The following is a 72,089-nucleotide window of genomic DNA, read 5'->3' on the forward strand; positions in this document are numbered from 1 at the left end:
ATCAGAAATAATTTATATTAAAAAAATAAATAATTAGAACTTGTATGGAAAGGAGATGTAATGGTTATAGATGTAATGGTTATATAGACAGTAAGATATATATTAATTAATATATTGGAAGGTTCAATTTGAAGAAATAGTGAAAATAATTTATAGTATGACATAATAATCATGTTTCTAGTATTAATTGAATTCTAACACTAATGATATCTTTAGTCTTAATTTAAATCTTAGAAACGCCAACTTCAATCTTATATGAATTCTAATGCTAACCCTAATCCTAATTTAACAGTATTCCTCACCTCAAGCTTTATCTTCTAATGATAATTGGACACTTGAATACTACAGCTAACTCAAATCCTAATTGAACCCTGCAACTAACCTTAACCTTAACCTAAGCTTTATTTTACAATGGAAACCTTCATTTTAAGCTATCTTTATATTATGAACTTTATATTATGAAGATAATTATCTAAATTATCACTTAAAGAAAAATAGTAAGACAATTCAAATGTTGTAAAGATGGACATAAAGTAATTGTTTTTAAAAAAGAGAAAATTTTAAATATTCTCAAAATTTAAACACAAAACTGATAGAACATTTTTATAATAATTTATAAAATAAAAAGTTTTATTATTCTATTTTTATTATAATAAGTAACTTAAATTTAAATAACGCCAACTCTAACCTTGATTGAGCCTTAATATTAATCTTGGCCTAACCTATATCCTAGAATGAAAATCTCAATTTTAACCAACCCATTATGCTAACATTAAGCTAACCTGAATCCTAATCTTAATTACAATTAAAAGATGGTAATTCAATTCATCAAGATGGTAATCTATGTATTCTAATAAAATAATTTTATAAATTGTCTATTGAAATTTTATTGGGGTATAATTTTTAAATCATTTAAATTCTCAAAAAAATTAAAAATTTTAATATTTTTTAAATTTAATAATATTAATAAATTTTAAATTTTAAATATAATTTTATAATAAAAAATATCTTACAAAATATAATTACAGAAAAATTATTAATATTTATGACATTAGATTGAGGATCATAATTCAACTCATGACAGATTTTTCATATTGTAATTAAAAAAACATTATTCATTTTCTAATTAATTTTTATTACAACAATATTTGTAAATCATTTAAATTTTTTTAATATTTTAAAATATTAATAATTATTTTCAATTTTATTAATATTGTTAAATTCAATATATAAATATAAAGTTTTCTAAAATGGGAACAAAAAATATAAGACAGACAAATTTTGCTACAATAAAATTAAAATTATTATTAATATTTAAAAAAAAAAAAATCATTAAGTTTGTATTATGAATATAATAATCTAAATTATCACTTAAAAAAAAAATAGTAAGACAATTCAAATATTGTAAGGATGAACATAAAATAATTGTCTTTGAAAAAACAACAAAATTTATATATCTTCAAATTTTAAAATTGTTGTATATTGTTTATTGTTTATTGTTTATTTTAAACAAAAAAAGGTCACGGCATTTTTATAATAATTTATAAACTAAAAAGTATTACTTTTATTTTTTTATTATAATAAATAATTTAAATTTAAATAACATTAACTCCCTAATTTACCCCTAATATTAATCCTAACCTAAGCTTATATTAGAATAGAAATCTCAATTTTAACCCTCTATCACTAGCATTAAGCTAACCTTAACCTTGAGCTTAATTACAATTAAAAGATGGTAAATAACATATTTTTACTGTAGAGTAATTTTTGAATCGTTTGAATTCTCAAAAAACTTAAAACTTTTAGTAATTCTTGGTCTGCCCCGATACTAGATGGATGAAATTAAACTTTGATAGGTTATCTAAAGCAAACTTAGGTCATGCAGGTGAGGTGGGGTCATCAAGGATCCAAATGGAAACTTAGTGTTGGTCTATGTGGTTAACCTTGGCATTCAAACTACTATTTTTATAGAAGTGGCAACAACTTATTATGGGATAGCTATTGTAAAGGATAAAGGATATCAAAGAATTATTATTGAGGGTGATTGTACCAATGTCATAATGATGCTATAGGGTAAAGGTACGCTAGGATGGAGTACTAAATACCTCATCACCAAATGCCAAAATTTCATAGCTACATTTGGGAATGTAAGAATTAACCATATCCTTAAAGAGGGGAACAACTCTATAGAAAAGATGGCTAAATTGGGTGCTTTCTCCCACAAGCTCAAAATCAAGACAACACTGCATGAATTACCTAAGGATATTTGTGTCATGATTTGAGTGGACATAAAACCTAGTGATGCATAAAGATCTAAAGATAGTCTCTTTATTTATTGTTGTTTCCATCTTGTCTTCAATCATTTATTGATGCGGGAGTCATTTATTGAATCTATTGAAAGCAAGACTTCTCTAAATACCACCTTTTGCCAACATTTCCATAGTGTTGGTTTTAGAATCCCTTTCTCGGTCACTATTGTTGGTTTCCCTGTGAATAATTTTACTATAGGGGTCATCCCATACAAATTGAGCTAGATAACTAAGATAATTTTAAGCAGAATGACATATTATGGCCAATAGTTTAAATAGGTAAGTTGGAATCCTATGTGGAGGGCATGAAGGGTTCTAACCCTTCTCTCTCCAAGCAGTTTTCTTGCTATTGAATGAGGGTGAATTCAAAGTTGGCGGGGTGGTTTTTTACAATGTCTATGGAGTCTATTGTTATTGTCATTATTCTTGTTATGGAAGAGGCGGCCTTCCCTAAGAGGACAATGGGGAGTTACAAAGCCAACTTTGAGAGGTTTTTTAAACCGGGTGAAACTGTTTCTTAATTACAAAGCGACATTAATAGAGATCATATTTTTGGTATATAGAAGGAGGTTGCACTACCCTTAACGAAATACAATACTCTTGATGGAATATTTGAATGCTTTCACTCACATCTCTTCCAAATGTTCAATCATCTCATGTATGGTATAAATATGAACTTCCCATACTAGATTTTTCCCTCCATTTCCTCTTTTATCACTGTTGCTAAATCCAAGGATGTTCTCGCATCACACCAAAGGTTAATTTTGAGGATTTATAATTATCACTTGGCTATGACCCCTTCTAGTGAGCCCTCCATGAACCCCCTAATCCTCTCCCTAACCTCACTCGCATTGAGTAACTTTGTATAATCCTACACAACAAGGATTCCCCTAGTATGAAGAGAACCCTGAAATCTATCGGGACCCCTAATCGGATTAACCTTAACCAGTCTGCTAAAAAAATACTTGAACCACATTCTCCCCTTAAATAATTTGTTGTCAAAGAGCTAGATGCAAAAGAACTCTTGATGACTCTACTTCTTCTTGCTCCACGAAATCAAAGTGGATGTCAAATAGCCATAATGTGAACTTTGTTGCCCCTTAAACACCTTCTTTGGGTTCCCCTCCTCCTTCCCTTGTAAACTCCCTACTGAAGTGGGATTTAGTAAAAAAGGTTAATGAACTATACAGGGCATAGAATAGACAAGAAGCCATTATCCACTAGTGCCTTTCCCAGCTCAATGTTGCTAATAAGACAAATAACATATTGGAGAAGTTGGCTAAGGTTGATGTTAGGTCCTGCAATTGGGAAAATGAAGAAAAACATGAAAGAGTTTGAGTGGCGACCAATCAGTTAGAAGAGAATCTTGAAAAATGGGAAGTGATTGATGAGGAAGTTAAGGCTCTTTGCAAAAAGATGGATCAAGGAGATGGAAGGAAGGAGATAGGTAGGGTCATCATGGAGTTTCAAGGATTCCAAGAAACTCTCAAGAGGAAGTTGGATGAGATGGTGGCCCTCAACATGAAGATGGCTAGGAAAAAAAATTCCTTCTCTACAAGCCATTCAAGAGGAGTTGATAGAAATTTTACATTTGGCCATATACGACAAAACTGACCCTATGGTTGTGATCAAGGAGGCCAAGAGACAAATTTTGATAAAAAATTTGACCCACCTTTGAAAAATTTAATATTTGTAGCTATCAATAATGTTTTTATATACTAGGATATTTAAATGGTGGTGTGGTCTAGGAGGCCCATCAATTATTTTAATTTGTAAAAATGAAAAATAATTATTATGGTATATTCAAGGATAAATTATTTTTGAAGTCCGTATATTTGCAATTCTATCTTAATGGGCGATTTGTTTTCTACAAAGCATAACTCGGGCATATGGTGTCACATTTTCAACTTCTTATAGTCATTGGAAAGGTGACTCAGAGCACTATGTATTAGTATGATTTTTTTTGGTTCTTGCCATCTTGATAATGAAATGTTAGCTGGAAGTTATAGGTACCTTTATGACTTTAAGAGGTCATAACTTGAGCACACAAAGTTAGATTTTGGACTTCAAATAGTCAATGAAAAGATCATGGAGAACACTACACTTTGGTTCAGGTTTGGATTAGTTTGGACATGATTTATTTATTGATGTATTGATCTAAGTTATTTATGATTTCTTTTGACTATGGTGATATTATGAGTTTATGACATATTCCATATTGGAGATTTGGAGTTTATGTCATTGTACACTCAGTATACATTTTAGATTGTTCTCATGTTGACATGGTTATCAGTTTGGATTTGAGTATCACTAATACATTTGGACTAGATTTCTGACGGAGAAGGTATATTGTGACCAAATTTGATTTTTTTTTTGAAAAAATGGTCGAATTCGTCGGAATTTCGACGATAATTTGCCATTTGGTTTCGATGAAGAAGGCATTAGTAATGAAAATTGTTTTTTTCAAAAAAGTGCTCGATTTCGTTGTAATTCTGACGACAACGGCCATTATGAATCCTTGGGGAGATCAATCTCTAGGGCCAGAGAAAATAGTCAGATAATGGGAATTAGAATCACCAGGAACCTTGACCCCACAACTCATCAGCAATTTGTGGATGACACTATGGTTTATGGGCTTAGTAATCTAGGAGAGGCGTGGGCTTTCAAGAAAATCTTGGACTCTTACTCAAGGGCCTCAGGTCAGGAAATCAACCCGGCTAAATCGGAAGTCTTTTTTTTTAACACTGAGTCAAGTTTACAAAAAGACATTTGTGGCATTTTGAATTTCAATCAAGGTAGCCTCCCCTGTAAGTATCTAGGCTTGCCCTTGGACAAGGGCACTGGGTCATCTAATCTATGGGATGGAGTAGTAGATAAGATTAAAAGGAGAGTAGCATCCTAGAAGGGCAAGTGTATCCTCTGCGGGTAGAGCTACTTTGGTTAAATCAGTTACGGCTGCTATGCCTATCTACCAGCTTTCATGTTTTAACCTACCTTGGACCAAAAAGGAAGTACTAGTCAGACATCTAAGATCTTTCTTTTGGCAAGGGGCGGAAGAGAAGAAAAGGATCTCCCTAATGGTCTTGGACAAGATTTGTAAGCCTAAGTCGGAAGGGGGTATTGGATTAAGGACATTAAGGTCTAGAGCAGGGCGTTAGGGGCCAAACTAGTATGGAGAATGTTCAGGTCTCCGCATCTTAAGTGGGCCCAAATCCTCTATCATAAATATCTTTGTGGTAGGGACTATATGAGCCTCTTTAGGGACCCCTCCCCTACGAGAGGCTTGCGTATATGGAACTTTATGCTGGATTGTAGGAAAATCATTTTAGACAAATTACCTTGGAATTTGGGTAAGGGGTATAAAGCCCTCTTCTAGTCTAACTCTTGGGGAGGTTTTCCAATCCTACAACAAAAAGTCAACCTGGAATCGTCAAGAGTAGTGCTTGAATCTGTGTGGAGTAGGTATGTCAAGGACTACATCACGCCTTTGAAGGAAGACTTAGCTAAGAGTTGGTCTTGAAAATCCCTTGATCAGGTAAACATCCCTGCTGGGGATAAATTGTTGCTTCAAGACATCCTTAAGAAAAGGTTGGTCACTTTCAACTTAGGGTCAGATACTCTTGTCTAGGATGGGTCGAAATTAGGAGAATATACCTCAAAAGAGGGTTATAATCTTCTCCTGAGTCAGCAGCTCTCCTCTCCCACCTTTGTCCCTGCAGCCTTGTGTTGGGACAAGATGTGTCTACCAAAGACAGGATTGTTCTCATGGTTAGCTCTCCAAAATAATATTTTAACAGCAGATAGATTCAGAAAGATGGGCTATGCAGGCCCTAGCAAATGTCCCTTGTGCGAAAAGGCTAAAGAAGACAAAGACCATATCCTTCTCAATTGCAATTATGCCTCTAAGTGTTGGATGTGGTTATGCAACAAATTAGGTTGGTCCTCAGCCTTTCCTAATACCATCCTTGGGATGTTTTAGGCTAAGCCAATCCTTTTTAAGAACTCCCTTTATGGGGGACTATGGAACCTAGCCCCTTCTTTGGTTATCTGGGAACTCTAGAAGGAACGCAATAAGAGACTCTTTAAGGAGCAGAAGATGGAGTGGACCCTTCTGGTGAATAAAATGGAAGCCTCAATAGTGGAGATTTTAAATAGTAGAACCTCCAAATTTCCTAGTAATCTCTCAGAGATGACCTGCTGGGATGAGAAGATGAGGAGGAGGTGGTTTGGTTTGAGGCTCCCTCCCTTTATTGCAATTGGCAACTCTAACAATCAGGAGTTGAGAAAGGCCTACAAGTGGAGTGCCCCTAAAAGGGTTGGGTTAAACTAAACTCCCGAGGGAATCCAAGTCCTACAGAGATCGGATGTTGTCTGCATGATGAGGGTGGGAGGGAATTGGCTAGGTTAGCTAACGACAAGGCTGAAATCTTAGCGAAGGTCTCCTTCTTTGCCAAAATAGAGGTATTCGCAAATTGGCCATTGAAGGAGATTCAACCATTATTATCAATGGCCTTAGAAAAGGTTCTCTATCTGATTGGAAGTTGAATTCGCTTTTTTTCCAGAGCTCTTGGTCTCCTTAAAGATTTCAAGAAAACGACCTTTAACCATATTTATGGAGAAGGAAACTCTAGAGAGGATGAATTAGCTAATGTTGGAGTTGATGGGCAGTTCATCGGTTAGGAGGGAGTCCTCCCCTTTGCTCCCGCCAATTAGGTTATTCTAGCCCTCTAGCCTCGGTCAACTTGGGTGGCCTTGTAAAGGAAAGTCTTTGAAATTAGTAAGCTTGTCTCTAAACTCTCAGTGGCTCTATGATCTTTTCGTAGAAAGCTTAATTTCATACATCCTCTAAGATCACCTCTTAGAGCCTTATAAGATCTTGTGTCTATTAGTACGCATATTTATACAGACATGCATGTATTCTATCAATTATATATATATGATGAATACCAATAGGATTAAGAGATTATGGCACTTTAAGAGATAGCTTTAAAGTTACTTTACTTTTCTATTTTTAGAAACGTTTTAGATCACATCCTCCTATGGCTTTTAGTCGTTGTTTTAGAGGCAGTTGTTTCCTTTCTCCAGGTCATCTCTTGTCAGTAATTCCCCGTGATTAATACCAACTTGTCATTCTTAGGATGCTGATGTGACCTCCTTACTATGTTAGCAAGCAATTGCATAAAAGCTCGTTCGCGTAAAGGCGGTGGTAATAATTACGGTGATCATCAAGATTACTTTCATCATATCTTAACCCTCTGATCTCTATCATCTATCATTATATGTCATCCCTCTATGGTAAGATGAGTTGTATTTCTCGATACAGTTAACTATAGCTCTATTTAAGCCTGGTTTGCCTAGGTTTCAACTTATATGTTTTTTCAAAAGCTCTGATGGATACCCTGCTAAGACTAATAGGGCTTAATCGATAAATGGCTTTTTTAGGAGAAATTAAGGAGGAGAGATTGAAAGCCATCTTGGTCCATCTGAACCCCCTAGTCATCAGGGTGGTTTTTGAAAACCCTTGGAAATGATTATATTATGAATGAAGATCGCACTAGAGCCAATTCAAACATTGCTGCAATGTTTTCGGCAGTGGCTATGCATTTTGAGAATGACAAGAATGTGGTAATGAAACTTTGTAAAAAGGTTTTCAAGAAGGAACTGCTTGGGGAATTGGAGAGGGTGGTGGTCAATATTGACGAGGAGCTCACGGCCCCGAAGCCTCATGACTATGATATCCTCATCAGGGTGAATAATTGGGTGTCGAGATACCCAATTTTTTCAATTGAGGACCCAGGAGCTTATGATGCCTACATCCCAATCCGGCGAAGGAATTTTTTCTTTCTTATGTGGCTTCTACAGGTTAAGAAACCGACGTGCAACAGGTGGTTTGCTAATTACCTGGAAGAGGAGAATATTGAAGTGGTTTCGGACGATGTAGCAATTCCTCCTTCCCCTGTTTCTGCCCCTGTCAATTCGTCAGCCAGCTCTAGAGGAAGGGCTCCTTAGGGGCAGGTTAGGACTGGTCGGGCTGGTTAGTGAGGTTCATCATGGTTTCAAGCTTCTCGCCTCCCTAAGTTTCTCAAGTGTTTATAGTTTGCTTTAAACCTAGACTAGTTAATACTTTTAAACATATGTCTGTCTAAGAAGTTTTTTTGCTCTAAACTCTAGTTCTGCTTCGTTTTCCTTTAGCTGGGACGTTCTTGCGTATGTCAGACTTAGTCATCTGAACATGTTTACGACGAAGTTTAAAGTTTTACTCTGGTAGTATTCTCTTTGCATGGATAAATGGCCGACCTTTGATATCCAATAGCTCATTACAACTCGTTCAAAGCTTTTCCAATTGATAAATTTAAATTTAAATTGATTCTGAAATATATATATATATATATATATATAATTTAAAATTTCATATTTTTATTTTATATATATATATATATATATATATATATATATATATATAGAAACCAACATTTTTGGAGTTGGGTTTGTATAAGTTAAATTCCTTTTATATAAATATTTAGGTTTTTGTCTGGTTATTGAGGTTTATGCCTTTGCTCTCTGGTAATTAGTTATCGAATGATTCAATTAGGTGATTGTCCTTATCTACTTTTGTAAGCTTTTATGGTGATTATGTGAGCTTCTTCTAATATCTCGGCTCAAGGTCCTTAGCTTTAATAACAGAAGCTTTTATTTTTAACATCTCCTAGAATCTCCGAGTATGTTGCAATTTTATCGTGATGGATTGGCACCAATTGATGTGTGGTTTTTTCAAGCTAACTTCTCGTTTAGTGTTTGTTGTAGGATTAGTCAAGTGGTTTTATGTAGGTTTGTTCTTGATAAGCCTTGCAAGGCCTTCTCCTGGAGGTTTCCGGTGCTTTATAACACATTCAGGGAGTTTTCTATCATTGCTCTTTTATTCAAGCTCTGTAATAGTTCTCTTACACTGATCTTGGCCACTCAGGCTATCCTGGGCGAAGCAATCATCATTTTTTAGGCAAGAGCAGCTCTTCCAAAACTTTTAAATTTCTAAAACGTTATATCTCTGTCATATAGCTTTGTCGGATGGGCTCTCCCAAAGGCTATTGTATTTGTTTCTCTTTCTTGCTTCTAAATTATGATCCTCTAAGGGATCTGGGCAAGACCGGAGGTTTTCTTCCTCCAATCTTTCCTACCGGTGCCCACACTGAATGGAGTTTGTAATTATTTTCTTTAATTAATAAAAAAAAAATTAGGCTTTGGCCTTTTACCAAAAAAATAAAAAATCATATTTATTAAAAACTTCTTTGATATTTATACAAGTAAAATAATATTATTATTAAAAAAATTATATAATATATTTAAATTGATTATTTATATGATATATATTATAATATAATTATTAAAATAAACAAAACTTAAAACTAAAAAAATTAAACATATAATTTATTTTATATATATATATATATATATATATATATATATATATAGATAATTTTATTTTAATGGTAAGAGCTATCAGTAAGGGGATAGCGCCCTTGTATTGCTTAAAAAGAAAATATTACAGGCATCTTCACTACCTACAAGCAGGTCCATATACAAAAACTGCTATCTGCAGTGGTTACTATTACCTACCCACCCTATTGAACAACAGATACTAACAGTGGCATACTTGGTTATGCATATTAGTGATCCCCATTGAGGGTCTGCATGATAGCCCCAACAAATTCCCCGATGCTGATTACATTGGCAGTAGCTCCAGCCGCAAACCACCATGTTTCTGAGTTAGTTACTCTGCGAAAAGGGGTCATGTTCCCATTCTACACGACGCACCTAAACACTTCCCACACGTTTTCCCCAAATGTTCTCATCATCTCCTTTAACTCTTCCCTTTCAACACGTCTATGCTCTGCCCGGCTTTTTTCACTGTCATCTGATTCATTGCTCCCATCATTTTCACTCTCGTCTTCTTCCTCTTCAGAGTCTGATGGCGGAAAGTAACTCGGCTGGAAGTAAGTCTTGAGAATGCTAATCCATTCGTTCTCCGGCAGACTTAAGATGGAGTCTGCGATGCTATTACCGTTGACTGGCTTGACAAAGCCGCTCAGGGTCTCCACCGCTCTTTCCCTACACTCAATGATGTCGACCAAGGGCATAAGAACGGCTTCACAAACCGTGGCATCACACCAGTGGCGATCAAAGTTAAGAGTGATCCCTACGAGCCCTTTTATAGCATCATAAACATATTCCTCTGTGACAAACAAGCTGCAAAGTTGTGCATCCAATGTCTCTTCACAGTTCATGCATCCAACATTGTCAAAGTAGGCCATGGATTGGTCGCAATCCAGCTCTTGCACCATGTGATATGTTAAATCCCTCAGAGCTCCTTACTCATCATGCATTTCGTCTTTGCAAAAGACCAATAAAAGGCCTATAAAGCTCTAGAAGATTCCTCCTGCCTAATCAACCTAGATCCCGCAGTCTGCTAGAATCTGCCATTCCGTCATTTCTGCCTATCCTCTGTAACTCGGACCGTCGTCACTACATCTTTCAATGAAACAGCTTGTTTGAGGTGCACAAGACTTCTACCATCTGTCCTACCTCTGCAGGCCTAGTACAAGGGCCATCATCCCACTCCATCGCATTTTCTTATCAATAAGTCTTTTTTGCACAAGTCTGTAATCTCTGAACTCAATGCCTTGGGATCTACTGACACTTCTGCAGCATGTGAATTGACTCCTAGATTAGCTAACAGGTCTGCTACTCGATTTCCCTCTTTGTGTATATGTGATATTTCATATGGCTTAATTGCTTGAAGTAAGGACCGAATGCGAGGCAGCCATTTAGCTAGTTTCCAATTAATTAATCTACCGGTAGTCACCCCGTTTATAATTATCTGAGAATCACCTTCAATCTGTACATTGGTTAAACCATTCTCTTTGCAGAGTAAAAGCCCGACCTCAAGGGCTCTTATTTATGCTTAATTGTTTGTAGCGCAGCCAATATTTCCATACGTACCAAACACCATATTCCCATCCTCATTTCGAATGACTCCTCCAAAGCCAGCCTGTCCCAGATTGCCTCTGCAAGCCCCATCAAAGTTGAGTTTTACCCAATTGTTATGAGGCTTCTCCCATCTAACTTCGTTCCTATTGATTCTTCTCTTGGGATAATGAAATAAAGCATTTTTTAAGGACCAATTCCTTTCCATATCCATGTCCCAATCATTGAATTTGAATTTTCTGACATTTCGTGACTTACCACAAATGACTTCTTCTATGCATGCCTTAAGATTGTCTATGACTAATTCCACTGGCTTGGCCGATTCTTTGAATATCCGCTTATTTCTCTCTTTCCAGATAGACCAAACAATCATTGTTGGGTCGATCAACCATAAGACGCCCCATTTTGACTGATTGGATCGTGGCCATGTGACAAGGAATTCTTTTAGAGTCATACTTCTAGCTGTATATAGGCTAACCATTCCAAGGAACCAATCCCAACACCTGCAAGCAAACCTACAATTGAAGAGTAAATGATCCATTGTTTCTTCCCCAATGTTGCATAACACGCACCAGCTTGGCCCTTGTATACCTATGGTTTTCAGCCTGTCACCAGTGAGTATCCTCCCATTCAGTGTTATCCATAAGAATGTCCCTGCCTTGGGTAACACCCACCTGTTCTAGCACAACTTACTAGGCCAATTCGGATTGAAAGCTTTATGCCTTTGGACTTCATAGCCCAACTTAACACTGTACTCCCCTGACTTTGCTGCACACCAGAATAAGTTGTCTTCTTCATCTGATGCTAATATTGATCTGTTGCTAAGTATTTCTTCGAGTTTTTTACACATTTGCGAATTGTTGATAGTTACCCTTTTCCAAGACCTCATACCATAGTGCTAAGTATTCTCAAAATAGTTGGCTACTTGCGTGCCTATAGCATTTTCAATGGTGTTGACCCAATCTTGATCTTCGAAACATTCTGATAGCAACATCTCCCCATCCCATGAGTCCCGCCAGAACTTATGCCAATCTTCCAAGAGATGTGGTTTATTATTATGTCCCTGTTGTTCCAGAGGAAATTCCAGGTGGGAGAGCCCCTTTCTACGTCTACAATTGTGAAGATACGTTCAGGATCTTCAAAGTCCAAATACTTTTTTTGAAAGATCCTGCACCACAGTTTGTTGGGGCTTTTGTACATTTTCCAAGATAGCTTCTCTCCTAGTGCCCTGTTTTGTATACTCATTTTTCTCATCCCTGCTCCTCCATCCTCTTTCCGCATGCACATTGTATCCCAATTTATCAAAGGTATCTTCTTATGATCCTTGGCCCCGTCCCAAACAAACGTTTTTAGAAGCCCATCTAATTTTGCTCCAACTGAACTGGACATTTGAAAGCATTGCATACTATAGATTGGAACAGCTGATAGCACAGATTTTATCATTAGTAGTCGTCCAGCTTGAGTAAGCCATCTATTCTTCCATTGCTCTGATTTTACCTTACAAGAGTTAAGTACATCTTCCCAAATTTGAGATTGCCTACTGCCCATGTTAATTCTAATCCCTGGATACTTGATGGGAAGATCAACAATTTTGAAGCCAAGCAATTACGAAATGCGGTTCTATATCAACCTTCCTGTGTTAAAAAAGAAAATTTGTGATTTATCCACATTCATTACCTAACCTGACAGCTTCGAATATTCATCTAATACCTCTTTAATTCCTTTGGCTTCTTTCATCGTTGCTTCACCAAACAGGATTGTGTCATCAGCAAATTGTGAATGGGTGTAGGGCTCTATCAATCTGTGAACTCGTACACCATTCCAATGCCTGGCAGATTGCTTAGTTTTTATTAAATTGTTGAGGACTTCTGCCATAAGAACAAAGAGAGCCGGGGATAAAGGGTCCCCTTGCCTTAATCCATTGGTAGCTTTGAAGAGGCCACAAACCACACCATTGACAAGCAAAGAAAAACTAACCGTGGAAATGCAGAAACTAACACAGTCAATCCATTCCTTTGGAAAGCCATAACAACTAAGAACCTTAACCAAGAATTGCCATACCACCTTGTCATAAGCTTTTGCAACATCAAGCTCTATAATCATACCTTTTGATTTCTCTTTATGAATGGAGTGCATGACTTTAGACACTAAAATAATATTGTCCGCTAACTCTCTTCCGGGAGTAAACCCGTTCTGATTTTCTGAGATGAGGTGAGGTAAAAACTTCTTCAGTCTGTTGGCCATTGCTTTCGAGATGATTTTGTCTATGGTATTGCACAGTGATATGGGTCTAAGGTCATGCATTGAAGTGCATTCTTGCTTTTTGGGAATTAAAGCAATGACTGTATTATTCATTTCTCTTACGAACTTCCCTTTTTTTCTGAATTCTTCTACAACCAACCAGACATCGTATCCCAGAAAGTCCCAATACTTTTGATAGAACTCAGCAGTCATACCGTCCGGGCTCGGAGCCTTGTGAGGGTGAAGCTCGAAAGTGGCCTTTTTAACTTCTTCTAGAGAGTATGGTTCACAAAGCATTTTAGCCTCCTCCACATCTACCAACTTATGCACTAAATCAGAGAGCCTGTTATCTAGCGTGTCTCCTGTCTGACAATAATTTCCCGGTAATTTAACAAAATGGTCGAGTGCCGCTTGTTCTAACTCTACCTCAGTATTTCTCAAGATCCCTTCTCCATCCAAGATTGCAGTAATTTTATTCTTGTTCCTTCTGACTCTTGAAGTTGCATGGAAAAATTTTGTATTACGGTCTCCCTCTGCAATCCATAATGCTCTCGATTTGTCTCGCCAATAGACTTCTTCTCTACTTAGCAGCTCCGCATACTGTTCCTTAAGGATTTTTTCTTTCAGATAGTATTCCCTGACCATCCCTAGTAGCATAACTCGATTATTGATTTCTTCCAATTCCTCTTCTATTCGGAGTTTTTCAGAGAATATATTCTTAAATGAGGTCTTGTTCCAGTGCTTAATTTTGTTTTTGATATATTGAATTCTTTTTACAAAACAAAAGCTAGGGGAGCCTGAAAAGGTATTGCTTTCTAGCCACCATGTTTTAAGTAGATCAATGAATTTGGGGTCCCTCCACCACATACTCTGAAATTTGAAGTAGTTTATGTTCTTAGGAGCCTCATGATTAATAGACAAAGTAACCGGGAGATGATCTGATCCAGCTTGTGGGATGATTTTGGTGTTAATGGAGAAGCTACCATTGATCCATCATTCCCCCACATAGAAGCAATCCAATCTTTCAGAGATTTTTGAGAAGTTAAGTCTTTTGTTGGTCCAAGTGAACTTACCGTTCTTCGGAATAACATCCACCACTTGACAATTTGAAATGAACTCTCTGAAGTCTTCCATTACTCTTGTACTCTTTCTCAACCCTCTTTCCTTGTCATCAATATCTAGGATTGCATTGAAGTCCCCAGCCAAGATTACCTTATGCATTTCTAATAATTGCAATTGCTCATATATCTCTGTCCATACTCTTAGCTTTTCATCTGTCTTAATCGGCCCGTAGATATTAAATAGGGGAAAACCGATACCTCTTGGTTTGTAAACAATGTTGCAAGCCATCCAAAACTCGTTGGACTCTAATGGGATCACCTCAAAAACCTTTGAGTTCCACAAAATTCCAAGGCCTCCAGCAGATCCTCTGGCGTCTTGAAATAATCCCTCCCACTTATTGCAGAATTTGATGAATTCGGTCACCTTATGGCCACTTAATTTAGTTTCTTGAAGTAAGATCATTTCGAACTGTAACTTGGTCAAAGATCTTTTGACCAAGCGTCTTTTGTCAGGGGTTGCTAAGCCCCTGACATTCCATGATGTGATTCTTATTTCTGTCCAAGGGAGGGGCTGCCTCCCTTGGAGTTCTTCATATATTCCAGAACGCTAACAATACCTTTTTCTGACGCTTTTTCTTCTCTGATCTATTTATTGCTCTTCCTGCCTTTTACCCCTTTTGCTCTGCCCAGGAGGGTATTGGCTGCATTTGGGATCTAGGTTGTCCAAGATATCATCTTCATCCTCTCGGTTTGAACTACTCATTTCGGTGTCGCTTGTACATTCCTCAATAGTGTTTACAGCTTGAGAACCTGGTATAGGGGACAGATCTTGGCTTGGTATAGCCACTCTTTCTTTATTATTAATTTTTGATTCCAACTGACAGGGTTGGGAGTTAGTTTCATGAAACGACCTTGTCTCCAGCAATGGTTTATTTATCGCAAGAGGCTTCTGGCTCTTCTCATTCATTTTCTTTAACCACATTGCTTTTTGCTTATCTTCTGATCTTTGCTTGGTATTATATGCCCTTCGCACAAAAATTCTACAATTTTTGGCTTGATGGGTTCTACTTCCACATCTTTGGCAAACATAAAGTTCTTTCTCAATTTCAATGCCTTCTTTCCAAATTCCATTAGCCATTCTAAGATTTATATGGGAGGGAATTTGTTTGACCGCTGCAATTTTCATCCTACCATAAACATATGAAGCTTTTTCAATGATTTCTTCATCTATCTCCAGAAGAGTACCGAGCGTTCAACCAATTTTCTCAAGGCACAGGTCCCCCCAATATTTGATTGGGAGATTAAACAGTTTGATCTATACCGGAGTTTCATAAATTGTGAGCTTGAGGGGGTTAAAATTGGGTGTCCAAGGCTGGATGTAAAGTGGTAAATTATTGAAAAACCAATTTTTTGAATTTAAGATTTGATGCTTGGTTCCTTTCTCTGTGAAGATAGCCGCAAAAAAACCTTTCAGCAAAAATTTCACCACAACTTGACTGCCCCAATTATCTTTTATCCAAGGGTTAATGCTTCGCCTAGGTTTCTTCGAGCCACTGATTCTGGCAATAATTGCGAGATCCTCCCACATACATTTGTCATCGACAACTTCTTCTGTTAAATCGATCTCTACCATCCTCGGCGCATTACTTTCTTCCGTGGAATTCTGATTTGGGGCATCATCCTTCTCCTCTAAGAATTCATCGTTATTACGGAGTGTGTTTTGGTCCCTGATTATCCCAGTCGACTTCTAATATTCGCCACTTTGCCTTCCTATCCGTTGGTTGTTCCTTTCCTTTCCCATCGACTATACCCTATATACAGTCATTAGCCTGCTGCTAGTAATTGCCCTCCAACGAGCGACACCCGAAAACTTCCTTCTGCACTTCGCATTCTGTCCTCTGCTTTTCGCACTCAATCTGCCATGCCTCGCTCGCCATTTTTTTTTTTTGCATTACATTTATATATTATATTTATTATATATTATAAAATAATAGTTATTAAAAACTCTAATAACATAAGTTTGAATTTGTCTTGGGATGTTTAGTTCGTAGTTGAAACATTTTATTGGTGATGCGACCACCAAGGTTCAAATTCCCTTGTGATTTTGGTAGACGTTGAGCTCAATGGTTTGAGAAGTGAAGTGTGTAAATAAGGTCCCTCATTTGTGGCCTCACTGGTTCATAATTCCGGGTCAAAAGCGTTTCGCTGAAGGTGTGTCGAAACAGAAGTTCGAATTTGATAAGAAAATAATATAAGAAGATTATTTTTGCACTTATTGATGCATGAGAAGGATTAGCAAGGCCTTTGATACCAATTTCCATTTTCAATATCCAAGGGCTGTGAGCCGCAATGAAAAGGAAGTGCAACTTGGTACGAAAAAAGATGGAAGCACTGCTACTGGAAAGACAAATGGATCGTGACTCCGAAGGAGATAAATTACCAGTGAGTTATAACGTGATACTGTGTAGTCTTAAATAGAGAAAATTCTGTTAAAAGTACATAATGACTAAGTGTCAATTCTAAGTTTCATTAAACTACATGATTTTGCTTGTGGTCAATGTGTGGCATTGTGAGGATGAACGAGCCGGTCATTATTAATATTTTACATTCCCATAGTATTTGATAGAATTTAAGTAGTTCTGATTATGCACTAGTCCATTCATTACATAGAGGTCCCACTTACCACTAAGTGTATATAGAGGGAGTAAAACATAGCTGTGTGAATTAGACTTATTGTTCTTTAAAGATACAAGCAAATAATGAGAATTATCAAGTAGTTTCATAAACACCTGATTTAACCTGCTCTCAAGTAATCAAAACCAAATATGGGTAATCATGATGTAACTTACAAACCTAGCATCCATCCTTACTTTTTCTTTTTAAGAAGTGTACTAACACGTAAGAACAACTTATCCACTTCATCAAGTTCGGGATGGTAAGAATCATCACCCAACCCATCCACCTTCTTTGACTCTTCCGAAGTTTTGGCTTTATCTTTTGTAAAATCAACAAGGGTCTTCCCAGCATCCACTTGTGGAGTATCAATATTGTCTAAATACAATGAGTCTTCTGGTTCACTACATGAATCTGTATCCATTTCACAATCAGTTTCAAACAAATCTGAAAGTGCTTCTGAATCTGAAGCTACGTCAAAATCTGTGCCAGAAACATGATCAGTTTCACTCCCACAGTGGTCAGAAAGATCTTTTGTCTCTCTTGCATGTTCATCAACATCCTCATTACACTCGGAAAAATGCCCTGTGAATGTAACTGCCCTTTCTGCCACGTGTTCTATCACACCTCTCTGATTGTTTAATATCTGCTCGCCATTTTTTTGACTCTCCTGACCTCCACCTTTCACCCGTTGGCGAAGCATTTCTAGTTCATTCTCCAATCTTGGTATGAAGATCCGAACTGCTTGTAGAGCATCTTTGTATTTAGATTTAGTTAAAGCCTGCAACACAAACACCATTTAGATTTGGAGGCCACAATTTGCTTTGTATGTATCCATAAAGTTATAAACGTTGCACTTATAAACAAACACAGATTGCAACAAGTTGTATTTCTCCAAACATGAAAACTTGAGATCAAAAACATTACACAAAAGAAAAAGGGAGATGCCTATGCAGCTTCAAAATGATGTAAGTGAACTACAGCAAAGAGTAGGATCTCTTGCCTTATTCTTGGAGAGAGTAATCCTTGGGGTCATGATTTCAGTAGGTGGCTGAGAATAATTCCTTCCACGATACATTATAATTGTGTTTCCTTCATGTATGTCCAGTACAATACCACCAGTCAGTCTTGCCAATTCTGCTGCTATTTTGCAAACCTCATCTGGAGTGAACGTCTTGACAATTACCTTAACAGCCTGATGCTTCTTCCAGTGTAAATGCATATTCAAGATTACACCTCCAAAAATTCCCCGTCTACCAATTGGAACATAATTCTTGCATTTATGACCCATTTTAAGGTAGTAGAAGTGCTCTTCTGGAGTAAGAATTTCAGGATCATGTGTGGTATCCGAAGAATGTTTAGGCTCTAGTTTCTGCAAAGCTGCTACCAAGCGAGCCTCTTTTCTTTGAGCCTTAAATAGTCAACAGAAAATAGTAGTTAAATAGTTCCTCCACAAAACAAGATGCAGAAATTTTAATAAACAAATTAAGGACTCTCCTACCAAACAGGTTAAGAATCTCAAAGTTAGACCTTAAACATCACTGAAGCTTTAAACGGGATGCGAAACAAACTAGAATCTATACTGCAATCCTTGCAGTTACCAGATTGCCTGCAGCTAAAATGGATCTGAAATATAAAGTTTACTCGACACAAGATGTTCCAAATTTGCTTAACTTGAACAAAGATCAACTCTCTTGTTTTTAAAATAAGGTGATTACATAAGACGAGTAAGAAAGAAAGTGGAGAAAGCAAGAGGTATAAGAAATAGTTACGAAGCAAAATTACAACATAAAACGAATATATAACAAACAGATATATCCAGTAAAAGGTATAAACAATAAAAGAACTCAAAATAACTACATGTGACTGTGATGACATTCATCACTATTTTCCAGCAAAATGCTAAAAAGGTTGTACTTTTGTTCTTGAATATATAAGAGAACAAGTGAAACATGTTTTTGCAGTAGTTGGTTTCAGCTCGTTTTGTGTCCATGGCAATTAGTAGCCCCTGCACAAATTTGTCAATATCAGCCATGCAATACGAATAGACAGATCTCAGCTTTACAGAAATTATCCAGTTGGTCTAGTGAGGTGATTGGGGCTTAACAGTTTGTGTCCCCACTGATTTCATTGACCAAAGGAATTGAGATAGAGGAAAACCACATTTACAACAGTTTGGGCAGCCTCACATTGTTACCAAAAAAAACTCTAAGGCCTTGTTTTGCAGGTGAAAACACTGAAAAGAGAGGGAATGAAGCATCCCCTTAAACAGGTCAGCTGCACAAAATACTTGTTGGCAAGGTGGGGCCAATGACAGGCTGAAGAGGGTACTGTCAAAGCAGACATGGAAGAGTTCATCCTTTGAGAAATGAAAATTGTGCTTGTTTTTGAGGGATGTTAATACTTTCTTGTGCTAAAGGTTGCCACCAGTTCCCAGGTCGATGGAGTTGGAGGCAATCACTGTTGCTTCAGTGTTTCATTGTTAGGCTGGAAGGGAAAGCTATTCCTTTTCCATTGTTGACACAAGCTATTTTTGGCCTGCTTCTTTTCTAAGCTTTCAGAGCTAACAACATCCACGAAGACATCTGCATGTATAATACAGTGGATTTGTCCTTTCATAGATTTGGGTAAAATCCAGGAGCCTGTTCTGTTCATTCTCGCAACAGATTTCCACATTCCCAATAATAAAATGTCTGCAGTGCTAACCTTTTGAAATTTTGGGAGGCCTGGCCTCAAATATGTCTGCAGAGCTAACTTACAATTTGTGTTGTGAATTTAGTGAAGCCATCCTCATCTGCTTGTTAATCTTTAGAATTGGCATTCCTTATTGAACTAAGTTGGAGAGACCCTACACCAATATAGGAGGCCACTTCTGCTATTTTAGGAACCAAAACTAGTTTTGTAGCATATAATTGGGCTAGCATTCCATTGATTCCTCTGAACTCTTCTACCATCTCTAGCAGTTCATCTTTGATTATATTCCTGGGTGTCTAATAGAAAAGAAAAAATTCTTCATGCCCTAGCAATTTATCCTTGTTGAAAGAGAATATACTCCAATCCAATTCATCTTCCTTGACATTTTTCATAATTATTTTATAGTCCGTCCCCTCTATAACTCTGGATTATGCCTGAGAAGCTCTTATTTATCTTGCTCCAGGTTTTTAATTCATTGATCCTCTTGGCATGGATTATAGAAGCATTTTGTTGCATGGGTTGTGATATATTTAGGACCTGTTACAAAACGTAACAATCAGGGAAACTAAGTTGGTATTGCCCATTGATATGTTTGGTTTTGAACCAATTTTATAGAAAAATGCTGTTGAAGTTCTCCCTTTGTGATTAATTCTAGGACCAAAAATGGTTAATTTTTTTGTTTCAATTCCTTGGTTATTTCTTATACTCTCATCCTTGTATGAATTGACTTCTGATTTGAAAGAAAGCAGATGTCCAGAATACACTTCCTACGCTAATCTACGAGAAAAGGCATGTGCAAAAATTAAATCAAGATCATGCAGTTACATGGAAATAAACACAAAAAAAATGTACTACAATACAAAAAGTTACATAGGGAAAATCTTCAGGCATAAACCCCCAATCCAAAGCAACTCGATAGTATTAATGTACACTTGCCAAGTCTAAGCATTTTCAAAAATATAACCAACAAGAGATTTGAAACATTTCTAGCAGCATAACAACACCTACAAAACTCATTGCGAAACCTCCATCTCAAGCACCCAATAAATAGAAAAAGTAATACATTAAACCAACAAACAGTAATTAGGAAACCATGAGCTAAAACTGTCCAAAATGTGGCATACAAATTCCTAGTCAAAATACCCACCCAAATCCCAAGATAAATCCACAGACTACAAATATCATATTTCTTACACCTACCATAAGCTCATCATAATCCACTCACTAACTTAGACTCCATTGGCAACATTCAAAGATATCTAATGATGTGAAATCACATGCATCCTAAGGTGGTAAACAATAATCTCTCTTATGCATCATAGATGCTCTTATATTTCTGGTGCGGGGAGACCTAACTTTCAAAAGCCATAACTTTTGATTCAGAAAAATGATTTGAGTCCCTTTTTCTAAATTAAAGGTCCTAGATAGCTCAATGTATTTTTGGGGAGCCAAAATCCAATTTTGCAAGCCAAAGGTTCACAGACTCCTCCGCTCCTGTGCAAGAGATTATGCTTGAGAGAAAAGACCCTCCTCCCTTCTCCAAAATTGAATAAAGATCCTCCTCCTAATTGAGTCTCACTCTCACATCACAGTGTAATGGGGATCAAAAATCGGACCCTTCTAATGTCCTCAAATTACATATTTAAGGATCTTCCCCAGGAGCCCTTTGAATTCCATAACTAACTTTTGCTTTAAAGAATTGATTACAAAATAATAAGATAAAAGGGCCCTTCATATTCCCGTGTGTGTAATAATTAACTCAAAAATGAGTTAAAATATTATTATTGTAATTAAATAGAAGATTTTATAGTGAATTTGACTGGTACACGCCTGTCGCAGCTACTCTTCCAAATGCCTCTGTATAATGCTTTCCCTGCAAAACATTATTGCATATATGCAATTCTTCTGCATTCACATGTTCAATATAACATCGTGAATAAACTCCCTTTTTTTATTGTACTTGTTATGACATTTGGTATAAAATTGTGAAATCCTACATGCTCAGCATTTTTCAACATATATCTTCTTGTAAAGGCTTGGAGATGGAAATAAATTCAAAAGCATCCATAAACTTGTGAAACTGTGATGGTTCAGTGATGTCACATCTAGCCCCTATCCATTATACTGCACATTTTTCTTATTACAATCGACATCATTTGTTCATCTTCTGCAGGTTTGAGGCAACAGAAAGTTTGAAATGCTAATACAATCTCACAAAAAGTTTTATATTCTACTACTGCCATACTCTGCATCATACTTTTTATTTCTAGGAGATAAAATTGAAATTCTTTGAACTGCTGTCTCTGCATATCAATCTGCTATTGCATTACAAATTCAATTTCCTGTAACATTAATAGTTGACCAAGCAGAAAAACTACCCTGTCTGCTATTATCCTTTCATCACCATGCTTGTAGATAAGAAAAGCCAAAATGTCCATCAGGGTCCTGCTATGCTCTAGAAATGTTGGCCTACACAACACAATCTCTGGAGTAACAATGAATGTTGGAGCTCCTCTAGAATCTTCACCTGGCTTAGGTTTTACATTAGCAGCCTTGCTATCATACTCAAATCAGCACTATTTTCACCATGCTCTATAGAATCATCAATGACAATGTTCAGGTACTGAGCCAGAATATTGAGCATAACAGAAATATTTTTGCATGCATTTCTTCCACACAGCAATCAGCATATTGCAATCGCTTGGAAGTTTCTAAAGGCTTTTCAGCAATTTTCTTTTGTGTGATTCCTGCATTCCAACATCTCTCTCACCTCTTCAATTCTATCCCACCTACAAGACATAGAAGTTTGAACTGAGGCATTTTTGAGCTCTAACTTAAGAAGATATGCCGATGTAGATTCTGCAAGCTCTATATCATTACGAAATGCATGAGCAATAAACTCCAGACAACAATGACAGTTCCCATCGGCATTTTATTAAACATGTGATAGGCCTCCTCTACACTTCCACATTAAAATACATTCCAATAAGAGAAATTCCCATGGAGAAATAAGATTCAGACCCTCTTTGATTACCGTCGCAAGCCGGAAATGTGTTATTTTGAAACATATTTATTGTGTCGATGGATTTGTATACATTATTTCAAAATCTTCATTCGCCAAAATTGCTTGCATTCAACTATGGTGTGGCTGAGGAGGCAATTTCAAAATGCCATTGCTTTTAACTTTAAAACATTGTTTTGATTAGCATGTCAGAGTCCAATGGGGTTGTGAAAACCCCATCGGACTCCAAAGGTAGTTGCAGAACTACCCTAAAATTCCAGTGGCCTTCTTTAATCTTCGATTTGTTCTTTCCTTCCATGTTTTGTCCTTTAACAAATGTGAGAATATGACAGAGCATAATCTGTCCTTTGTTAGTAAAACACATAGAACAAGGTATCTAAAGCTCGGATATACTCCTGAACTACTGCCCTTTGGTATATGAATCAAGAATGCTTTGATAATATGCTCCAGAGTCACAGTTGGCAAATGTCCAGCACGTGATGTTCAGCCTGGATATAAAGATGGGGGTCTTTGTGTGCTTTCCAAACTCGCTGTAATGGTTTGCTAACAAACACAATTTGAAGACTTAATTTCCCTGCAGAATACCTCATCTCCATGGCTTTTGCATAGACTTCGACCATCCTTTGCCAGGTTCATATAAAAATCAGAGTTGCCAAACAAAGACAGGAGCAAATTATCCAATCTCTACCGTATGCTTTGGTTTATTCATGTCGATTTGATTCATCAATAAAAGATTACACCATGTCACGGATAAATATGCTGAGGAGCTTTGCACCAACACCAGCTGCAAAAGATAGAATACTACTACAATCCCCACTCATGGTGAATCACGATGAGGGCCGAATACTCAGTTGCTACTAGAACAATTCTTGTTTCAAATCTTTTGCATTGGTATCGGCGAGAAAGAAGGGTTCTCAAACCTGTTTCAAGTGCCGCCAGTGGTTCCAAAACCACTACCAAGCACCAAAAGCATTTAAAATATTCTCTTTCCTTTAACTTTGTGCTGAGTTTAAAATATCGTGTCGAAGCCTGATGAGATTTTGTACTGTAATGCCCCTAAATCAGATTGCAACCCCTATTAGAAGTTGGCCGAGGGAATAATAACAAAAAAGGGCTGACTCAAGATGAAGATGAATAAAATCACACTAATTTGTATTAGGGCCGACCAGTTTGGGGTTTAAACTTTAAACCAAAATGAAATCTATATATATATATATATCCTCAGGGCCGACTCTTCTTTGAATAATACAAAGGACATCTATTTAAGAGGTAGATTAGGGTGATTACCTCCAGCAGCAATCTCATTGTTTAATAAGGAGCAGCGGTGTAGTTTAGAGGGAGGAGCAGCAATTAACAAGGCAAAGATCAATATAATTTCCAAAGCAGCGATTAACGCATTAATTATTATTAACAAAAGACAAGGATTAATATTTGTTAACAAAGTTATGTCCTTTTAAAGGGACATCATCTTTAAAAAGGGTCTCTCTCTCTCTCTCTCTCTGTGGAAAATAAAGATATAAATGGGACAGACCTGCTTGGAGAAAAGCAAGAAGGAATTAGGTTCTAAAATAGGCAGACCGATCTGATGAAATAAGACCAGATCTTGATATAGATATATATTACTATTGTCCAGAAAATTGTCTTATTAATAAGATTTCACAATTTTCTATAATCATGAAGCCCGATTTAAGGAATTAACCTTCGTCACTACTCTTTCCTTTGCTGCAAACCAAGAGACTCCACAATCAGCAACCTTTAGTCGTTAACCAATCCTTAAGCACATCAGTCACAATGCTAATGAAGGGATGTGCGATTAGTCTTGAGGAGATAGCGGTTAGTTTGGAGAAGGAACCTCTCTTGGAAAGAGGTAAGAACTGTGAATCATTGTCTTCCCTTGGGGACTCGATAGATGGAAATCCATTTAGTGGAAGACACTGATCAAAGACAGATCTGATTTAAGTGAAATCAGATTCAGGCATACAGCCATTAGGTATTACACCAGTGATTTGGTATGAAATCTAAGTATTTTATGTAATCAATCTTTCTATATGCATTTATAGATATTGATTATAATAAGATCAAAACTTATATTAAATTTCTACATATATGCATGTATTTATCCCATAATACAATCAAGTGTAAAGTTGGAGGAAATAAGCTAGGGAGATGCGGTTACCAGCTCTCCAGAATAAGTAGAGCACTCCAAGGGATGGAACCAGTGAAAGTTGGATGTTCCTGCCGCTTGTGGGCCGAGAGGTGAATAGATTACCCCAAGAGATGGAACTGGTCATAGTTGGACATTCCTACCACTTTTGGGATAAGAGGCAAGTTGCCATGACTGGACGTTGCATGCTTTCAGGCTTAGTTAGGCTAGGCAATTTACTAGCACCCTTTCGAGTTTTCCTACCGAACCAAACTATGATTTATTATAGGATAGTTTATAATACTTATCATAATATACTCATTCACTAATCTATGTATTTGTTCATTATCTCTTTAATTATTAATGATTAAATGAATTTACTTTAGTATGTTGTTGTTAAAGGATAAATTATATTGTTGGAATTGTCAATTTGGGAAAAAATAGGTCTATCCCAATTTGGGGACATTACAAGAACCTCATCGGACTCTGATGGGGTCATTACAAGAACCTCATTGGTCTCCGATGATATTTCTGAAACCTTATGACCATTCCGACAATGGAAAATGGTTGGTTTTGGAATCATCATTTGACTTTCATCAAAGCATTTAAGACTTCAGTGGTTATGTGTAATGTGTTGGGGTCTACTAATGATTACATAACTGCTGGAATATGAAATCAATTCTAGTGTTATTTCAGCAGTGAGAATAGTCAAGAGTGGGTAGGGCACTAGTGTTATTCCAGCAGTGATGAATAGTCATCATGGGGTACTTCTAATTTTTCTCGACTTACTATTTTTAGCCATTTCGACATTTGTTCAACATGTTTCACAAGTCATACTTTTTACTTTTGGAAAGCTTTCTTCAATTAAGACTCTGCAACTCAGGTGTCATATGCTACGAGAAGTCATGTTTTCTGAATACTTTTTGAAGATTGTTGTAATTGTAAAAATTCCTGAGAAATATAATACGAAACATCTTTGCCCATGGTTTTTTCTTGGAATATTTTTACCAAGTTTTTCCGCATAAATCTGTGTGTTTATGGTTTACTGTTTTCTCTATAAAATTCTGCACTGTATATTTTCACAACAATAACCAAAGAAAGCACTAGTAGACTTTTCAGACTTTTATTTGTTTTTAGATGCCATTCAAGTTTCGAGTCCCGATGAGGTAAACTGAGAACCTCATCAGGTTCAGATGAAGTATTCAGAACTGATGAAATGTCCGCAAAGGCTGATAAAACCATTGCAGCTATGAAATTTTCAAAGGATTCCTTTATCTTTTGTCACAACATATTCTTGATGCATTACGGTCAGGCCAAAGACGAGAGTCTAATGCAAGAAGCTTCTTTGGTGCAGCATCAAAACTGTTAATTTTACGAGAAAAATGTGTACTGATACTTGTCATTCTTTGGTACATCTGCAACCTTCCAAACCTCTTTTAATTCTGTACCAGGTAGAGGCTCACCTTCAATATCACCAGGTTGATAATTTAATGACTTTGACCACTTTCCTGTCATCATCAATAACTCGGGCTATTCCTTGGACTCATATACATACCCATCTACTTAATAATGACCAGCTCCAAATCAACCATATAGTTGAACATAGAAGGAAGGATTAAATTTTGGGAGGGGCAGGTCAAAACTGCAAACGACAGAGAAAATGAATGAAATGGAAAAAATCTTAAGACTATGACCCTTCGTGAATGGAAATCCCAGCATCTGTAATCAGCTCTTTGGTGCATGTCTTATCTAGTGTATTGAAAAGATTAATATTCAACCTACGTTTTTCCTTTAGTTTCTCTCATCAGCCATCAAACGAACTCTTATCATCAAGACCATCATCTTTAGTTATACATTGAGAGCCATGGGCCAGTACATCAATATTTCAGGAAAATCCAAAGGTCTGAATAACAGTTAGGCATGTAGACATTTTTTAAAAGGTGGAAAGCTAATTCAGATCTCAGACCATCCATTTTGTTAATCAAGTTTGAAATTAAAAATAATTTTTGACAAAGTTATAAGGTTTGGTGCACCAATTTATGCTCAGAATAATGAGCTGTGATAATAAAAAAAAGTATGACATGAAATTTTAGATTCTCTGAAACCTTGACAAAATCATATATAGGCGGGTAATTACAATACCACCTCCAAAGGAGCTGCAGTAACATTCAAATGAAATAATAAAAACCTCCCATGTGCCCTTCCTAAAACATCATTAAATGCAAGAGACCAATTTCTATGCTATCTTTCCAACTGCTATAGCTCAACTGTATCTATTATGGACTACCTAGCAATGCTTCAGCCTTGATATTATCAATATTTATCATGCTCATTGTATACACCTAAAAATGGTCTAAACATAATTAATTGAATAAGCAATTATTTAATTAATCCCCCTTCCCAATTTAATTGAATTCATTAGCAATTTGATTAAATCCCTTTCATCTGCTTATTAATAAATCTAAGGATTTATTTAATAAGTTCATCTCAATAGTCCCCTTTGATTAATTAATTCAAATTAATTAATCATCCCCCCATTTAATTAATTTCTTCTGATCCCTTAATTAATTAAAAAAAATCGATTTATGAGTTGTTGAAAGTTAGTTACCCTTTTCCTATTATTTGAATTTTTAAATTCAAATTACCCACATGTCTCCAAACTTCTAACCACCTAACCTAACCACCCCCTAACCTAACCCATTCCATCTAGTCCTAGGGTCTAACTAACCCTATCCTATCTTGCACATCCTAACTTCCTTATCCTAACCTCCTATGGGTTGGATATCCCCTCCTTGAGACACATGGCACTTTGGCCACATGTCTCCTCCCTTGGAAACTTGCCCTCTTATGAGCGAGACTCCTTGACACTTGTCACCACAGAGATGACAAGTGTCCCTCCCTCCAACCTCGTCTCCAATCTCCTCCAATTTCACCCTTGATATCTTCAGACTCAATCTTGACCGTTGATTCCGGCCACCTCACCCTTGGCCTTGGAAATCCTATAAATATCCCCCATTTTGGAGCACAAAGGATCCCATCTCATATCATTTTAGGCATTGTTACTATAGGCATTTGCATCTTAAATCTAGCTTAATTTGATCATTTTCTAGCATAATTATTGAATCATGTAGCTTAATCAATCTCTATTCTAGCTTAATTGCATCATCATCGTAGCTTAATCATGCATATCATTAGCTTAATTATCCTCTTGGATCAATCTAGCATAATCAATTTCATCTAACTTGCATATCATCATCATTTTAAATCCTTTGTCTAGGTGTAGTCAAGTCACTGGAATTGCTTATCCAGATCTGAGAGCAAATCCACACTCACATCTCTTAGGAGGCGATAGGTCGCTTTGTCATGGTTTATCTGTCGTTTGATTTCAATTTGCTAACCATGCTTGTAATGATCTATTGAGTGTTTGTGTTGCAGCTGCAGGTACCCTACTTCACATGACATTTTGGCGCCGACCATGGGGCCGGAAATCTAATTTCTTGACCTCTCTCATCATCAAATTTTCAATCTCATGGGTTTTTGGCAGGGCCTGCTCCAGAATCTCGTATGAGTACCTTTTCAGTGTCATACAAGTTTCTTTGTGCACTCGTACAGGTATGTGGGAATACTCGTACAAGCAGGTGAGAATACTCGTAGGAGTTTCTGCTTCTATATTTTTAAAACAGATTGCATTTTAAGAGTTTTTCATGCTGAAATTTGATATTACTAATGCAACCTTGGTCTGTTTGTGAGTTTTCTAGCAGCCTAACTAGTTTTTGCAGGACGATTGTCGAAGATTACACTTGCCAAAGATTCAATTCATCCAAACAACACAATTACTAACATATCTGTTTTGCAGGTTGCCTAAAGGAAAATCAACAAGACTTTGTGTATTCTTAAGTTTTCTAGGCACACTTATTTTGCTAATGGTAAATGAACATCTTGTTTTCTATGTCTGAGAAGTTGCCTAAAAGGTAGGAGAGTATGCTCTTGTCCATTTGGACAATCAGAAATACCGACCCTTGAAGCGCTTCTATGTTTGAGATTTGAATACCTTTAGCGGGCATGTCACAGTGGGAAAAAGAAATCACCCTGTGAGAATGACCCAAGTAAGTAGGCCTCTCAGGATTAAAGTCTTAGAGGATGGGATTATTTGAGTTTTCTCTTTTGAGATCTCTCATATCGTACATTTAGTAGGGCCTTGCGGTCTCAATCACACTTGCGTGACTACTACTTGTTTTGGTACCTTGTTGGGCTATAGGCCTCAATCGCAACTGCAAGGGGTAATTCCAAACGGAAATCCTTACTACGAACCCTGAGATAGAAGCGACCTGATTCACCTCCGAAAGGGGGATAATCTTTGTGCAAGAGAGATGGTAACTCTCCCAAGACACTTGCCATATCATGTTCCCATTAGTGTTTGGAGTCGGATAATACGGCGTTAAGAATCCATTGCGTGAGACTCAGCAACCGTATTCTGATTAGCTATTGGGTGTGTACCTAAATTTGCAAGCAAAGGTTTTCTCTCTCAGCCAACTTCTTAGGATTTAGCATGTTGTGCTTGGGGTCACCTATCATATCACATATTTGCTGTGTTTTCATCCCTAAAACAGAAAATCAGACATCTAAAACTAGAAAACAGAATCAAAACATCAAACTTCATTGGTCAAAAATCTATCAAAGTAAAATTTGTCTCTATTTTGTCCTCAGTCATATGAGCTTTCTAGTTTGTCGTCTAAAAAAATCTAGTTTATCGTCTAGTTCTATGAGAATTGTCATACGAGTCAGACTAGCAGAAGCTTATTTGTTATTTTTTGTCGTCTGGTTTTGTGGGAAGTGTCATACAAGTTTAGGCCTTTGTCGTGCGAGATTTCTAGGTTATCGTATGGGTCTGCCTAAATTGTCATCTCGAACTATCTAAACTGTCGTATGAATTTATGTCTCTGTCAGTCCAGAGCTATCTTGCATGTCTTTTTCTGATCTGTCATGTTTGCTTGGTCAATTTACAGTAAGCATAAACACCCGATATCTGTCATTTTGTGCTTAGGTTGTCTTCTTGGTTCGCTTGGTCAAGTTATCTTCTATCAAATCGGATTCTAGAACTAGACACCTCAAGATTTTCAAGTATTCACCTTCAACAAGTTCAAGATCTATACATCTCAAAGTGCATTATCACCCTCTTTGATAAACTAATCACTCAAAACATAGTTTCTCATCAGGAACTATCATCCTCTATCATGAAACTACAACGTTTGGTCAAGATAACCTTGTCCCACATCATAGGATATATCGTTCCTATTGGACTTGGTTTTATCAAAATCATCATCATTGCACTCCAAAACCAAAGATCGAAAAACTTGCAAACTTTCAAATACTTGAATCATCTTTTCATGTCATATCACTCTACCATATCTACATTGACAGTTGGTCACTTATTGAAACACCTTTTAGACAATCAAATCCTTGCACAATATTCAACACACGTGTATGCCCGTTTTAACTAGAGCGCAGAGACGAAAGATCGCAGAAACGGAAACATAAGCATTTGAATGACTAAAGATAATAGGAACATGGAATACCAAAACGAATTACAAGAAGACATAACAAAACAACATATCAGAGAGATCAAACAAGATCCTAAATTCGATAAATTTATGGAGAAATATTGGAGGGAGAAAAAGAAAAATACTTCTTAATGTTAGCAAAATTTGGTGCTACACTCCCCCAAGATTTTGATGCGAGCAAATTAGGACAAAAGAGAAGTGACCCTTCCCATGATAACGAACAACATGAAGAGATTTTCGGTCACAAAAAGGACGACGCATCAATACCTGATAACACAAGAACTAACGAGGAAACTTTCGTTCCCAAAAGGGATGACATAGAAATTCTCAACAAAGCTAAATCTAATGAGGACACAAAAAAGGGTCGAGATGATACAAGAAGAGATCAAGATCATACTAGAACGCAAACTCATAGTTATACAAGAATAAATCATGTTGATAATCCTATCACAGCTCTTAAACAACAAATACAAACACAGATTCAAGATATGCAGAGAGGAAATGTTAGAAGATACTCACTTCAAGAAATCTATCCTTACCCATTCAACAAAAATCTAAACATGATACACCATCTCCTACAGGTTGTGAAACTCCTAGATACAATAAATATGATGGAAGCACTAATCCCCAAGATCATATACGAGAATTTTGCACAATGAGTATGGAGTTTACACATGAGGATACCTACCTGATGAGATTATTTTCAAAGAGCTTAAGTGGACTAGCTATGGAATGGTTCTCCAAACTTCCACCTGGAATCAAATCAGTCTTAGAATTGGTGGATAAGTTTGTTTCACAATACTCTTACAACATACAACATGAGGTCACAATGCTAGACCTATGTAATGCTAAACAAAAAAGAGGAGAACCTTTCATGACGTTTCTACAAAGATGGAAGCGGTTAGCTTCACGATATCCTCGTATGGTGCCAGAATACAAGAAAATGGACATATTCATCGACAACCTAAATGATCAAATGAGTTATCATCTAAAAATGCAAGGCCATCAAAGTTTTGGAAAGATGATTGATAATGGAATCAGAATGGAGGAAGCTATGGTAAAGAAGGGTGGGTTGAAGATATACAAAGGAGTTCATTCTCCTAACAGCAATGATAAGCCAAAATGTTGAAATAGAAAACGAAATGTCATCAACGATGGAATAGTGGATAACAACAATGTAAAACCAAAACAACCAGTTTTCAATTTATCCACTCACTCAGCAGCGACTCAACAAAACAATAATCACCAAAAATCAACTTTCAACAATTTCTTTCGAAGGAAATTTACAAACATTGGTAAACCACTTGGGTCAGCATTAAAGACGCTTCTCGCAAACAAATTGATTACTTTACCAGAAGGAAGAAACCTCGAACCTCAAATGAAACTCTCTTGGTGGAACGACAACCATTATTGCGATTTCCATCAAAACAAGGGACACCACAATGATGATTGTCAGCGGTATGTGTGATCTAATGCATGCATACAAGAGATTTCAACCATTGCAGTTAGATGGTGAATGTAACAATGCTATGAGGGGGATCAACTCCTTCAAAAGGTTTCTCTTTGACAAAGGAAAAAGCATCAAGTGCCTCTTATTGTAACAATGTAAATATTAGTTAGGTTTCTTGTTTTCCAAGAAGTGCACGAGCACAGGTTGTTCCCCTTCAAAATGGCTGATCTTGATCATTTGCAAGTTACAGATGAGAGTTTTCTTTTTTAGTGTAGTTGAGACTTTGCGCCCAATGGATTACACAGGCTACTGATCTATATGCTTAGCTAGCAAGCATCCCGCAAAGGTCGCCAAAAATGTTGGCATTTTATGACACCCTTGGTCCATCAGTGAGAACCAATCAGAGATATGTTCTAGGGACCAGCGTTGCCTCAGTTGGTCAAAGAGAAAACAATGGAATCATGAAGTATGAAGTGTTGTCTTGTCGGAACTCTGGAACCCCTAGGTTCCCAAGTTCCTAAGTCTTCTCTTCCTCAACTTCGGAACTCTGGAACCCCAAGTTCCCAAGTTCCTAAGTCTTCTCTTCCTCAACCCCGAAACTCCGGAACCCCAGGTTCCCAAGTTCCTAAGTCTTTTCTTCCTCAATCCTGGAACTCCGAAACCCGCAGGTTCCCAAGTTCCTAAGTCCTCAACCCCGGAATTCCGGAACCCCCTGGTTCCCAAGTTCCTAAGTCTTCAACCCTGGAACTCCGGAACCCCTTGGTTCCCAAGTTCCTAAGTCCTCAACCCCGAAATTCCGAAACCCCCAGGTTCCCAAGTTCCTTTCTTTTCTTCTTCCCTTCCCTAGAACTCCGAAACCCCGAGGTTCCGAAGTTCCTTTCCCTTGCCTTCTTCGGAACTTCGGAACCTCGCTCCTAGCCTTTCTTCGTTTCTTTCTCCGGAACTCTGAAACCCTGAGGTTCCAAAGTTCTCTTCTTTTGCTTCCCTTCTTCTTTCCCAGAACTCCGGAACCTCGAAGTTCCAAAGTTCCCTGCTGCTCTCCTTTCTCCTTCCCGGAACATAATGTTAGATGGGTGGAGAGATAAAAAGAACCAAACTATTAACAACTTGCTTGTCTCTTGTGAAATTGGCACAACCTTTTTGAAATCCATAATGCATCAAATAGAATCAAATTTGCAAACAACTATTTGAGTTGTTTGATGATGAGATGGTCGTGGATGTAGGGCCACCAAATGTGATTTAGTTTATTACAAATAGTATTGTTGCTAGGAGACTCTTCATGAACAAGCTTTTCTCTATTTTTTAGCCCATGCATGGCACATTGTCTTGATCTAACCCTAGAGGGCATTGGAAACTTGACTGCACTAGGTATGTATTGCAAAAGGCTTGCACAATTATGTGATGTCCCCCTTCTAGTTGACATCTGTCAGCTGAGTAGATTAGCCTATCACTGACCCTCGTAGGCTGATGAGGTTGGGTAGAGGGTCCTCCAGAGTTTGATTCACCATCTTCAGAGCGAGCACTCCAGGTCTGGTTTTCGTTTGAGGTCTCCAGGACTCCGTTTGAGATACTTTCTATTTTTAGCAGTCCTGCTATTTATAACCAGTAGGTTGGGCAAGGACAGATTATGGTTTGGCAGTCTCCAGTTCAGACGGCAGGCATTTCTGATGAATACTTAGAGAGATATTAATATTTAATTATTTTAATTAAATATTAAATGGCGAACTTTAATGTTTTAAAAGTCACTTTAAGTTATAACTTAAGTGAGGGTCTATTTCTCATCAGATGGGGCCAGTTTTATATTAAATGGAAAATGATTTATTTTTTGACACTTCAATAGTCAAAAATAAATAATAAAAGTTAAAACATTATTAAAGGCCAAATCGCACCTTTCTTGGGAATCGCGCCAACCCTAAATGGAGAAGATTAAAGAAGATTTTAGGTCTTCTTTCATTATGCTAAGTTTTGGATAATTTGCTTTGGAGCTCTGAGAGAAGTTTTGGCCTAGGGTTTCAGCAGAAGATTCTTCTGCAGTGATCAGAGGTATCGGTACAAGAAAACGTGGGATTCTTGTGCAACAGCATCAGAGGTTGTGAAATATCAGTTGATCTTGCTCTTCCAGTTGGTTTCATTCAGGAGCCAAGTTTGTGCTTATTAATCAGAGAGGCACCACCTTTTCTCCAGTATTAGGCTGCAGCAGCAAGTGGGAACCAGAGGCATCCATGAGAGATTTTTTATCAGTGGCTGTACGGCTGCCTGGTGTTAATGCATGGTAGCTTATGCAAGATAAGATCTTCCTAACCTTCCTTGTTCTGTTATTTATCTACATGCTTCATGTCTGATTTATATTGCATTTGATTATCGGATTGTACAAACATTGCTTATCATTATGCTATCGGGCTAACAACCCGATAGCATATTAATGTCAATTGTTAATTGGCATTAATATGCTATCGGGGTATTAACCTGATAGCATATTAAATGCTATAAGTTATCGGGTTAAACTCGCCGATACATACTTGCTATTGGGTGCATAAACATTGGCACCGATTCACATCTGTTATCGGGTTTAATGAATACACCGCTTCATTTGGCATTAACATTGGTTAACAAATGCACCGGTTGGATTATATACATCGTGCACTTTGAATCATCGGTGTTTATATGAACTGATTCATTATATTGATCAGTCATTATATTATGATATTACAATATGCTATCGGGGGTTTTTTTGAACCGATAATCAGCATTGTGTTAATGGTATAATTGTAAAGGCACCGATCAATGGGTGCATTGATCGGTCATGCCGATAATCAGCATTGTGTTAATGGTATAATTGTAAAGGCACCGATCAATGGGTGCATTGATCGGTCATGCCTAAAAGGCATGACCGGTCAATACACCAATTGACCGGTTGCCTAAATGATATATATGCCAATTGAATTCATTTGGAGAAGACATAGAAAAATTAAATGATCTCTCTCCTTCAGACCTACAGATAAAAATCAGAATTATTAGACATTGACATAATTCCTCATATCCATATATAGCATTCATAGTTCATAACTTGTTCTTTAATTGAGATTGAAATAACTTTACACCTGGAAAGTAGCGCCAAACACCAGAAGGGCTACGATTTTCATATCGGAGGAACCAAAAAAAAAAAATAAAAGAATAGCAGAAGGGACGCCTTGCCTATGTCTCTCCATCGGGCTAACATGCAAGTGATTTGGGTCAATTGGGAATAAATTATAGCTTGCTGTCATAAAAACTGTGTATGACCAGCAATAAGGAAATAAGGGTTTTAACAGAATGTCCTGGTATTTATCAGTTCTTCTCTAGCTTTGTTTGTTTATGTATTGAGCATTAATAAATGATGAACAGATGTAATAAGGGTTTGATCAGTATTGTTGAGTTATAAATTGATTTCCAGCAAATACCCATAGTTGCTTTTTGTGCTTAAGTTTGTCAAAATTATATTTGCTGTTACAAATTTGCAAAGAGCACACTTGAAACGCAACAGGTTCAGTTAAACATCAGTTGTCTCAGTTGAGGGCCTTTTAAGGTTCTTACAAATTACTAAGTTCATCTACAATCACAAAAGAGAGTTGTGTATGATGCACTCCTTCATAAAGGGCAAGGAGCTAGTTTGACTAAGGGCAGCAAGATTTGCTACACACTTCCATGCATTGAGACTCTATCAACAAAAAATGAATTTGACGCAAATGTTTGATTCAAGTGAATTTAAAACTTCTTAACGTCTTGCATTTTCTAGTATGTTTGATTGGGTACATGAAAATATTCCTACCAAGATTTAAGTATTGCACGATAAGCGTATGACATAATTGTTGCCGCAATATAACATTAGCAGCTGAAATTTGTCTAATGATCATCCTATGCTTGTAATATATTTCGCACCATTGATTTTCAACTAGTACTATACAGAAGCTCACAGCCTCCCAAAGGTTAATGCCTATCAGCATGATAGCTTTAATACTTATACACATGAAGACTTCATCTTGGCCATCCATATAATGAAATAACAAGGCAATATCATGTGCTATTTAACATTTTTCTGCCAAACCAGCTTCTTGGTAGACAATATTTTTAACCTATGTATAGTTTACTATGTACATCAACGGATGGAAAACATACTTAAAAGCCTATCCACAAGTTACTTGAGGTCATTTTCAAAAATCCTTTGTTTTAGGTATCAAAAGGATTTCTTCAAGGAAAGTGTAAGGGCCCATAATGCATCCATTTGATTTTGTTTTAGGCAAAAATCAAGAGATGATGACAGGAAATGATCATATAGAGGTAGACAAAATAGAGGAAAACACCCATGTGGAGGATCAAGAACAGTAAAAGAACCGTCTCCCTTACTGCCATCCTGAAAATCACTCATTACAAGCCCTCGTGCATAAAGAGAAAAAGTAAGGAGACAAAAAATGGATCACATTTTTTGGGCCTAGAAGAATCTCTAGAAGGACAATATCGGAAACTTATTTAACTTCAACAACACCAATACAAGAGGACAATATCAATAATCATTTGCAAGCTCATATCATTGCACTTGAGAAATCTCACACCTACCATCTACCACTAAAAATTTTCACCAACCCCAAGAGATCATTTCCATGATTCTAAATAAACATTTAAAATTGTACATTCAACATGAAAACCTTAAAGCAGAAACAGTGGCCCATCAAGAATCTACCAAAAAACAGGTGGAATAACAAAATTCATGGATCCAAGTGATAACGAGGGGTAAGAAAATCCCTCCTACTTTTGCTATGGGTATTCAGGCCAAATTTTATGAGGAAAAAGCTTTGCAAACCAAAGCACTAAACCTCTCAATTCAATGACTTCCCAAACTAACTAAGCTGGTCATAACTTCTTGCAATATTCTCTAGGCTTGAAAGACATCTCCAAATAACACATTTATAATCAGATTCTTGTTCAGTTAAAAACTTGAAAGCCCTTACAATCCCTAAGAACTAATAAGCCGCTCCTCCCTCTCAGTCAAAAATCTTTTGGGATGCCAATCTCACACAACATCAAGTGGAGGCTTGTGCATTGGTTGTTGCTACTAGAAACGAGAAAACATGGGCCATTATTAGAAATTGCAAGGCTATCTTTATCAGTCCCACCTCTGGAATAGTCATGCACTTGCCTATTTGCATGGTAGCATTCTTCAATTTTAATTGGTGGTGATGGTGTCTCTATTGCCTATTCAAACTATAATGGTTTTGTCTGGTCTTTCCTAGGTATCTTCCAGGCCATTATTGTTCCATAGGATATCATCTTTCCTATTGAGACCCACAAGAGTCTCAAGCAACTCTCCCTACACTCACCAGTTTTGTTTTGAACTCAACCTTCTAATGCAAGCCTTGTAGATCAGAAGGTGTTCATGGTTCAGGTGGGGTAACTTGTCTCATCTGCAACAAATTTTGGTCTAGGATTTTGTAGTTAGCCTTATATATGGTTCCAAATTAAAAAAAACTTCTTCAAGATTCTTCCATTGCTACATGCTATTTCCTGCCAACTCTTCTAGCCACTACAAACATATTCCTACCACCTATCTATGAATTGTTGAGTGAAAATCTATTTGTTATCTTTGAGAAAGGAGAAGAGAAATTTGCATTCACCACTATTCTAAGGCAGATAATACCATTTATAGTGAATAAGTGTAATGTTCCTATGTTCTACAATTTGACAAGGAGGGCAGGAAGGCGAGCATTGGCAGAAAACATCACACACAATCAATAGCTGACCTGAAATTCACCTACCAGGTTGTTTGGGTTAATAAAACTCAAAAGGTAAATACATTGGCTAATAAAAATCAAATGGAAGCCATACTTACACTAATCTGGTCACAATTAACCAATATGAGGCTGCAACAGAAGACATAGTTACACCAAGAGAAATTGAGGGAAGTAAATGATATTTTCTCATACAAAGTAAAGGAGACATGAAAAGCACCATTGCGGTTCTAAAGAATGAATTTATTCAATTAAGAGAATTGAGTGACAACCATTAGAAGTTATGTATTCGAGAAAAAGAAAAGTTGGAAAAATGCAACAATAAGTGTAGGCATCTAAAAATGGTCAACGCTTGCGGTGTCATACTCTAGCATGTCCGCGTGACATTATTTTAGGGTTTTCACACTTATTTAACATTTCTTCTATGTCGCACACTTGATCTTTTTCATTTGTTGACATCATGTCATTCCTCTGCATTTCTTTCCTATTCGATTTCAATTTCTCACAATTCGAATTAAGTCTTGCCAATATCAATTTCGGCTCTTAATCAGTGATCGTGATCAATCTATCATATCAATTGGACATTGTTGTAACTCTAATCAATGTTAATTAGGGTTTTATCCTAATCTTTCGACATTTGTGATATCAATCATCAATCAATTTGGATCATTTTGGATCTTTGTCAATCTCCAATTATCAACCGTCGTCAATCTTCTTATCAATTTTGATTGATTCATCATCAGGCATTCGTCAATGCTTATCAAATTAATCTTCATCAAATCAACCTTTTGTCAATCTTTGATCGATTTGTCATCGGTCTCAATCAATTATCAAATCCTTATCATCAATCAGTCATCGATCCTTCGTCAATTGTCCTTTATCAATTTGGTCCCTTTATCATCTTTGATCGATTCGTCATCATTTTTTGTCAATCAATATCAGATCCTTGTCAGTTATCCTTTGGATCATAATTGTCATCATATATTTTATTGCATTAATTGCGTCTTGACCTAATTCATTTCTAGTTCATTCCCTAGGGTTTTATGATTTAATCATTTAATCCTATTAACACTTCCCCTTAGGTTAAATGAGTTTATTCATTTATCCTATGTCACAATTAAATTGATTATTTAATTGGCTAATTCCTTCCCTTTTTGTGAGTTAATTAATAAATGCAAATTTATTAATTAGTGCCACCCAATTTTCAAATCCTTTTTCCCACTAATTTCTCCTCCATTTTGGGCTCCTCTTTTTAAGGTCAATTTGTCATAATTTGAAGCTTAAATTTCTCTCAATTTGTCATGATTGTGCATAGCAATGTGTCATAATTTTTGTATAGTAACTTGTCATAATTCTTGACATAGAAGTTGTTATAGTATCGGACATAGCACGAGTCATATTTTGTCCCCCCAATTATGCAAATGTCGAAAGAAATTGCTTCTTTCAATTTATCATTCCAAATTGGGTTTCTCATCAATTTGTCCTATACATTGAGCCTCTTTTCTCATCATTTTCAACCACACGTCTAGTATCCTCACGCTGCAAATGTCATCTTGCAACAAGCTTGCTTTCACCTCCATTTGTACTTGTCGGTGAAATCCACACACCCAATTTGAAGGAGAAAGAAGGATGATGGAGAATCATGGAGGAGGCACTTTGTGATTGTATTAGGAGTTGTTTTCATTGCATTTTAGTCTTCGTGGTTGGCTAATCTATTAATAGCTTTGATGCTTATACCTGATTTCCTAGTTACAACAAGATTAAGGAAATACATCAAAAGATGAATGAGGATAGATGCTCATGGGATGCTTTTAAGGCAGATATGCATGGAGAAATTGTAAAGCTAAAAAATAAGCTTTGATTCTATAATTGATAAAAGAAAGGCATTGACAACTGAAACATAAGGAATTATGCACCAAATGTAGAAATGACAAAAATGAATCAAGAAAATGCAATTAAAGGGCTAAGAAATTGAAGGCAAAGATAGTCGAGGATTAGAGAATATGGGATTCTAGTAGGGTGGATCTAGAAGAAAATTTTGCAGAACTGCAAACTGAGCTTAATGACACAACAGTATTGAGCCAAGGACATGAAGAAATATGCACAAAGCTAAGACAAGAAAAAAATAATTTGGAAAACGCACAAAAAGAGTATAATGATATAAATAAGGGATTACAAGAGAAAATGATTGCAAATGGTATTTTGTTCGAATTGCAGGGCTGCAAGATGTCTTTTTGTTTCTTCTCTCTGAGGATAAGAGAAAACTTATCTTAAATTACGAACCTTGCCAGTTACCAACTCTTGGTTTTGTTATTGAGGGTTATTGGGAAATGCCAATACATAAGCCCGAAGAATACTGGACAAAAAATTGTCCTCACACTTAAGCTGATGGTATCAACCTTATGAAAGACTAAATTGGCAGTTTGGCAAGTACATTAACAACTCTACAGGGACATCATGGTAGCATAGAGTTGGACATAACCAGGCTAACAAGAGAAACATCACATGGTGTAAAATTCCCAACTCCTAATTATAAGGGAGTGTCACAACAGAAGCTAATTATAACACAGGGAGTATCTAGGGTTTGCAAATCTCCAAAGTTGAACTAGGATCCTGGAATTGGCAAATGTGATTCAGTTTGACATTTAAAACTCACATTGCTTGAGGACAAGCAATCTTGGGAAGGGCAGACTGTCATGCACCTGCCAAAAGATCAAACCACAACCCCTTTTAAACATAGTCCCAGCGATTAAGTTTCTAAAAGCGTAATAAAGGTGGCACCAAAGATAAAAGGGTGAAACCAGTGATTTAGAATATAAAGGCATTTAATTAAAATTAAATCAAAAACTATCATAGGCAGCGATGTGAAATGTTGTGACTCCCTCAAATATAAGATACAAAGAGCAATCATTACATTGTGGAGAAAATATCAATTTGGAAAATTTGAAGTGACTTGCAAATAAATAATCACAGCCAAAGAGAACAAAGCCTCCAAGGAGAAATCAAGAGATTTAAGGACAAAAACCCTTAATTTCTCATATCAAGTTTTGGACGAAAACCCATAACTTGACCAACAATCAAAGGACAATCATTCAAAGAAATAGCTACAAATTAGGAGAAATATAACAGAAATTCAAAATAAGATTATTATTATAATTACTTGAATATTATAATTAAATTCATGATTTTTATTTAAGTTATATTTAATATTTATAAATATAAATGCAATTATTATTTTAGAAATTAAAATATCATTTTAAGGAGAAAATAAGCAACATTCTAGAAAGGGACATTACACTGTGCATACACACACACATGCACGTTTTAGATAGTAGCCAGAAATCAAAGCAATAAAATAGTATTCAATTAAATTTTTCCTAGCCTTTTCATTCCCAGGGGTTAGGAGATATTAATTGAATAAGAGGGAATAAGTGAATAAGTAAAAAATTAAAGATGGAGCCCAAAAAGCTTAAGTCCTAAACAAATATGTTCTAATTATTCGTTATGACTAATAAAGGGGCCATTTTAAGTCATAATGTTATTTATCCTAGGCGAATTCTTCATGGGGGCCATTTAATTATTAAAACAAACATTAATGCCAAGACAAGTTGCCTAAGTTTTGAGTCTTAAAGCATCAATGGCTTTTTGAGGAGATATAAAGAGGGGTTGAGAGGCTTTGGTTAATCCTTCTATCATCAACTTCATTTCTTGATTTTTTACTCTCTGCAAATGGAGAAGAAAATACAGGATGAAACCCCTGTCAAGGCAGTTCTGGACGTAGCCCCAGGCTTGCAATTACATTTGACTCAGTTCTGGAAGCAATTCTGGTGTTTTTTCCACTCAGCCGTATGGTATCTAACATAGGAAGCTGTGGCAAGTGTTAGGAGCAGATTTCATTCTTTCTGAGCTTGAAAAGAATCGACCAGCTTCAGAATTTCAAGAGAATCACAGCCAGTATGGTGGTTTGGAGAATCACTGCATGATTGAGGGTCTTAGACGTCAAAAAGCAGCATTCTGAAGGTCTGAACAAATAAGTATTAGACGCCTTTCTTATCAGTAAATCAGATCTGATATCTACAGCAAATCTGGGACAATCATAGCTGTTCTTAATCAGCAATCAGAAGCCTATATGCATGCCCAAACCCCATGTTAAAAATAGAACCAGATAGATAAAAACACAAAAATCTGAAACAAGAATTCTTACAAGAACACAAAGACACGAAACTTATCCTGGGAAAACCCTCCACCTGAGGGTGAAAAACACAGCCACACTAAAAATATCTTTATTATCAAGATTCAAAACAAGTCTGATACAAAGCTGATACACTTAGCAAGAAATGATTGTTATAAATTTAACAATCAATCGAATAAGTCAAAAATGACTTCTACAATACATACCACATATAACCTCCTTTACAACATATATATATCTTGCACATCAATCATTCACACAAAGGTTATATAGAAAGGATCCAGCAATACACGGAAGCTACTGAAGAATACCTCCTTCGAACTTAATCATCAAAATACATACGATAGATAGAATGCCTGAAGTCAATCACAGTCCGAACATAGAGATATATAAAATGAATCGAAGAATTATAACTCTCCACGGAGTGAAGATGAAAGACCATGCTCAAGGGAAAGCCGACAGTTACATGACCGACATCAGGAGAAGAGAACAACGGATGGAATCCAGATCGGACGGTAACGGCAGCCAGCGCACAATACTCCCACGGAATCCAAATCAGATGTAATGGCAGCCAGCACAAGACTCCCACAGAATCCAAATCGTATGTAACGGCAACCAACGTATACATCTGCAGTGATGGATATAGAATTATCACGAACAATCAGCAATACGAATCTCACAGACATTGTATGAAATGATGTCTCAAGAAGTTTCACACATTAACACTCCCTCTTAACAAGGGAGATATCATTCACTGATATTCAAGTCATGGAATCTCTCAACATGACAATCACAACAAAATTAATCACGGATTCTCTCAATGTGATAGGCATCTTGGATTCACTCAACATGATGTTCACCATGGCTACTCCCATGAGTGAAATAACACAAGCTCTCATCATGGAGTCAGTCAACGTGATTGTCATGGAGTCTCTCAACATGACATTCACTATGGCTACTCCCATAAGTGAAAAGAGCCTCAAGGGCTTTCACCTCAAATTTCTCTGTCACAGAGAAAAGTGCATTACAAGGGATTTCACTTCGAACTTCTCCTTCACAGAGAAGAACTCATTAGCAACATGTAAAAGATTGATTATGGCTGAGATTCTCTCTCAACAAGAGCATCATTCTCCACAATACCAATCTTGTCTCGGAAATAACAAAACTTCACTCTAGGAAGTGGCTTGGTGAGAATATTTCGTTGTTTGCTCTTCAGTGCAAATGTACTTGAGCTCCATTGTTTTCCTTTGAACCATATCTCTCAAGTAATGATATTTTATTTCCACATGCTTGGATCTATCATGGAAAACAGGATTAACCGAAAGCTTTACACAGCTTTGGTTATCACAAAGAATCATTGTAGGTTCCAAAGGCTGCCCAAACAAACCTGCAAACAATTTGCGAAGCCACACTACTTCTCTTGCAGCCACACAAGCTGCAACATATTCCGCTTCAGCTGTACTCTGAGCAACACATGATTGTTTTCTTCTGCACCAGGAAATCATAGTTGAACCTAAGCTGAAACAACATCCTGAAGTGTTTTTCCTGTCAGAAACACATCCTGCCCAATCTGAATCAAAACAACCTTGCAATTTTAGAGCTTCACAAGAAGTATATTTCAAGTCATATCCCACCGTACCACGCACATATCTCAGTATATGTTTAGCTGCAACAAAATGAATTTGTCTAGGCTCACACATAAACTGACTGAGAGTGTTAACAGCATAACATATGTTAGGCCTTGTATTGACTAAATACATCAAAGATCCAATCAATTGTCTATACATAATAGGATCAACTAAGTCTGAACTAGAAACAACCTCAAGTAACTTTTTCAGATTTGCTTCCATGGGGGTTGCCATAGACTTGCAATCTAACATACCAAATCTTTTCAAAAGATCAATGGCATATTTCCCTTGACTCAATATGACTTCATTAGGTCTATGCCACACTTCTAAACCAAGAAATAATACATCAAACCAAGATCTTTCATCTCGAATTCAAAAGTTAACTCTTTCTTACATCTAGCAATGAGATCATCCTCTCCAGTAAGAAATAAATCATCAACATATAGAACTAAAATTAAGGCTTTATCATCAATTACTTTGAAATAGATATTTGGATGTGCATCATTTTTTAGAAAACCCAAGCTCAACAAATACTGATCAATTCTTTCATACCAAGCATGTGGAGCTTGCTTAAGGCCATACAAGGCCTTTTTCAATCTGCATACATGTGATTATTTCTCATGGATCACAAATCCATCTGGCTGCTCAAAAAAAACTTCTTCTTCAATTACACCATTCAAGAATGTTGTCTTTACATCCATCTGATGCAATTTCCACCCTTTAACAGCTACAATAGCAATAATAGTTCTGATAGAAGTGTAACATGCTACAGGTGCAAAAGTCTCTTCATAGTCTATGCCTTCCTTTTGTAAAAAACCTCTAGCTACAAATCTAGCTTTATATTTTTCTACACTCCCATCAGCTGCATGTTTAATTTTGAACAGCCACTTAGAAGAAACAACAGATTTACCTTTGGGCCTAGGAACAATATCCCACACATCATTTTTGATAATGGATTGATACTCCTCCATCATGGCATCCTTCCACACTTGCTGATTTGAGGCTTCTTCAAAATTAGAAGGCTCGGATGCTATAAAGTGACTCATCAAAGCTACATATCCTGCAAACTTATGAGGCCTTTTACTCTCTTTGAAGGTGCCATGAAGGGCTGCATATTTTTCAGCCTTTTCCATAGTGTGTCAAGCCCACGATAGTCTTTTCTTAGTAGATGGAATATCATTGGGACTTGCAAAAGTATCTATAGAATCAACTGGATCAATAGGATCAGCAGTGTCTTTTAAATTTGTATTCTCCCTCTGAATCTCTGAAGATGAATCCGGATCAGCCATATCTATATCTTGAGGAGGCTCAAAGTCTTCTCTATCAGATTCCATGTTAGACTCTTTGGATTTCTTGCAAGCTACATCTTCATCAAAAGACACATCCTTGCTGATTTCAATTTGCTTTTGACCTGGAATGTAGATTATGTATGCTTTTGAAGATTCACTATAACCAACAAAGATGCCTTTCTTTCCTGAAGGTTCTACTTTTCTCTTTTGGAACATGAATATAGACAGGACATCCAAAATCCTGAGGTGACTAATGTCTGATTTGATACTAGAAAAAGCTTCTTTTGGAGTCATATTGTCTAGGATTTGATGAGGACTGCGATTCTGAATGTATACTGCTGTTCTGCAAACCTCTGCCCATAAAAATGTTTCAAGACTTTGATCATGGATCATAGCCTTCGCTGCCTCAACAATTGTCCTGTTCTTTCTTTCATCTACACCATTTTGTTGAGGATTATAAGGGACACAGAACTCCCTCTTAATCCCAACTTCAACACAAAAGTTATGAAATAAACCAGAAACATATTCTCCCCCATTATCAGATCTTAGAACCTTTATCTTCTTGTTAAATAAGTTTTCAACAAGTGCTTTAAATTCTTTAAATCTGGACAGCACATCATTGTTGAAATTAAATAGCTAGTTTGAATTATTTGATGGCAAATATATATATTGTAATAACTTAAATGATTACAATACTCGTAACTTGTAATTAAAAAAGGGCAGGCCCTAATTGAGCAATTGATTTAACTTGTAAATTGTATATGGGTCCTGACCCATATGTAACTTGTAAATTCAAAATTATATCTTGGTGCCAAAATATGCAAGGCAAACAAGGTTTATTGTTGACATAAATTCATATATAAGTAAGATGATTTGAGGATCACAAATCATCAATCACAAGCAAATATATATCTCTCTACCTTATGTGATCTGCTTCCAATTGCAATCATCATCATCAGCAAAAGGATATTCATCAAGTGTGAGCGAACTTTAGCGAATTGGTTTCCTATTGAAGTGAATCTGATCCAGGAGTGCAAATCTATCCTAGGGCATCCAAACCTACATATACTCTGCCAAATTTCCATTCATGCTAGGCGAACTAACTCAGGGACAAGAGAACATCAAGTCTGAACTGCCGAACCTAATTCAGACTGGGCAAAGCACATTGGGTCTGCCAAATTCATTCTCAATTTGGTTGACAATGATCTGCACTCACCGATAAGTTCACTCTCATTGTTGTGTGGCCTAAAGAGGGTAGCTATTGTAATCTACACTCACAGATAAGTTCACTCTCATTGTTGTGTGGCCTAAAGAGGGTAGCTATTGTAATCTGCTACTGAGTTAATTATAATCAGATCTGAATCTTGTTGCTGGGTTTTTCTTCCAAGAGGAAGGTTTTCCCAGGGTATATGTGTGTTATGTGTTTACTTTACCTTGCATTCTTATTTCCTGTGAATTAATGTAAATCTGATTGCTAAAATTAACATGGTATCAAAGCTTGGTTTATAGATATTAGTAATCAGATTTTACTATTTCTTTTCAGTCTAACCTACTATTCAAGTTTAGACTACATGGCTTCCTCTCTCAAGGATGAAGATAGGTTGGAAGGTTCTACGAATTACACCTCTTGGAAAGTCAGAATGCTGATGACTTTAAATGACCTTGCTGAAAATGTTAGAAAGGATGCTAAAGAACCTACTAATGAAAAGGAAAAGAAAGAATGGAAGAAGGACTTTCAAGCTAGAAGGTTGATCATTGATTCTGTCAAAGATCATATTGTATCATCTATCTCCAAGATGAAGTCTGCAAAAAAAAATGTTCAACACATTAGAGAAGATGTATGAAGTCAACAACACTAGCCGCATTCTTGCCTTGAGGAATCAGCTCACTCACATCGGATTGGAGAAAGGGGAATCTATCACCTCTTACTTCATGAGGATGACTGATCTAAAGGATCAACTTTCAGCAGTTGGGAAGGAAGTTAAAGACAGCGATCTTACCTTGACTGCCCTCAATGGTCTTCCTCCAACTTGGGAACCATTCGTTCAAGGAATCAACGCTAGGATTGAGCTTCCCAAGTTTGAATGGTTGAGAGGAGATTGCATCCAAGAAGAGTCTCGGTTAGCTGCTAAGGGAGCAATTAGGAGCTCTCATGGAGGAGATCATCACATGCTTGCAGCCCAATCAGTCAAGAAGAAAGGTGGAAATTGGAAGAAGAGCAACTTCAAGAGGAGTAGAGATTTCAGACCTTCAACAAGCCATGATTCAAGGAAGAAGCGAAGAGACCTCTCACGCATTCGTTGCTTCAGATGTGACAAGTTTGGTCACTATGCGAAGGAATGTCAAAATCAGCTCAAGCAAGGAGAAGCGAATCTCAATGAAAATGCAGAACAGAAAAACAATGAAGACTTCCTCTTCATCTCTACCTTGTCAAGCAATGTGCCGACTGACTACAACACATGGCTGATTGATAGTGGTGAATCTAGACACATCACGAGCTATCGAAAGCATCTTTCAGACTTGATAGAGAAAGAATCCAATCTTCATGTCGTAATTGGTGATGATGCTCGATATTCAGTAAGACGTTTCGATACTACTTTAAATTTAGATTCTGGATATCTCTCTACATCTCAATGATATTCTATTTGTGCTTGGAATTAAAATGAATCTTATCTCCATTTCTGCACTAGAAGATAAGGGTTATCAAGTAGCATTTTCTGAGGGTAGAGTTCTTGCATGGCCTAAAAAATCTAGTTTTAAATCTGGTCGTGTCATTGGTAATAGATATGATAGCTTATACAAACTTTTAGCTAAACCCGTTCAAGCTCTCATTCATGAAGCTCCTGAGATCAGCGAACTATGGCATAGGAGGCTTGGTCATCTACACTTCCAAGCAGTTCCCTTACTTGAGAAGATGATCAAAGGTATGCCTAAACTTAGTCAATTTCATGATGATGCTTGCAAAGGATGTGCTTTAGGTAAGAACACTAAAAGTCCATTTTATAAAAGTGAAAGTAGAGCTAAAGAAAAATTAGCACTTGTTCATTCTAATTTATGTGGACCTGTGTCTATTGCTTCACCTAGTGGATGTCTATATTATGTTATATTCATAGATGATTTCTCTAGAAAGACTTGGATTTACTTTCTGAAAACTAAAAAATATGATGAAGTACTAAGTAGGTTCAAGGAATTTAAGGCTTTAGTTGAAAATCTATCTAGAAAAAGAATTAAAGTTTTAAGGTCTGACAATGGAGGTGAATACAACTTAGGTAGTTTTCATGACTTTTGTGTAGAGACAGGAATCAAGAGGGAGTTCTGTGTTCCCTACAATCCTCAGCAAAATGGTGTGGCTGAAAGGAAGAATAGATCCATTGTTGAAGCGGCTAAGGCAATGATTCATGATCAGGATCTGCAAACTTTCTTATGGGTCGAAGCATCTAAGACTGCAGTACATATTCAAAATAGATGCCCTCATCATGTGTTGAAGAACATGACTCCTGAAGAAGCCTTCACTGGAGTCAAACCTGATATCAGCCACCTAAGGATCTTTGGAAGCCCTGTCTATGTTCATGTACCAAAGAAAAAGAGAACCAAGCTAGAGCCATCCGGAAAGAAGGGTATCCTTGTTAGATACAGTGAATCCTCCTAAGCATTCTGAGGCTACATTCCACGGCAAAGGTACATTGAGGTAAGTAGAGATGTAACCTTTGAAGAAAATATTGCTCTTAAGAAATCTAAAGGTTCCTTGGTTGATAATGATATTGGGAATTAATGAAAATCAAGATAAGGATGTTGATACTAACATTGAGATTCAAAGGGAGCCTATTGAGCCCTCTAAACACATTGAGCCTTGTGATCCTTCTGAGCCTCTAGATCCAACTGATGGACCTAGAGACATTGCAGCTAGTAAAAAGAGACCACTTTGGGTTACGAACACCATCCAAGAAGCCAAAAAGTTTGCAGCTCCCAAAGGAACATTTAGAGAAAGCAGGAGACCTCAGAAGCTCTCCAACTATGTTGAAATGATGTGCAACATTATTGAGACCAAACCATCAAATGTAGGAGAAGCTATGAACCAACAAGCGTGGAAGTTAGCCAAGAACAAAGAATATCAATCCATCATCAAGAATGACGTATGGGATATTGTGGCTAGACCTAAAGGTAAGTCTGTTGTATCCTCTAAATGGTTGTTTAAAATTAAACATACTGTTGATAGAAGTATTGAGAAATATAAAGCTAGATTTGTAGCTCGTGGTTTTTCTCAAAAGGAAGGCATAGATTATGAGGAAACATTAGCTCCTATTGCTAGATACACTTCTATTGGAACCATTATAGCTATTGATGCAGCTAAGAGCTGGAAGTTACATCAGATGGATGTAAAGACTGCCTTCCTTAATGGTGTCATTGAGGAAGAAGTCTATATTGAACAACCAGAAGGTTATGAGATCCATAATAAAGAATCTCATATGTGCAGACTGAAGAAAGCTCTTTACGGCCTCAAGCAAGCTCCTCGAGCTTGTTATGAAAGGATTGATAAGTATTTGGTTAGTTTAGGATTCTGTAAGAATGATGTTGACTCTAACCTTTACTTTAAAGTATTTGATGGTGAAATGCTAATTCTAGTTTTATATGTGGATGATTTATTTCTAACTGGTAAAGATAGTCTCATCATTAGATGTAAGAAAGAATTAGCCATTGAATTTGAAATGAAGGATCTAGGTCTAATGCATTACTTTCTAGGTTTAGAAGTATGGCAAAGATCTAATGAAATTATTCTTAGTCAAGAAAAATATGCCATTGATATATTGAAACGATTTGGTATGATGGATTGTAAACCTATGTCTACTCCTATGGAAACTAACTTGAAAAAATTGAGTTTATCTGTAGCTAACACTAATTTTACAGATCCATCAGAGTACAGGCAGCTGATTGGATCTTTGATGTATCTAGTTAACACTAGACCGGATATTTGTTATGCAGTGAGTGCCCTCAACCAGTTCATGAACAAGCCAAAGCATGTTCATCTTGTTGCAGCCAAGCATTACCTGAGATATTTGCGAGGCGCAGTTGGCTACGGGTTGAAGTATCCAATCAACACTGTCATCACCTTGGAAGGCTACTCTAATTTTGATTGGGCAAGAAGTGTAACTGATAGGAAGAGCACTTCAGGAATTTGTTTCAGTTTGGTTTCTGCCATGATCTCCTGGGCCAGCAAGAAACAGTCCTCAATTGCATTGAGTACTGTAGAAGCTGAGTACATTGCGTCAAGTGTGGCATCAAGAGAAGCAGTGTGGCTTCGCAAGCTTCTTACTGGGTTGTTTGGACAACCTTGGGAACCCACAGTCATTCATTGTGACAATCAGAGTTGTATTGAAATGTCTGCTAATCCAATGTTTCATGACAGGTCACAACATGTGGAAACTCATTATCACTATGTTCATGATATGGTACAGAGAGGTGCCATTCAACAGAAATATGTCAGCGTTGATGAGCAGATTGCAGATGTTCTAACCAAGCCTCTAGCTCGTGTGAAATTTGAATACTTCAAATAGAGACTTGGAGTTGTTGAGAACACAACTCTGGTTGAGAGGGAGTCTCAGTTCCAGTGATGCACTAAGTTGCATCTTCCACCCTCTGCGGGCAATGCAAGGTGACATTGAATCCTTCTCAAGAAGAAGGATGAAGTTAAAGACCTCTTCCACCCTCTACAGGCAATGCAAGGTGGATCCATCCTCTACGGACAATGCAAGATGGATTTTATGGAAAGGTCCATGATGTGTTATTACAATATATGGTTACTCACTATAATCCTCCCTAGCTAAGAGGGAGTGTAAAAATTAAATAGCTAGTTCGAATTATTTGATGGCATATATATATATATATATATATATATATATATATATATATATATATATATATATATATATATATTGATATTGTAATAACTTAAGTGATTACAATACTTGTAACTTGTAATAAAAAAAGGGCAGGCCCTATTTGGGCAATTGATTTAACTTGTAAATTGTATATGGGTCCTGACCCATATGTAACTTGTAAATTCAAAATTATATCTTGGGGCCAAAATATGCAAGGTTGACCAAGGTTTATTGTTGACATGAATTCATATATAAGTAAGATGATTTGAGATCACAAATCATCAATCAAAAGCAAATATATATCTATCTACCTTATGCGACCTGCTTCCAGTTGCAATCATCATCATCAACAAAAGGATATTCATCAAGTGTGAGCGAACTTCAGCGCATTGGTTTCCTGTTGAAGCGAATCTGATCTAGGAGTGCAAATTTGTCCTAGGGAATCCAAACCTACATATAATCTGCCAAATTTCCGTTCATGCTAGGCGAACTAACTCAAGGACAAGCGAACATCAAGTATGAACTGTCGAACTTGATTCAGGCTGGGCAAAGCACATTGGGTCTGCCAAATTCATTCTCAATTTGGTTGACAATGATCTGCACTCACAAATAAGTTCACTCTCATTGTTGTGTGGCCTAAAGAGGGTAGCTATTATAATCTGCTACTAAGTTAATTATAATCAGATCTTAATCTTGTTGTTGGGTTTTTTCTCCAAGAGAGAGGTTTTCCCAAGGTATATGTGTGTTATGTGTTTACTTTACCTTGCATTCTTATTTCCTATTAATTAATGTAAATCTGATTGCTAAAATTAACAATCATCAGATTTTTTAGACTTAAGAAAATAAATCCAACACTTACGAGAAAAGTCATCAATGAAGGTAACATAATACCAAAAACCACTAAGGGAAGCAACTAACATAGGGCCACACAAATCAAAGTGAATTAACTCTAGAATATCCTTTGCTCTATTTTCACTACTATGAAAAGTACTCTTAACATTCTTACCTAGAGCACATCCCTTGCAGACACCTTCATGATTTTGATTCAGCTTTGGAAGACCAACAACTACCTTCTCCATTGAAGACAGTTCTGAAATTTTGGTGAGCAAATCTTTTACACCACAGCTCACTTGAGCTTGTAGAATCATGAGCTAATGCTTGAATAGGACGGACCGAAAGCTTGTAAAGACTGTCATGACGAACACCAATCTCACGAGCTAACTAAATGTTGGTGTTCTTCCATGCAAGAACTTTTCCAGCAACAAAAGCAACATGATAACCCTTGTCTTCTAATGCTGAAATAGAAATCAGATTCCTCTTAATACCAAGAACAAGGAGAACATCGCTCAGAAGAAGAGGAATACAAGAATCCAATTGAAAGTAGAGCCAACACCCTTCACAGAATTACATGCATCATCACCAATGATAACTTGAAGATGAGAATCTTTTTCCTTCAAGTTGAAGTGGTGTTCACAATAACCAGTAATATGGCGGGAGGCTCCACTATCAATAAGCCATGTATCACTGTTAGAAGGAATATTACTGGAGAGCAGAAATAAATAAGAACCCCTCTGAATTTTCACTAGACTCTCTATGAGGAGAAACATTTTCAGCATTTGTTGTTGCAGCTTGTGGTTTGGGTCTAGAAGGACATTCTCTAGCAAAGTGACCAAACTTGTCACATCTAAAGCATTGTACTCTAAAGAGGTCCTTTCTTTTCTTAGATTTAGGAGCTGAATCAGAATTTCTATCTCTGTACCTTTTGAAGTTTCCTTTCCTTCCTTTTCTTTTAGACGTATGGGCAGCAAGAAAATGATCTTCTTCATGATGAGATTTACGTCCAATTCCTCTTGCCTCCAATCTACATTCCTCTTGAATGCAATCAGTTCTCAAACGATCAAACTTGGGTAGCTCATTTCTTCCACTAATACCTTGAATGAAAGATTCCCAAGAGAGGAAGGCCATTCATGGCAAGCATAACCAGGTCTTTATCCTCAATAGAATCTCCAATAGCATTGAGTTGATCCTTCAATTCTGTAATCTTCATAAAGAAAAAAACAACAGATTCACCTCTAGCCATTTTGATATGGAGTTGACATCTCAATGCTAGAGCTCTACTAGTACTGTTGAATTCATACAAGCTTTGAAGGCACTCGAACATATTTTTGGCTAAATTCAACTTGGATATAACAGGTACTAGAAGATCCTTAACAAAATCAATTAGAATCTTTTTAGCCATGAGATTATTCTTCCTCCATTTAGCTTTCTCGGTGTCATCTAAAGGTTCATCTACAACAAACTTCACATAATTAAAAAGATCATTTTCTTCTAGCACAATAAAAATCCTGAATTTCCATGAAGTGTAATTGCTTGCACCATCCAATCTGTCTTCAACTTTGAGTCCATTCACCATGATGGAAAAACTTGAAATAAACAGACTAGAGCTTCAAATAAAGAAAATTTCAGAACTAAGCAATCTGGTTCTGGATCTTTTCTTTATACCCGCTCTGGTACCATGTTAAAAATAGAACCAGAAAGATAAAAACACAGAAATCTGAAACAAGAATTCTTACAAGAACACAAAGACATGAAACTTATCCTGGGAAAACCCTCCACCTGAGGGTGAAAAACCCAGCCACACTAAAAATATCTTTATTATCAAAACAAGTCTGATACAAAGCTGATACACTTAGCAAGAAATGATTGTTATCAATTTAACAATCAATCGTATAAGTCAAAAATGACTTCTACAATGCACACCGCATATATCCTCCTTTACAACATATACATACATATATATATATATATATATTGCACATCGATCATTGACACAAAGGTTATATAGAAAGGATCGAGCAATACACGGAAGCTACTGAAGAATACCTCCTTCGAACTTAATCATCAAAATACATACAATAGATAGAATGCCTGAACTCGATCACCGTCAGAACATAGAGATATATAAAATGAATCGAAGAATTATAACTCTCCACGGAGTGAAGATGAAAGACCATGCTCGAGGGAAAGACGATAGTTACGTGACCGACATCAGAAGAAGAGAACTACGGATGGAATCCAGATCGGAGGGTAACGGCAGCCAACGCACGATACTCCCACGGAATCCAGATCGGATGTAACGGCAGTCAACACACAAGACTCCCACGGAACCCAGATTGGATGTAACGGCAGCCAACGTATACATCTGCAGTGATGGAGACAGAATTATCATGAACAATCAGCCATATGAATCTCACAGTCATTATATGAAATGATGTCTCACGAAGTTACACACATTAACACCCCAGTGATCAGAATTGGCATGAATTTCAGTAAATTGGAAGCTGTTTACTCAAGGCATTTTCCAGATTTTGTCTAAAGAACTTCTGTAGCAGCAGTTTGTGTATGTTTTCCTTGATAGTTGTGAATACTGTTTGTCTTCAGCAATAATAAATAATTTCATTCTGTCCTCGTGTGTGTTCCTTTAATTCCATTACTATCAAAATACAATATTGCATACACAAGTACCTTTCTGCCCAGAAATAAACCAAACAAAACAAATCAGAAAAAAAATCAAACAAACCCAAAAACTTTGGCAAATTCAGAGGAAAGCATGTTTCATAGTAGCCATAAATCAAAGCAATAAAATAGTGTGCAATTAGATCCATTCAAAGCGTCGTCTCCTTATTTAAGGACATAAATTTTAAAATTCCAAATATCCTGAATGAACACATGCTCAAACTTTTTTTTCGTACTACCATCCTTAGTAAAGATAGAGCAAGAAGAGCCATGAGTCATTGATAAGTGAAAACTGTAGGACGGAAATGACAGATTTAATTCAATCTGTGCTATGAGACCTGAAAATTTGGAAATCTGATTGGTGTGTATATACATAGAAATCTCAATGTTGTACTTCATTGCAGTGGATAGATTTCCCATTAACCAGATCACTCCAAGTCTATGTCATTAAATAGGATAATCTCTCAAAATAAAGATGCCAACGTGAGCTTTTTCGATTATTTGAAGTGCAAATTTTCAGTTTAAACCTGAGACAAAGGACTGTTGCAAAGCAAAAGGCTTCCTAAAAAAACTTTGCTGACAGGTGGAACATAAGTCAAATTTAAAGCCTGGCCAAACATGCCTTTGAGTTAAGAAAAGGCTCTCAATTATGCCATCTTGGAGTTCTATTAGCTATGATAGTATTTGAAAAGGTCCGGTTTGTTTTTCATTAAATTTAAAGCCTGGACAAACATGCCTTTGAATTTAGAAATAGCTCTGAATCGTGCTATCTAGGAGTTCTATTAGCCATGATAGTATTTGAAAAGTTCCAGGTTGCTTTTGTTTGATAATGAGCCATTTTGTGTGACTTTCAAATTTAATATTTCAATAAAAGTAGTCAATAGAAGACATTATGTTAAAAAAATGACACCACATGAGTGCCAAAATCAACTAATTTAATGCACAAGCCTACTATTTTATATCTAAAATGCTAAAATCCTGTCATGAATGACTTTAAAAATGGCTTTCCAGATGAGCTGAGGGACTGGCTCAATTGGCGAGAGCTTCCTATGGTAGGCACAAGGTCACAAGGTCCACTCTCCCCCAACCCACGTGGTACCTGAGGGCGTGTCGCACCAGCAATACCAGTCACATTAAAAAAGTTTATCCAACATACTGCAGTTTATAGAGGGGCTACCCGATTCCTACAGTCTAAAAATAATGGCTTTCCAGATAACTTGATTACATGAAATAAATTGTTTGCATCAATGCATTCTAGCTTTCATTCAGTGCAAATTTAGTTAGCTGACAAAAGGCATAGAACATCAGCACGGGGGATCCAGCTACTAATATCCCTCCCCTAAGATAAAGGGCCATCGCACTTCCAGTAAAAGTTATAACAAAATGAAAATTTACCAATAAAAAAGCCTTTAAAGACTACAAATGGCCCTAAAATACTTTCACAAAATAAAATTATAAATCTTACCTTTTTGAGCTTGTATATCACCTTTTCCTCAAGACTCATCTGTTCATACTCCTTCTTCTTCTTCCAACGAAAATGCTTGATCCAATTGATAACTGTTCGTTTTCCTTTCAACATTTTTCTCTTATCATTCTCCAGTTTTGTCCCCGCTTCTTTAAACTGTTTTCTTTTCAGCTCAACATTGGTACACAGGCCTCTAATATTTATGGTAGCATGACAGACCGTTTTGCTTGTGGACTCAAATTTGAAGTCTCCAAGCCCAACCTTGCACAGATCACCAAGCATTCTACTAAATTAGAGATATTAAAATTCTATGGACAATATTATTTAAGAAAAAGATACTCCTAGAAAGAACTGTGTAAAAAATGACCGAATATCATTGTTTCACATCACATTGTAGCCACAACACTTGACCCAAAACACTAATACTTCATCTTTTTTTACACAGCTTTTTCCAGAAGTTTCTTTTTTCTGGACCATTCAACTTCCCCTGGCCATGATCTCTAGAGAGAAACACTTCCTGAAAAAAATGTCTTGAAGCACAGACTGAGATATATTTACTTTATTTTCACACAGTTTTTATCAAAGATTCCTTTTTCTAGATTACTCAACTTCCACAGTATCTTTAGGGTGAAAATTGAATGTATATACAATGGAAGCACCAATTACTTAAAATAAAAAATCTGCCCTTACTAGATTAAAGTATTTATATATTGTTAACACAAGCTCCAATTGCTTAAAATAAAGGACGTCCAATAACAAAATAAAAATACCAAATCAACGCTAAAGCAGAAGCTCCAATTAATTCAAACGAAAAGTCAGAGTATGCTCATATTCCTTGTAATAAGACGAATGTTTCGACTGTTACAAGTTCCAACTACATAAAATCAAAGATCTGGAGCTACAAAAGAAAACTAATCTGCATGGCATTACTAGAGAAGCTCCAATTACTTGAAAAAAGCTTCCAATTACAAAATAGAAAATATCAAATGATTTGTTAAAAGCCTGTGGATCTGCCTGAATATAGTGGTCGATCCCCATCATCAAATACTATACCCGGGCAGATCTAAAGGCTCCTAGTAATACAATTCACTGGCAACAAACCACTCTTAAAGCAAAAACATTTATTGGATGTCCCTGTCGAAGTTTCTATTGCTTATCAAAAAAAAATTACTTCCATTGGAGAAAATGTAAACAGTGCTGAATGCGGAAGCTCAAACAACTTTTTTTTAAGTGTGATTCAGAACGAGTGGGGTAGTACCTGCAAGGCGAATTTAAGGCCTGTTTTTCTATGGCCTCAGCCTTGACCGCCAGAGGAATACGAAGGAGCGCTTTCATTGACCTGCGAACAGCTAGGGCTAGGGCCAGAGTCATTGTGCGTGTTTTTTATTGGCCAGTTTGGGGCATCTGTAAAACCCTTGAATGTGAATACATCGTAAGGGAATTGCTTCAGTGTTTCTATGCGGGTTTAAAGGTTTTACAGTTGCCCGCTTCGAAATTCGTCGTCGCCGTCATCATCCTCAGATTTTGGTAAGGGTTTTATGGTTTTACAGGTTTCAGTGTGTTCCATTTAGGAGAAAAGTTTCGTGTCTTGTTTACTACTTCCCATTGGCAAGATTATTCATTCACTGAATCTTCACTAAACTCTATAATTTATAAAAATGATTTTTCATCTAGGTATAGAAGTCATTAAAGAAATGATAGATTTGTTTTTATTTTTTATATTTTTATATTTTTAGTGTATGCATATTGGAAGTGGGAGTGTCACATGAATCTCTATTAGTATAAATAAAAATTAATAATGTTGTTAAAAAAATTAATTTTTATTATAATGTTTATATTATATTATAGTTGAGATGGCGTTCATGCGAGTGCGTGCAGGAGGCCGAGCTAGGGTTTCGCGGCCCTAGCTCGCAGGCGGTGCTGGTGTGGTCTCGTGCGGGGGGGGGGGAAGTGCTAGGTGTCGGGGGAAGACGAAGGAGGAAGGGGTTGCTAGGGCTCGGTGGAGGTTGCGAGGGTGGTCGCTGGGAGGTATGAAGGCTGCGTAGGGGTGAGGATCTGCTGCTGCGGCTGAGGCTATCCCAGGTGTTTGGGACTTTAGGCAGGTCGATCCTTGGTGGTGTGGGTGAGGGGAGGGGCCTTGGGTGTTGAGCCCCCGTGGGGAGACCTTGGGGTGTGGGCCCTAGGCTGTTGTCCTTGTTTGTTATTAATTTTTTGTGTGCCCCGATGGTGACTTTAGGTGGGGAAGCCTCGCAGGCGGTTCCAGCCATGGATTTCTGTGCTGTGGTGGGCTCAAAACCCCATTTCAGAATGTGAAGACATTTAACAATAACCTATTCTCTTCTGACTCGGGATCTGGGAGTGTTGGTAGCTCACGCATGGTGAAAATTAATGGTTGCCTGGAGCAATGCAGTGAGAGGCCGAAGCTAATTATCCCTCCTGAGATTATAGCTGAAGACATTGAATACTTTTCAAATCACTCGCTATACTACAAGTTCTTGGGAATGAGGGTTTCATTGCAGTTTTTGGAAAACTGGGCGCAACGGATATGGGCACCGGATGGGGAAATGGAGATTATGTTGCTGGCAAATAACTATTTCATGGTTACGTTCAACTGCATGGAGGATCGCAATAGGGTCTTTGAAGAAGGTCCGTATTTTTACAACCAGGTGGGATTATTCATCAAACCTTGGCATGCGGGATTTAATCCTTCAGAGGAGCTCCCAAATAGAGTTCCGGTGTGGGTTCGGCTATCACGTCTTCCAGTGGAATGTTGTCGAGAGGATGTGCTACGGATGCTAGTCACTCTACTTGGGAGGCCAGTGGGATCCTCGTCGTAAACTCTGGGGAGAAAGGTAATGACCTTTGCACGTATCTGTGTTGAAATAGATCTTAGTAAACCCTTACCAGATGCTATAGATATGTGTGCAGGCTCTTATTCATGGGTTCGACAGCTAGATTACGAGACTTTACCATTTTGATGTCGTCTGTGTCATGAGTATGGTCATTTACAGCATAAGTGTCCTAGATACAAACTGGTAGTGCGACAACCTCAGCAGTCAGAACCGAGCCTTAATAGGGCTGAGAAAGGGAAAGCTGCCATGTTGGGTGTGGTAGAGGGTGTTGATGGTTTTGTCTCAGTTAAGACAAAGAACAAGAACAAAGGGCAAAAGAGACCCTTACAGGAGAGATGTGAGGAGGACACCTTTAACAGATTTGAGGCCTTGGATGACCTGAGTCATCAGGAAGTAAACCTGGGGTTAACCCCTCTAGATCAGGGTGCATCAGGCAGGGTGCTGGAAAGTGTAATGGAGGAATCTTCCCAGGCCTTGCTAGTGGTTGGAAGCCAGCAGATGGAGATGGACCAGACAGTAGGGGTTCAGTTGGGCCTAGCTCCTGGTATTGAGGTGAACCGGGCTGAGGGGGAGGGTTATCCGATAGCTTCGAAATTAGAACCAGTTGGGGCTAAAAGTAATAAGTCAATCGTTCACCTGGGTCTACACCAGAGAGATATTAAGAAAAGTGCTTCAAAGAAGAGCTCAAAGGTTGGCAGAAAGAAGGATCTGGATAAGATCAAATTGATGGGGGAGAATTTGGTTGAGTCAGGGTCAGTGAAGACTTTGGATTCGCACTTTTCCAACCCTCCTAAATGATTGTGCTCTCATGGAATGTAAGGGGCTTGAACAACGGCCCTAGACAAAAAGTTGTTCGGGATTTGATTAGGAATCACTCACCTGGTGTCCTTTTCTTGCAAGAAACTAAACTTTGAGTGGAGAGTATGATGGGTCTCATGCCAAAGTTGTGGGGGCAAAGTGAGTGTCAGTGTGTTGGGGCAGCTGGTTCCTCGGGAGGGGTGGCCTGTCTTTGGAACCCTTTAAGGTTCCGCCCTGTCTGGTGGGTTGCCTCCAGATCCTCATTATCCGGGGTGATGTCTAGTCTTGAGACTAGGGAATTCATCTTGTTTTTGAATATCTATGCTCCCACTGATTTTCAGGGTAAGCAAAGCTTATGGTCACATGTTTTAGGTATGCGAAGGTTGGCCCCTTTTCATCCATGGATTATGGCAGGAGACTTCAATGCCATCCTGGAGTTGAGTTATAAGAAGGGGGGCATAATGCAATTGGAACCTTCTTCTTTCCTTTTCCAGGATAGTATCTCCTTGGTGCAACTAGTTGACGTCAAGCCTAGCAATAGTTTGTTCACTTGGAATAATAGGAGGGTGGGAGAGAATTGGATTGTTGAACGATTGGATCATTTTCTGGTTTCCTATTTTTGGATCGAAGGGGGGTCGTCCACAAGTTCTGAGATTCTTGATTGGAGAGGGTCGGATCACTGGCCCATCAAGCTGGTTTCGTCTTCGGCTCGGCTAGTCCATTCACCTTCATTCAAATTCCAACTTATGTGGCTTCGGGACCCTTCTTTGCAGGCTCTTGTTGCGGACTGGTGGAGGAAAGGGAGACCGGCCTTTGGCACTGCCATGTACTCTTTTGCCAAGCAGCTGCAATTTGTTAAGCTTCAGCTTAGTAGTGGAACCGTCAAGGTTTCGGGAACATTTTTCATGAGAAGAAAGTTGCTCAAATTGCGCTGAATGAGATCACCAATGAAATTAGGGAGCATGGGTTGTCTGACGAACTGCTTAGAGAGGAAGACAGGGCGGTCAAGGTGGTAGAGGAATGGGAGCTTCAGGAAGAAATATATTGGAAGCAAAGAGCTTGTATTGACTGGCTGAAGGAGGGGGACAAGAACATTGCTTTCTTCTTCAACTCAATGAAAGCAAGAAGACACGGAAACTACATTCTTGTTCTGGTTAATGACAGAGGTGAGTTGTGCTTATCCTTGCAGGAGATGTCTAGGGAGTCTCTCCAGTTTTTCCAGTCCCTCTTTAGGGAGGACTCTAAAGGGGAAACAGTGGAGGAGAATCTGGTTCTGGATTGCATCCCTTCTCTTGTCTTGAGGGAGATGAATGAGTAGCTTTTGTGTCCTATTTTGCTGGAAGAACTTGAGAGGATTGTCTTCCACATGAGGAAAGGAAAGGCTCCTAGACCGGATGGGTTCCCTGTTGAGTTCTTTCAAGAGTTCTGGGATATAATTAAGCTGGATTTATTGGAAGTAGTCCAGGAGTCCCAGAGGAATAAACAAATGCTTAGGGCATTGAATGCGACCTTCATTGCCTTAATCCCCAAGTGTGTAGGGGCCGACCGGTTACGCCACTTCCGCCCAATCTCCCTATGCAATGTGATTTATAAGATCATCTCTAAGCTGATAGCAGATAGATTGAAGAAGTGCTTGGGGAATGTTATTTCTGAGGAGCAGAGTGGGTTTGTGGAAGGGCACCAAATTCTAGATGGTGTGGTCATTGCTACGGAGACCATTCATTCTATGGCAACCTCTAAGGAAAAAGCTATGTTTATCAAGCTGGATATGGCTAAGGCGTATGATAGAGTTCGATGGTCCTTCCTTCAGAAGATCCTCAGGGCTTTTGGTTTTGCGGACGAGTGGATCCAGTGGGTTATGAGTTGTGTTACGTCCACCTCTTTCTCTGTGCTTATCAATGGAGACCACACTGAGTTGTTTGGTGCTTCTAGGGGTCTCCGCCAGGGAGATCCTCTATCCCCTTATTTATTCATTCTTCTTATTGAGGGTCTGGGGAGGCTAATTAAGCATAATGTGGGCCGGGGTTCTATTCAGGGTTGGAGATGGGGTAATGAATTGCAGCCACAGTCTCACCTGCAATTTGTGGATGATACAACCCTTATGGGACTTGCTAGGATCAACCAAGCTTCGAATCTGCGTAAGGTCCTGGATGTTTATCTTGCAACATCTGGCCAGATGATCAATGAGTATAAATCTTCCATCCTCTTTTTCAACACTCCTGAGTCTATTCAAAGGAGGATTTCTCTTATCTTGAGATTCCAAGTTGGCTCCCTGCCCCTGATGTATTTGGGTATTCCTATTTCTCCTGGCAACCCCCCTAGGGAGTCATGGCAAGGGATCTTGGATAAATTCCGCTCCAAGGTTGAGCACTGGACTCATAGATGGTTATCCTTTGCGAGGAGGGTTCTACTGATTCAAGCGGTGGTTCAGGCTCTTCGGATCTATCGATGTATGCTTTAGGTGGCTCCTAAGTGGTTCTTGAAGGGTTTGGACTCTTTGGCTAGAAAATTCTTATGGGTTGGTAATCTTACCTCTTCCAAATGGAGTCTAGTCAACTGGGACCTGGTATGTAGCCCGAAGCAGTCCAGGGGGCTTGGGTTAAGGTAGTCTATTCTTTTTGGGGAAGCACTTGCTGCTAAATTGTACTGGAGGTGGTGTGTTGAGCAGGACCAAGGCTGGGCCAGGATTTTGGCCAACAAATATATGCAGAAGATTCCGATGGAGGAAATCCCCAGATATCTGCTTGAAGGAAAGGGCTCATTGATCTGGTACACTCTCAAGAGGGGGGCTTCTCTCATTAAGGTAGGGCTTTTTTGGATCTGCAGAAAAGGGGAAGAGGTTCTTTTCTAGAATGATTCTTGGGATGGATACCCTCTCATCCTTGATCAGTTTCCTAACCTTGGAAACTTGGGTCAAAGGTTCTTGGAAGTTGGATGGTCAAGGGTGAGTGACTTTAAGGTTGTCTATAGGTGCGGTCAGCTGGACTTGGAGTGGTGGAAGACTCCTAATGAATGGCCGGTGGTTGGGATGGAGGATGAGTGTGCAGAGTTGCAGGGCATTTTGGCAAAAAGACATTGTAGCTCCCTTAAGGGTAGGGATGGGCTTGCTTGGTCTCCAAATCCTAAGGGCATTTTTTCTGTGGCTAGTGGTTACCGGGAATTGTTGAGTCAAAGACTTGAGGGAGGAGAAGTGAACTGGTGGAAATAGGTGTGGAATAATGCTTCTTGGCCAAAGTGTAATTGCTTTGCCTGGACTTTGGCTTGGAATAGATGTCTAACTTGGGACAATATCCGCAAGTGGGGATTCTTGGGGCCTTCTATTTGTGTTTTAAGTGGTAACGGAGAGGAAGACTCCTCACACCTGTTCTTCAGATGCCCCTTCTCTATGCTTATCTGGCACTATTGGTGGGGGGTGTGGAAGCATCCTTGTGTCCATGTGGACTCCCTGGTGGAGTTTTGGAGTAGTTTGGGTAGACCTCCCATTCCATCCTCCTTCTTCCAGACGATCTAGTATAATGGGCCCATCTTCATTATGTGGCAGATCTAGCTCGAAAGGAATAGGAGGATCTTTCGGGAGGCCAAACTGTTTATTCAACAAATTTGGAATAGGATCATTGCTATGATTCAGGAGACAGTGGAAGCTAAATGTGAGGTGAATTTCCCATTGGGTAGAGATGAGGCGGATATAGTGAGTAGGATTGGCTTGCAGGAGTTGTCTCCAGACTCTGCTTGTGTCAGGAAAGGTAGACGGGCTATGAAGAAGGTGTAAAGGGTTGGAAAGTGGATTTCCCCTCAGGATGAGTATATCAAGATCAACATCGATGGCTCATCTAGGGGCAATCTAGGCCCTGCTGGTATAGAGGGTGTTGGCAGGAATAGCAGGGGGGAGGTTGTTTTCTTCTTTTCGGTGCATAAAGGGTGTCAATCTAATAATTTTATGGAGGGTCTTGCGATTCTTTATGCACTTGAGTGGGCTTTGGCGTGGGGTTTTAGGAAGGTGATCTGTGAGGCGGATTCACGAATTATTGTTAACTTGTTGTTTGATTAGAAGGTGAGTGGGATTCAATGGCAGTTGGCAGGGATTGTTCAACAGATTCTCCAAATTAGCTCTTTAATGGAGCAGGTGTCCTTCATCCAAATTTCTCGCGAATGGAATGGTGTCGCTGACTGTTTGGCCAAGTGGGCATCAGAACATGATAGTGAGTGGAAAGTGGAAGGTTGGGAGCATCTCTCTGGGGATTACTGTCAGGAATTGCAGAAGATTCTCACTGAGGACATGGGTGGCTTTGAAGCTGGCTGATTTGTGGTTGGGTTGGTAGTTCTTCTCTGGGGCCTCGGGGCTCTGATTCTTTTTTGTAATGCTTGATTCTGATTCTCAATAAAGTTTTTACCCTTTTACTCAAAAAAATTTATTATATTATAGTTATCATGTCGAAGGTGTTTCTTATATGAACTTTACAAGCTCAATTGGATGATCTATGGTGGATATCATCTTAGAGGCTTGCAAGACGATTGAAAAATTGTCAGTCATTAGATTAAAAAATGGCATAAATTCCACAAAATTTTATTTAAACTTGCTATATATTAAATCTTAGATTTTTGTTTAAAAAAATATCATTTGATAATATGCAATGTTTTTTATAATTAGATACATAATTTTTTTTAATTTTAAATTGATTTTCTTGTTAAAAGTGAATTTTTAAATAGAATATAATGTTTTTTAGTTAATATATATCTATTTAATATTTGATATATTTAATTTTATTTAATTTACTAATCATTTAGAATTTCTAATATGAAATGATTTGCATGCAAAAAAAAAAGAACAAATTAGAATTTAAAGCTATTTTTAAATCTAGATTTTAGTATTTAACTTGTTCTAAAATAATAATTAGTCATTGTTGATTTATTTTTTAATAGAAATTTGATTTAATTTAATTTATTTGTATTAGATAATAAATGTTTATGAATTCTAAAAATTACAATTTATTACAATTTTAAAGTTAATTGTAAGCTTAAAATTTTTTGTTATGATTTGATTAATAATTTTAGATCTAATAATACTTAATCCCACATAGAAATGAAATTCTACTTAAAAGCACTTGAGATGTTTATTATTAATGCCAAATTTATAATTTAATTTATGATTTAACTCTAGCCCAAGGTGCACACATAACCAAATTAAAAATAAAAAACCATAATTATAGTTAAGTTATTAGATACAATATAATATCTAAAGATCTTATCTAAATATTGTAAGAACATGCCCTAACTAAATACATTATGCATCATTTAAGATATGATAAATCTTAAGGTTAGGATTTGGATTGTGATTCAATTAATGTTAATGATGTTTGTAATCTATTAATCATATTTTTTAGGTACATGTTTGTTTGTTTGTTTGTTTTGTTCGATAATATGTGTATTTTATTCAGAATAAAGAAGGAGTACATCCATGGATTTTCCAGTTGTTAGACAAAAAACAAAACTTCCCAAAACACCCCACACCCAATAGTTAACCTTCTACTAACTAACCCCCCAAAATTGCAAGACCCATCATCCACATGCATATTCAAATTTTACATTTTACATTTTAGTTTCTAAAATAGGAGTAACAAAACCCGTGAATCCAAACGATTCGAGTGTGGAGATTAAAAAATGTAGGCCAAAATAGTTCAAACCATAAACAGTTTAACAGTAAAACCAAAAAAGAAAGAAAAGATTCATGCACCCTGAGAGCTCCCTTACCCTACACTACCAAAAATCTCGCACAACCTCTTCCTCTTGCGTGGTCATAGCACTCTGTCTTCCACAATGCTAGCCTCCATCTTGGCTTATCAAATCACTTCATCAAGCTCCTTAATCTACGCAAACAGTTTCAATACTTCCCACCCACGTTTAGCTTCGACTCTCCGGTGTGCTTTGCCATAATCTTCTAGCCATCAAATGAAAGATAGGGGTTTCTTGAATCTTATGCGTGGCACCTCTGCCATTCCCTCGTTGAAATCTAAACCTACTCTTGACATTGCCCATTCCGTGATTGAGTCCATGCCAACCAAGTAATCATTGTGCACAATTGACTCCATCAACTTTTTCACCACCTCCATTAGTTCGCCAAGGTCCAAACCCCATGCCATGATTAATGAAAACATGTCCATGTTCATGCAATACTGATGCCTAAGATTGCTAAAAACCTTCCCCAAAATTAGTTTTACGCTCTTTATCAACTGTTCATCCTAAAAGAGAAACATCCCTCGCAGCGTTCTCTCTGTGACGTCTCCAAGGAATGGGCATAGTTGTTTCTTGGTTTTCAGTGTGAAATTAGCCACCATGTTCTCTCTCCAAACTCAGTCGTTGCCCCTCACTTTGCCAGCTCAAATCTTCATCAAGAAGGAAGATTGCCAAATCTTCGGGCAGTGTATACAAATAAATGCACATACTAACTGTAGTCACATAAATCTGTCCACTTAATTAAATGAATACTTAGTATTTATTTGATTATTTAACCATCAATTAATAATTAATTAAATTAATATATTTAATTAATTCATCTTAACCCTCTTCTCCTATTAATTAAATAAATTATTCAATTTATTTGATTTAATTCACTTAACCAAATTCAGACCATTAATTAAATAAATAAATCATATTTATTTAATTAAATATTCTCTCACATTTAAATAAATTAATATTTATTTAAATCCCCCAAAATCCCACCTCTCACATTTAAATAAATTAACATTTATTTAAATCACCTTTATCCTCTACCCACTTGCATTTTCCTATAAAAGCAAGTTGCACAATTATTTTAAATAAATAATTTATTTAAATCACCTTTATCCTCCACCCACTTGTATTTTCCTATAAAAGCAAGTTGCACAACTATTTTAAATAAATTATTTATTTAAAATCCTATTTATCCTCACCCACTTGAAACCTTTAATGGTTTCCCTTAAAATATTCAAACTTGATGGCTTTAAAGTCTTCAAACTTGATGGCTTCCTTCTATAGTCTTCTTAAGACTTTAATGGTTTTCCTTAAAGTCTTCAAGCCTTTGATGGTTTCCCTCAAAGTCTTCAAGCATTTTAATGCTTTATCTTCATTTTTCTCATTTAAATAAATTAATATTTATTTGAATATTTATCCAAATGCAAATTACACCATTTAATTGAAATAAATGATTTTATTTTAATTGAAAATACCAAAATTTCTCCCACTTGCATTTTCCTACAAAATCCACTTGCATGCCTAAACCCCTTCTAGAATTTTCTAATCACTTCTAAATAACCTAACCCCTTCTCTAAACTTTGTCACATTCCTAAGCAAAAGGGAAGTCATTTCTCAAACCCTCAAAGTCTTTGATAACCATTAAAAGCTTTCAACCTTCAACCACTAAATGGCTCAAAGTCTTTGATAACCATTGAAGGCTTTCAACCTTCAACCACTTAATCCCCAAAGTCTCCAATAACCATTAATGGTTACCTCAAACCCTCCCACATGGTTAAAACATTTGTTTTGACTCAACCTCTACCCAACCCAAAGGTCTCATCAGGCCATTAATGCTTTGACCATGATTATCTCTTAAACATTTGCACAAAGGTTTATCTTTGGATTAACTCTTAATCCAGTGGGTAATCTTAATTTGGACTTGACCCTTAGCCTCTAGATAACCATGAGGTCTTCTCAGGCCTTTAATGCTTCCAACCTCTTCTCTCAACCCAATCCTATGTTGACACTTGTCACCATTTTATTGGTGCCAATTGTGCACATGGATCCCCAACTTTCAAACTTGGCCCTTGATTAAACCATTCAATCTTAACCCTTCATTTCCCCATTTCTTCTATAAATAGAACCCTTCTCCTCAAGCAAAAAAAAAGCATTTTAGAGTATTGTTGTTATACTGGCATTAACATAGAGCTTTCTCATAGCATCACTATCTACTCTTGCATAGTATTTGCTTATCATATTCAACCATCTTGAATCTCCATATGGCATCCATGGCTAGTGCTAAAAGCTGAGAGCTACACTCATTTGGGACTTGGAGAGGAGAGGAACAAGGGAGGAGCAACTATGAGCATCTTGATTAGCTATTTTATTCTATGTTTATATGCTTTCTATTTCATGCTTAATATCTCTCTTGATATGCCTGTTTAGGATAATCTTTTGTTGCTAACACTAACGTTTGTTTCTTGTGCTCTTGTGTGTGTTGCCATCAAACAGATTTTCTAATCCTTTTTGCAGAGCATCTTTGATAACCATTGAAGGCTTTCAACCTTCAACCACTTAATCCCCAAAGTCTCCAATAACCATTAATGGTTACCTCAAACCCTCCCACATGGTTAAAACATTTGTTTTGACTCAACCTCTACCCAACCCAAAGGTCTCATCAGGCCATTAATGCTTTGACCATGATTATCTCTTAAACATTTGCACAAAGGTTTATCCTTGGATTAACTCTTAATCCAGTGGGTAATCTTAATTTGGACTTGACCCTTAGCCTCTAGATAACCATGAGGTCTTCTCGGGCCTTTAATGCCTCCAACCTCTTCTCTCAACCCAATCCTATGTTGACACTTGTCACCATTTTATTGGTGTCAATTGTGCACATGGATCCCCAACTTTCAAACTTGGCCCTTGATTAAACCATTCAATCTTAACCCTTCATTTCCCCATTTCTTCTATAAATAGAACCCTTCTCCTCAAGCAAAAAAGAAGCATTAGAGTATTGTTGTTATACTGGCATTAGCATAGAGCTTTTTCATAGCATCACTATCTACTCTTGCATAGTATTTGCTTATCATATTCAACCATCTTGAATCTCCATATGGCATCCATGGCTAGTGCTAAAAGTTGAGAGCTACACTCATTTGGGACTTGGAGAGGAGAGGAACAAGGGAGGAGCAACTATGAGCATCTTGATTAGCTATTTTATTCTATGTTTATATGCTTTCTATTTCATGCTTAATATCTCTCTTGTTATGTTTGTTTAGGATAATCTTTGGTTGCTAACACTAACGTTTGTTTCTTGTGCTCTTGTGTGTGTTGCCATCAAACAGATTTTCTAATCCTTTTTGCAGAGCATCATTTGGTGAACCCGACGTGAATCCAAACACCAAAAAGATCAACTTTTTTTTTTTTTTAAACCAATAACATGTTTGAATGTTGAAAATGTCACACAGGTTGCGCTTTTGACACTGTTTTGGTGCGTTTGACATTATTTTGGCGCTATTCACCCTGTTTCAGTGCTTTTCCCTTCTATGTCTTTCCCTTTTTTTTAGTGCGTTTGTGTTAAATAGTGCCTCTGTTCAAACGCAGACTAGCGCTATTGTAACAAAACGTTGTACAAATCACCTTGTAACCAAAAAAAAAAAAACCAAAAAAAAAAAAAAAAATTAGGCTTGTAGAAGCCCACCAAATAGGCGGATTTTACTAACTATTTTTCTCTTTTGTGCAGATTTAAATTAGATTAAAAAGTAGATTTATATTTTTTACTAACTTGTTTTTGAAGTTGGTTTTAAAAATGAATTCACTTTTTATTTTGGTTTAAAACTAACTTCACATTTCAAATTTGGGCTTTTAAAAAAGAATCACACATTTGTTTGGGGCTCTTAAAAAGAATTTCATTGTTCAAAGGTAAAAAGAACCACAAACCTATACAAAAACAACTTTATTTTTTTGCAAGTTAGGAAACAAACTTCGTTTTGGTGTTTAAAATCAACAAGGCAAATTTTATTTCTTGCATCAAGATAAAACTCACAATCCACACTTCCATTTTTGGTGCAAATAAAATTCACAATCAACTTGTCTCATTTTTAAAGCAATTTTACTTCATGCAAACGTGTTTTTCATTAAGTTGACCAGGATTTTCAAATTCTAGTTTACTCAAACAATTGCCTTTGGAAATTAAAAAGAACACCATGATTGTTGGAGCAACATCTCCAAATAGTTAGATCACATTGCAATGATGGATTAAAAAGAACAAGTGTTTTACGTGTCTGGCACGCTTGTGCAAAAAGTCAGTCGAGTGGTCCTACCTCTAACACACACTATCCTCTCCCTTGGCTCTCGTGGTCCTAGGTGCAAGAGAAAAGTGTTAGTAACACTCAAAATTTTATCTTTTTAAGAGAGGCCTGCCAAGGGATCGATACTCTTGGGAACGACCTCGAGCGGTAAATCCTTCGAGCCGCTATAGAAATCAGGTGAGAGCGAAAGCTGTAGCCTTGGGTATAGCTGTTCCTACAGTGTAACTAGCCGAAAGGACAAATGGGCCCCATCGCCAGTTACAAGGCTCTTAAGTGAGTCACTGCAGAATGAACTTATGTCCAAAAACATCGAACATGACTAAACACCTTTAAGTAGTATCCCACCCGTTCTATTGATTGAGGATATTTGAGATATAATTTAGTGCAAGAGCATAGATGGTTTTGCTCCCAAGATACTCACCATACATATTTCCTTGAGTAGAAACATAGCTTTTTGAAAAGTCACTTGTGGCTTGATAAAAGTGGTGACTCCCCCATCATAGGGATCATCTATTTGTTATGCTCATGCAAGACTTAGTATATCACATCCTTACCTGCCACGACGAGATTCATAAGGTATGTAGTACCAAAGTCGAAGAAATATCAAGATGTGGGCTAAATTTATCACAACTGGCCATTTGACCTTAGGAATAAAAAGTGTTTGAAGTGTGTTCATTTTACAGACCTAGTGCAAATTGAGCCGACTTCAGGCTTTGGAAATACATCTTAAAATACATTTAAAAGAAGAGTCATATACAAGTCCAAGGATTGGGTTGATCTAGACCCATACTCATTTGTGCCTTTGAGGCAACATTCTTGTGTTTGTGTGCTTGCTTTGTTTTCTTGTCAAAGAAAAATCAGAAAAACACTTCCCAAAAATAAAGTATTCATCCAACCAAACATCTGTCAAAACAACCAAAAACATCAAAAACAAGGTACAAACAACAAAGAGTCAAATTTTATGACCATCCTTCACATCTTGCGAAAGAAGAAGCGTCATCAAAATATCAACTTGAAAAGAAGACCATTGAGCTCAAAGACTTTGATCAAAAGAAGGAAATTCTTCTATATAAATAGACAAATCTTTGTCTCACATAGAGTCTTTCTGCGTCACATGCGTCTCTACCTTCAAGGAAAAACAAACGAATTTGATTCCGAATCATTGAACCGCAGAGCTTTTATGCAATATAGAGCTCTGAGTTATCACAAAAACCAAGGAGGAAAGATTAATCCCAACTTCTTCCCAAACGTCTATATCACATACAACACAGCTCGAGAAATACCACCAACACCCGAAAGGGAAGAGATAGAGTTTGTCCCATTTGCAACACAAAGTTTTTATTGAAAGTTGAAAACAAAACATCCATCATCTCATTCATACATCATTATTCCATCATCAATCCATCCCAAACTCTCAAAACATTAAGAGGTTCTTGTCCCAAAGTTCTCTTTTAGATATTGCTTGAAATCAAACACATCACATCACTTTTTAGATTGTTTCTACATCTAGGATAAGCTCATCCTAAGAGACACATCTACGCAGGTTAAAACTAGTTCATGAGTGAATCCTCTCATTACTAGGTAGTTAAATCTGTAACACATCTCAGATTTCTCTACACCTTATCACATCAAAAACTTATCAAACAAACAAGCAATTCAAAGAAGGAATTTCGGTTACATCCACCTTAAAGGTGTTAGAGATCCACGTGCAACACAATTCACCAACCATCAATCTCTCATTTCAACAAAAACTCATCATCATTTTCACACAACTTCAACAAAAAGCTTATAAACAAAATGGCCCAAACCCGATCACAGTCCAGGCATCGAGAAATAGAAAGGGAAGAAGAAGAAGAGGAAAATCTCAATGAATTTCAAGAAGCACTTGGAGGAAATGCAGATGACGAAAACCCAAGTACTCCCACTCCTGCAACAATAGAAAGGGCTCAGCATAACCCTCTCTTTAACAAACTTTTTGACGAAATACTCAGGAGCAATGCGAATGCTCACTTCTTAAGACTCGCTCAAGAAGGAGCAAAACTCCCCTTTGACTTTGATCTTGCCCAATTAAGACAAGCATCGGACAGACAAAGTCGCCATGAAGAGGAAAGAGGTAGAGATCCCATCAGATATAACATTCCTCGAGGTAACCCACCACCTCCTCCTCCAAATGAAATGGAAATGTTGCGGCAACAAGTCGAGAATCTCGCCCAACAACTTCATAGTGGTGTTAAGACCAATCAATTCTCACTTAACGACATCTGTCCCTATTCGTTTGATAGGAATCTTTATATGCCACCCTTTCCACGAGGATTCGAAACACCCAAATTTGAAAAATATAGAGGAAAGGGGGATCCCCGTGATCATGTCCGAGAATTTCATTCCGCTTGTCTTGAAGTGGCATATGAAGACACCTACCTAATGCGCCTTTTTCCCCAAAGCTTGGGAGGAACAACCACATCATGGTTTTCCCGACTACCAAGTGGCATTAGGACATTTGAGGAACTCATCCAGAAGTTCCTATCTCATTACTCTTATAATATTGAACGCAAC

The 72,089-nt window shown here is 37.3% G+C and overlaps 1 protein-coding gene across 3 annotated transcripts; it reads right to left on the reverse strand.

Moving 5' to 3' along the window:
- Positions 1-17,291: 17,291 nt before the first annotated feature.
- Positions 17,292-57,495, reverse strand: LOC131067245 (uncharacterized CRM domain-containing protein At3g25440, chloroplastic). 3 transcript variants are annotated; one of them, XM_058002206.1, is made up of 4 exons: positions 57,123-57,495; positions 18,797-18,881; positions 18,270-18,677; positions 17,292-18,047 (listed from the first exon to the last, which is right to left on the reverse strand). In XM_058002206.1, the coding sequence occupies exons 1-4, from the start codon at positions 57,233-57,235 to the stop codon at positions 17,460-17,462; spliced, it is 1,194 nt and encodes a 397-aa protein (XP_057858189.1). In that variant the 5' UTR covers positions 57,236-57,495; the 3' UTR covers positions 17,292-17,459. The 3 variants fall into 3 exon arrangements, with proteins under 3 accessions (XP_057858189.1, XP_057858187.1, XP_057858188.1); XM_058002204.2 differs by lacking the exon at positions 18,797-18,881 and adding an exon at positions 55,865-56,150; XM_058002205.2 differs by lacking the exon at positions 18,797-18,881 and adding an exon at positions 55,865-56,147 and having other exon boundaries at positions 57,123-57,494.
- Positions 57,496-72,089: the final 14,594 nt, after the last annotated feature.

Source organism: Cryptomeria japonica, chromosome 11, assembly GCF_030272615.1.
Source record: "Cryptomeria japonica chromosome 11, Sugi_1.0, whole genome shotgun sequence".
Lineage (NCBI taxonomy): Eukaryota > Viridiplantae > Streptophyta > Pinopsida > Cupressales > Cupressaceae > Cryptomeria > Cryptomeria japonica.

Excerpts from the sequence above, each read along its gene's own strand:
- LOC131067245 (XM_058002204.2), bottom strand. The coding sequence starts at position 57,235 with ATGACTCTGGCCCTAGCCCTAGCTGTTCGCAGGTCAATGAAAGCGCTC. Across the intron at positions 56,151-57,122 it reads GCCTTAAATTCGCCTTGCAG|TAGAATGCTTGGTGATCTGT; the intron begins GTACTACCCCAC and ends TCTCTAATTTAG. Across the intron at positions 18,678-55,864 it reads TGATATACAAGCTCAAAAAG|GCTCAAAGAAAAGAGGCTCG; the intron begins GTAAGATTTATA and ends TGACTATTTAAG.